We start from the raw sequence: 60,948 nt of genomic DNA on the forward strand, positions 1-60,948 counted from the left end.
AGTTTATATATTCATACATATGCATTCATATACATAGGTACATAACCACATATACACACCTCTTCTCACCTCTTTTTTTAAAAAAGAAAATATTTTCATTGATTTCAGAGAGGAAGAGAGAGGGAGAGAAATATAGAAACGTTAATGATGAGAGAACATTATTGATTGGTTGCCTCCTGCATGCCCCCTACTGGGGATTGAGCCTGCAACCCCAGCATGTCCCCTGACCATGAATTGAACCGTGACCTCCTGATTCACAGATTGATGCTCAACCATTGATCCATGCTGCCTGGGCCTCCCTGCTTCTTGTTTTCCCAGGTGGTTGTGGCTCTCTGAAAGGTCATCTTCCTTTTAGCCACACCTGTCACACTTCTCCACTCTGCCTTTCTACTCAAGAGCATGGTTTTCAGACAAGCAGCATCTGCATTATAAAAGCAGAACCTTGGGCTCCATCTCAACCCACTGAATCAGAATCTGCATTTTAACAAGATGCCCATGTGAACAGCTTGTGCATTACAGTTTGAGAAGTGCTGCCCTTCACAAGGCATCTGATTAGGAAGATAATCACATGACTACGAAATTAGGCATTACGAGTGACTATGGTGGCAAAACCTAAAGAAGCTGGTGACACAGAGTATCAATTTAGCAATCTAAAAGGGGGCATTCATGAAATGTTGTGACACTAGAAGGAACCACACTTCTGCATGGTGAGTAGGTAGTGAAGGCGGGGCCATTGTTTTTTGGTGTTGGGGGCAAAGTAAATCTCCTGTCCCAATGCAAAGGAAACCATAACACTAATATCAGGAAACAAGAGGTAGTTCTTCAAATAGTGATGTTAGAGACAACATATTACACATCAGTCATGTACCTCTTTTCAAAGATGCCTATTCAAAGTGATTCAATTACCTCGCCTTCTTAAGATTAACTCAGAACTAAATGAGACAGAAACTATGTGTCATGAATGGCATTTGTTTCTGTGAACATCCCCAGGGCTTTAATTTGAAAATATGGAAGGTGAGGGTAGGAATTGCAGTTACGTGAGCATTTGAGCTCTGGCTCATCAGCAACCTCAGCAAAATTCTTTGATATTTGAGATAGTTCATTAATACTAAAATGCATTCTTTAGATGCCAAAAAGCAATGAGTATTTTCCATCGCTGTGGAAGTATGTGTCTGTGAAATTAAGACTTGGAGAAGGGGGTGATGTGCAAGAGGTTGCAGCTGCTGCCGCCCTCTCTCCAGAGTGGCTGCTAAATTGGGGCTGATGGGTCTGAACTGGAGGAGATGGAAGGGAGTTCACTGGTCATGAGGGAGGGAGAGAGGAGTAAGAAAAGGGATGGTGCAGCTATTTCCAGCCCCTCTTCTACATTATGGATGGCAACCTGAGGGACTCCAATACCTCATTTGAGATAATATTTTTCTGGAATCCCTGTGTGATAATTCTGTCTGAAATTATTAAAACATATATAAGGAAGTTAATTATAGAAATTAGAGTCAATATGTTTCCTAATGTTCTCAAATCTTGTTAAGGGAAGGAGAAAATTTAGGATGAGGGACATCTACACTAATAAAAGAGAAAGATGCAAATTTGCCATACCTCCATGATGCCCACCAGCCAACCAGGAGTGAGTATGCAAATTAACCCAACAAAAGGTCAGTTTAATTTGCATATACAGGTACAGAGCAAAGACTGAAGGCTGAAGGCTTGGCTCTGCTGTGGCCCGGGTCCCCAGGTACTGGAGGAAAACCAGTACCAGCAGCCAGGGGAAGGAAGGCCTATTATAAGAATCTTCATGCAACAGGCCTCTAGTCTTCAATAAATGCCTTGCTGCCTTCTTGACTCTGCATATGAGCAGAGAAGGGATGAGGTGGATTTTAAACAATAGGCTTGTGTAGTAATTATAATTTTTTAAAAGAATATTTTTAGCCCTAACCAGTTTGGCTCAGTGGATAGAGAGTTGACTTACGGACTGAGAGGTCCCAGGTTAGATTCTGGTCAGGGGCATGTACCTTAGTTTCAGGCAAATCCTAGGTAGAGGGTGTGCAGGAGGCAGCTGATGGATGTTTCTCTCATCGATGTTTCTAACTCTCTATCCTTCACTCTTCCTCTCTGGAAAAAAAAAAATCAATAAAACATATATTTTTTTTTAAAGAATATTTTTAAACTCAAGTACACAAGATCTCTGTCAAAGACTTTTAAGGTTTTGTGTGTTAATATATTTTTATTGATTTCAGAGAGGAAGGGAGAGGAAGAGAGATACATAAACATCAATGATGAGAGAGAATCACTGATAGGCTGCCTCCTGCATGCCCCACACTGGGATCAAGTCCACAACCCAGGCATGTGCCTGGACCAGGAATGGAACCATGACCTCCCGGTTCATAGGTCAATGCTCAACCACTGAGCCATCCTAGCCAGGCCAAAGGCTATTAAGTTTTAAAAGGAGCAAAATACCTTCCAAATATGACCTTTTGTCTATTACTCTTGGCCAGGCTGATTCACAGATCCATCAGCCTCAAAGTTCCCCAGAAATGGGAGGTGTCTACACATTATGGGGAGGTGCCATCTCCTTTTCACCTTTTTACCACCAAAACTACTGAGCACTGAGTAGGACCAGATTCTTAACAGATACCGTACTGCCTCCTAGAGGGCATTTTAGAAACTGGCAAGGTATTTTGGTGGTTTTAGTTCCTAGGTAGTACTCAGTAGTTCCCTTAAAAAAGATAGTATAATTCCATTCTTTTTAAATAATTTTTTAATTTATTGATTTTAGAGAGGGGTAGAGGAAGGAAGACAGACAGACAGACATCTGTTAGTTGTTCCACTTATTTATGCTTTCATGGGTTGCTCTTTGTATGTGCTCCAACCAGAGATAGAACCCATAACCTTGGTGTATCAGGCTGACACTCTAACCAACAGAGTTACTGGCCCAGGCCAGCACTCAGTCATTCTGATGTTATATTCTGAAATAAACTGAACAGTCTTACATAATAAATTGGCCAGCATTCCATGAAACTTCTGTGTGGACCAGAGAAATTGTCTATACCAGTGGTCTCAGCATTATTAGACTCCATGGTGAAAATTTCCATTTGTAATTTTCCAGCCTAGAATCTAGATCTATTTTACATGTAGGCATCAGGCATTTTTTGAATAGTAATTCAGTAGAATACTGAATTTTCCAGGAATACAACTACTATGTAAATAAAGAGAAGCTTGTCCTTTTTTCACTCTAATTTTGCCAAAAGTTGCTTACTACTGTGAAAATACACATCACCAATGGCAAGTCCACCCCAGACATTTGAGTCACTGGTTCAACACAGCTTTATCAGCCTGCATTTGTAGCTGTCACAGGCACAATGATTCCTTGTGGGTACAGTATCTGACTACTTCATGGTCTCTTTTGATATAGTTGTGCCCAAATATTTGCATATTAATGAATATATGTGTAATTATAAATTATTTGCCTTGTATTTCTCTTACATCAAGGCATCATGTTGATTTTTAATGAAGTGAATAGGGAGGCCATATTATTTATAAACTGCAAAGGTAACATTAAAATATACAATAAAAATATAGTGTGGAGTCTAATAATGTTGAGACCATTGGTATAGGCAATTTCGCTGGAACCTAATATCCAAAAGAAGAGCAAAAGACCAAGCAAAAGTCCAGCAGAAATATTAAAGTTAGAACATGCTTCTGGTTCTGAAAAGATCTCTCTTGATTTCTCAGGATCTCCTGCAGGAGTCCTCTTCCTTTGCTTGCCCCTTGATTGTGGGTGTCCCAGCCTCTCACTCTAATCATCACCTTTGGAAAAATATATACATTCATAAAGCTTCATTCGCCATCTCTGTGTAGCAGATTCCAAATATGCACACTATCTATCACAGTGGTTGGCAAACTGCGGCTCTCAAGCAGCGGTTTGCTGCTCTATTGACTAATAAGTTTGCCGACCACTGGGCTATCAGATCTGAGCACTGAATACTGGTTTCAATTTCTTTTTTGGATGAGCCACATCCATGTTGTTTGTACTACAAATTCACATAGCAAATCACATTAATCAGCTTTTCCTCAAAATGTAGTCTCCTACTGGTGTTCCCACTATTAGCTAACATCATCCTCATCCTCCAAGTTACCCAGAGTTACTTCTTTAGATAAAAACTTCAGGATCATCTTTAACAACATCGCAACCCCACACCCACTCCAAACAATCACCAAGGCCTATCAGTTCTACCCAAATGTCTCTCTGAAATCTTTTTCAGTGGTATGCTAGTAAAATGGCTCACCACCACCCACCCCCAAAAATGAGATTTTTTTTAAGCCCTAATTTATAGTATTTGCCGATTTATGCGATGTAAATATCCCCACTATGGCCAGTTTAAAGCTACCAAAGGTTTAACATCTGGCTCATAAAGTCCCTTAAAAGTGTAACAATATGCTCTTGAGAGCTGGCACTCCTTTCTATTTCTACTACCGCCCTGATTCAGCCATTTGTTATTTATTTTCTGAACCATTTAGAAGCTTATAAATTAGTTGACTTACCCCTTGCTCCCATTACATCTGTGCATAAAATACTTTTATATTTCTTTGTTGCATATAAAATAAATATCAAGAACCCTCACCTTGTGTGCAAAGCCTTCCACAGTATGGCTCTAGTTTATCTTTTTCATCTTCTCTGCACTATATCCCCATCCACAACCACCTCCTACACACTCACGTGTATACACTCACAGCTCCAAAGCTCTGGCCTCCTAGCAATACTCAGCATTCTCTGAAAAACAATGCAGGTCAGCTCATCAAACTTTTTACTGAAGTGTTACTATATGCCAAGTACTGTGCTAGGCCAAGGAGTTCCATGTACTTCAATTCTCTTGTGGTTATTTACACTGTCACTTTAGTCAGAAACTCCCATCTCTGTCTACATTCCTTCAAAAAGCATTTACTGAGTACCTACTATGTGCCATGCTGTGCTATATTCTGGAAATGCAAACAGTGAAAGAGACCCAGTGTCTATCCTCTACGTCAGAGAATAGTGGGTGATGTGCAGGTGTTTTTGGAGGAACATCAACTGTCTTTCTCTGTTGAGTTCAAAAAAGCCTTTGCTGAGAAGATAATGTTAGAACTGTGGATGAATACAGAAAGCGGGGTTCAAGAAAGAGCAAAGGCACATTACTGAGGTCACAGTATGCCACGTTTTCTAGTTCTATAAGACTCTACCTTGTTCAAGTAAGGAAGAATTGAACATGAGGATACAGATGTCTTTCATGGAACCCAATGGGAAATTGAACAACCAGGCCTCCAGAGGACTGGATCTTAGCTCCCTGAGCTCAGCCACAGAAGTCCACAAACCTTTTCTTCACAGCTCTGGAATTATGGGACTTGGCTCTCAAGAGCCTGTTCTTATGACTCTCCATTTAAATGCAAAAAAGAATCTAATTGGTCAGTTCCTTGTGGTTGTAAGATTGACATCCTCACTTCCTTGTTGACTGTCAGTGGGGGCCACTCTCAGCGCCAGAGGCAGCCTGTATTCATAGCCACAAGACCCCTCAATCCTGAAGCCAGCAACGGAACATTGAATCCTTCTCATACCTCTAACCTCTAATTTCCTCCATCCCTGACCTCCAGACCTGGGTTAAAGGGCTTTTGTGATTCTGTCAGGCCTACCCAATCTTCCTAACTTAAAGTCAATTGATTTGGGACACAGCATAATCACAGGAGTGTTATCTCATCCTACTTCCAAGTTTCACCCAACACAAGGGGAAGAGATGACATGGGGATATCTTAGCGCTTTGTCTACCATTGACCTCTACCTTTTTAACTTAACAGATGGGTCCCCAAATGAAGACCACATCGCTCAGCTCCCCTGTAGCTAGGTACAGCCATGTATCTAAGAAGTGGCCAAATACCACCATTTGCCACCATCCAGAACTGAAATATCATTGCTGACATGTACACATAAGAAACTGTTTGACATTAAAATTGGGTTTCAAAAGAACTGGTGGCCCAGAAACTCACTACAGACTGATTCATATGCCTTTCAGCATAACGATTATTGCTTGTCTCATTTTTGATTCTTATAAGTATATTTCCAGTAGGCCATGATCTCACTCATCTAGGGGAAATGGTGAACAACATAGACTGATGAACAAGAACAGACCCAGAGATAAGGAGCCATGGATCAGACGGCTGGACCTCAAAGGGAGGGTGAGGATAAAAGGGAGAGATCAACCAAAGGACTTAGGTGCACATATATGAGCCTAACCAGTGGTCAAGGACAATATGGGGGTGGGGGCATAAGTGGGGGAGATAGGAATGGGGGGTTGAGGACAAATATGTGATACCTTAATTAATAAAGAAATTAATTTTAAAAAAAAGAAGTGGCCAAAGAAATGCTGTATGGCAGCTTCAAGGAAACTTCTTTAAAATATTGCCGGTGCCCAATGTATGTCCCCTTATTTTGTTACTCATTCTTGCCACCTGGGGTGTACAATCTAATGGCTGGAACATCTGCAGCAATTTGGAACAGGAATGACCACAAGAATAGGAGCCATTTACAAGGAGGAGCAGTAAAATAGAAGGAACCTGGGCCCTCATGTTGTAGAGAACTATCCCCAGTGGTGTGCTGTGAAAGGCTAAACTAAGGTTTTCTGGGGGCAAAACCCTGATTTGTAGCACTTGCCCATTTCTCTGATATAATTCTCCACCATGGTCAATTTTGAGTTAGCAATGTGACATCACTGGGAAGGATGCTAACAATCAGTGCTCACAAGCCCAGACAAGGCCGGCCCAGCACCCACTCTGTACCAACCCTGGGCTGCCTGCCCCAGACTTCTGTTTCATCAGGGAAACATTCACCTGTATCTGATTTTAGGCACTGTTATTTTACGGTTTCTGTTGCATGCCGACAAACCTAATCCTATGGTAATATTTTCCAGATTTTTCTCTCGACATTCAATTTTCCTTACTTGGACTTTTCTAGGATGTGTCCAGATTTAACAGGATGGTGGGCATATGGTACCAGGTTTTGCTTTCTGTAGGGGTCACAGCAGCTGCCGTTTCATTCCAGCCTCCTCTCAGTAAGGTAACCCCACTCCCTGGCCAGCAGTGCTTGACTGACTCTGCAAAGCTCAGAGGAAATAGAAGGGTTACTATGCCAAAAAAAACAACAATCACCACCTTTATTGAGACCCCTGGGCTGCCACCATCATGGGAAATATTTGGAAGCAATGCAACATTAAAACCCCACTTTATGCCTGGGTTGGAGTGGGTCAGTGTTTAGAATGTCATGGGTTCGATTCCCGGTCAAGGGCATGTACCTGGGTTTCAGGTTTGCTCCACACCCCTGGTTGGGGCGCATGCAGGAGACAACCAGTCTATGTGTTTCTCTCACATCAAAGTTTCTCTCTCTTTCTCTTTCTTTCTCGCTCTCCCTCCTCCCTCCCTCCCACTCCCACTGAAAAAGCAATGGAAAAAATATCCTCACATGAGAATTAACAACATCAAAAACCCACTTTATAAAGCTGCCTCTGAAGGTTGGTGACACTCAAGACCCACTACAGACCATGAGACTTCAGAGCAAATGCACATCCCCACAGCAGGAACACACCCCGCCCCTCTCTGAAAACGCAGCGAGGAACACACGCAGCCCACGCCCTTTTCTGTAAGTTTCAGTGGCACAGAATCACTGCCTGAGTCTGCACAGGGCCTCGCCACCTTCCCCCTGCTGAGCCCAGAGGCCGTTGCCAGCCAGGAAATGGCACCCCCTCTCCATACCAGGAATCTGCACCAGGAACTCTGACTCCTCTGTCACAAAACAGCTTGATGTGCCTACCTGAGTCTGGAACCCACCGGTGGCACCCACGATCCCAGGAAACACTGCTTCTGCTTTTTCATTCCAGCCTCTCTTCCAACTGAATGCTGATGGGACGTCCTCTGCGTCTCTCCATATGAGCTGGTTTTGAGTAACAGGCTAGACTACATGGGTTCCACCTGGACTCCTCATCTGATCCCCCCCTACAGGTGTGTCAGGTGCTGGACCGGGTCAAGTCATTAAATAATCAACTGGATTCCCCCAGGGGCACCTTCTGCAAGTACATTACAGTCATCACCTAGGGACTGTGGTCACAGGAATAAGCAGAGCCATCCAGTATGGAGTACCTACCACATGTAGATCCTGTGGGAAGTGTTTGCATTTCCTGGGTAACCTTCCTAAGAAACCGATCAGGTGGCCATTATTATTGCCAGCACTTCACAACTGAGGAATCTGATCCCAATGGGTCACCAGCTGGCGAGAGTGAAATTGGTATTTTGCATCCAGGCTGACGCCACACTTCTGGGAAAGGGGCCCCTGGGTGCACCCTGCTCCCTCGTGGAGCCAGGCAGAGTGGCAGGTGGGCATGCCCTGGACCGGGCAAGCACGGCAGGCGCAGTGCCATGGTGCTTTTAGAGGCCCAGAGAAATGGTTTTAATCTCTGAGAATCAGAAGAAAAACATGAATACATAATAATGAATCCATCCTGAGTTACATTTGTCTTTTTACCAACATAACCATAAAATGTAATCTTTAATTTTTTATTATTTTTTATTTATTTTGTTTTTTATTATTATTATTATTAAAAAGGGGGCTCATGGCCCTAGCCAGTTTGGCTCAGTGCATAGAAGTTCAGCCTGTGGATTGAAGGGCCCTGGGTTTGATTCTGGTCAAGGGCACAAGCCCAGGTTTCAGGCTTGATCCCCAGCAGAGGGCGTGCAGGAGGCAGCCAATCAATGATTCTCTTTCATCATTGATGCTTCTATTTCTCCCTCTCCTTTCCTCTCTGAAATTAATAAAAATATATTTTAAAAAAAAGAAAAAGAAAAGAAAGGGGGCCTCATGAAGGCAAGTATACAAAGGATCCATGAAATTTATCATGTGGCCCAGATTAAAGTGATAGACATACATGTCATAGCTGTGGGCAACAACCAGAAGGGGGAAGGTCAGAATGTTCTCTCACAACTAGGCACCTTGGGTAGAGAAAGTATATTCCAAATTCATGCTTCTGAAAGACTATGGGTTGCCAGGAGTGTGGGCGATGGAATATTCAGTGATATTCGGTGATGATAGTGATAAACAGTGTTAATGGATAATCCCCCATCTGTTCTGTCTCCCCTTAAAGGCCATTCAGACAAGAGAAATGAAAAAATCAGCCGCCTTTGCATGATATCTAACACGGTAAAGCCCTGACATTGGATCTGTTTTTGTCTTTTTCCTAAAATACAAGTGGGATAGGCATCTGGAGACGTCCCTTTTCTCAGGGGTGCCTCCACAGGACGGGGTTTGCAGTCATTCTGGACACAGACGTGTCAGATGGTTCTGAGAATGGGAGCAGCATGGCCTTGACTCCACTGCTTACCTCCTGGCTTTGCTCCGGAGAATCAACTTCCCACGTGGGTGGGCCTTCCATCAGGGTGCCCTGCTCTGTCCAATGGGCAGGCACAGGACGCCAGCTGGACAATTGGGATGCTCACTCCTTAATTTTTCATTTTTTAAAATATATATTTGTATTGATTTCAGAAAGGAAGGGAGAGGGACAGAGACATCAATGATGAAAGAGAATCATTGACCAGCTACCTCCTGCACACACCCCTTTGGGGATGAAGCTCAACCACTGAGCAACCCCAGCTGGGCTGAATTTTCATTTTGAGCCAATGTCACGAGGCCTAAAGTCCATTGGAGTTCATATATCTCATCGGTGGAGCCCTGAAGAGACTGTCCTTGAATCCCACTCACCAGAGCTGCCACTGATACTGTTTTTTATTTCCTTTGAAATATTGAGCTAAACCATATCTTTTAACTAGTTTTTCCTTCTTTTTTTTTTTTTTTTTTCTTCTTCTAGTTAGTTAGAGTCAGTACCTTGTGTTTATACAGAATTCTGGCTGGTGGGTACCTTCCAAGTGTCCAAGGGTGGCAGAGATCACGGAGTAATGACAGCAGTAAATTCATAAGCATCGATTATTGGCATGTGAGCCTACTAACTCATGTACTCCACTAAGAGAAATTACTTGCTGTTGTTTAAAAAATAGAAATCAAAGCATAATTAACAGAGTAGGACTAATCTGATTAACAGAATAGGACTTATTAAAAGACTAGAGGCCCAATGCACGAAATTTGTACACAGGTAAGGTCCCTAGCTGCTGCCGGCTGCCAGCTGCTTCCCTTCCCCCAGCCACCTGCCGCCACTGGTGGCCAGGGCCTTCCTTCCCCTGGTGGCTGGCTGTCACCAGCTGGGGCCTCCCTTTCCACAGTGGGCCAGCCAGCCCCGCCCCCTAAACAAACTTCCGGTTGAACTCCCAGTCAAGGAGACAATTTGCATATTAGGTTTTTATTATATAGGATACTTCATCACCCAGCCAACATGACTCAGTTGAGCACTGACCTATGAACTAGGAGGTCACAGTTCAATTCCCAGTCAGGGCACATGCCCTGATTTCAGGCTCCATCTCCAGTGTGGGGATCACAGGAGGCAGCCAATCAATGATTCTTTCATCATTGATGTTTTTTATCTCTTTCTCCCTCTCCCTTCCTCTCTTAAATCAATCAAAATATATTTTTAAAAATACTTGAAAGATATCTGTAAAAAAAAAAGATACTGTATCCTGCTGAGGTGGGGAGCTGGGAGAAGCGAGCAGCTCAGCAGTGCCCGTGGCACACAGTGTGCCCCTTCGCCATGAATGGCCTTGTGTGAAGGGAAATAGCTCACTTCAAAAGGTTTTAAATTACTAGTTAATACTTGTTACAGGTTGAATTGTGTTCCCCCCCCTCCCCGAAAATAAAAAAAGAAAAGTAGTATGTTTAAGTCCTAATCTCTGCTATCAAGGCATGTGACCTTATCTGAAGGAAGGGTTTTTGCAGCTGTAACTAGTTAACATAGCATCATACTTCAGTGGGCTCCTACTTGAATCAGACTGGTGTCCTTCTGAGAAGACGGCCCTGTGAAAACAGGTGCACACACCAGGAGAGCACCACATGATGACCAGGGCAGAGATTGGGTGATGCAGTTGCAAGAAGCGCCAGATTGCCAGCGAACCAACAGAAGGAGCTTGGAAGAAGCAAGGAAGGACCCACTGCAGGTTCAGAGGGAGCATGGCCCTGAAACCTTGATTTTGAACTTGTAACCTCCAGAACTGTGTGTTTCTGTGGCGCTAAGTCGCCCACTTTGTGACACTTCATTATGCAGCCCTAGGAAACTAATACAGTGCCCCCTGGCTTTCAAAGGAACATTATTTCCATTGCATTAACTTTGGTAAAAAAAAAAAAAAAAAAAAAAAAAAAAAGTCCAGCAGGCAAACATGTACATCTACCCCGTGTTTTATGAGAAAAATCATACCTTCAGCCTCAAACCACATGCACTGCAGTGTCTCTTTCTACATCTCTTGCCTCTGATATCTTGACTTCCACCAGGACCATCCCAAATCCACCAGGGCCAGAGGTGACGTGAGGGGTGCTATCTCTGCTCTGTGGACTTCCCTTCCCTTCGGGGAGTCCTTCCCAGGTCCACAGATGATCAGACCACAGACCAGACCAGGAGTCCTCAAACTTTTTAAAATGGGGGCCAGATCACAGTCCCTCAGAGAGCTGGAGGGCCGGACTATATGAACTACTAATTCCTACTGTAACACCTCGGCTGCGCTCACTGCCCAGAAAACCTGGCGGGCCGGATCAGACTCCTCTGCGGGCCGCATGTGGCCCGCGGGCTGTAGTTTGAAGACCCCTGGACCAGACACTGGCCCTCTGTCACTTTCTAGGAACAATATCCTCATTTTTCTACTTCTCTTTCTACCCAGCTCTCAAATTGTGGTTACTGCATGTTTGTGGCATTCAACCCAGATTTCACAAAGAGAACTGTGGGGAGCTAGCACGGCCATGGCACACTCAGCCCCAGGGCGCCCTATGTGCCACGCCAGCTCAGCCAGGTTCAGTGACACTGAGCCGGGGGCGGTGAAGGATTGGAAAAGACAGACGAGAAGGAAAGCTGGGACTTGGTGGGATGCTGCTTCCCTGATGGGGACCCAGCGGCACCAAGCACCCACAAGCCGTGCCTTTATTTTATAGCAGATGCCACACGGCAAAGTAAGGGCGTGGTCAAGATGTTGACAACATTCTGCTGGATTTCAATCTTACTCAGTTACATGCACCTGGTCAAGCTCTGTTTACTTGCAGCCTATAACACTCGGGCACGTGGGGCCACGTGTTCGGACCATAGGTTCAAGCTTACACTACAGCTGTTGGCTATAATTGTGCTGGGAAGGCCCTGCCCTCCAGGCTGGGACTTGCACATGGCCACGAAAGGACTGTGCCCTCTCATCAGTCCAGGGCTTGAACCTGTCCAAACACTATAGCCGCGCCGGTTCTGTCAATGACAGTAACATCTCTCAGGCCCTAACGTGCAGTGAGGGAGCTCAGTTTCCACTCACCTGAATGCTCCTGGGCTCCAAGGCGTCACCATCGCTCCTCTGAGTGGGCAGTTTCTTTTCTGCCCCAGCCTGAAGCTGGAGCCTCTCCCACTCCTGGTCAGGTCTGTGCATTGGTAGAAAAGTACACTGCAAGGTCTTCCTTCTAAAAGTCATTCATCAGGGAAAGACTATAGTATTTCCTATCAGGAAGTTGTATGGCTGGGTAAACCAAAAATACATTTCTTTTTAGAAAACACGAGGCTTCAAAACCTTCTCTAAATTCAAAAAATGTGTTAAGGCTCTGCCGTGTACAAGGCTTTGCTGTGTACCCTGACTTGGGGTGATAAAAAGGTTGAGTGATTTACCATCAAGGAAACGTCAAAACCGAACTAAGAAATGCACATAAAAATGATGACTAAGATGGATGGATGTGTCTAAGAGAGACACAGCTGAAGCCGAATCCAGGAACAAGTATCCTCCTAAGACTCATCTTCCAGTTCACTGTAGACCTACTCATTAGCCTACTTACCAAGACTCCCGCTCACTCATCAAGACTGGCTTTAAGCTGGTGCCTACCACACTGTGCCCGCCAAGCGCTGTGCCACAGCTCTTGCGTCATAGACTCTGCCCAGTCTCCAGACCTGCTTTAAACTCACCCAGTCCAGGCCTCAAAACCTGACTTCCCGCTGAAACCAGTTTGGCTCAGTGGATAGAGCGGACTGAAAGGTCTCAGGTTCGATTCCGGTCAAAGGCATGTACCTTGGTTGCGGGCATGTTCCCAGTGGGGGGTGTTCAGGAGGCGGCTGATTGATGTTTCTCTCTCATCGATGTTTCTAACTCTCTATCACTCTCTCTTGTTCTTTGTAAAAAAAGAAAAATCAATAAATATACTTAAAAAAAAAAAAAAAAAAAAAAAAAAACCTGACTTCCCCTTCCTGGACATGACTAAGACTCTTTCAAAGGCGTGTCTTCCCTCACTGCCAGAAACATCAGCTTTGCTCTGCCTACTCAACAAGTAGTGTAGGTAGTCTTCAGAGGAGTCTACAGCTGACACCCCTTTCTTCTGATAAGGGCCCTATTATCTGAGGTCAATTTGTTCTGTGTGATTGAGCTGGCCATGGTGATCACCCCATTGTTAGGCAAAATGACCCCCAGTACTCGGCATGACCAATGACATCTTACAAAGCAAGATGGCTGGCAATTCACCCTAGCAGGGCGGCCCTGGATCACCTGGACAGAGGTAAGTTAAGTTGTTTATTGCTTTGGATTATACAGCTCTTAACAAGCACGTGCCACAAAGCTACAAGCCGATTGAGTTCGCCCGTGCCGCTTGGCTGAATGTAACAAGCCCCATCCCCTGTGGGGTGCGGAGATCTACCTACCATCTTGCTGCCGCCCCAACATGCTGCTTCGGTCCCTACGTTCCCTTCATCAACTAGATGTCATTCTGGAGTTGCCAACCTCTTTCTTTGGCCTCTCAACTCCAGGCAATGTTCCCAGCACTCCTGGACACATGACATGACCTGGTCCAATCAGAGTCTTACTAAAGAGTTTGGTACCTGGGACAGGATGTTGCCAATCACCTAAACCCAACATAGGGAACCCGCTAAATCAAGGTGAGGGATGAGATAGGCCGGATTCTCCAGCCTCTTGTGGGAATCAAGGCAATTGATTATATTGCTGCATGTTGGGACTCAGACCCTTTGAGCCGGTTCGTTGGGAGAAGTGATAGAAACATATCAGGGTCTTGGAATTTGTAAACTACCTCTTCATGGCTGCAGTAAGGTACCTTAAGAAAGGCATAAGCTGCTGGGCCAGTTGAGCATCGACCTATGAAGCAGGTGGTTACAGTTCAATTCCCGGTAAGGGCACATGCCTGGGTTGTTGGCTCGATTCCCAGTAGGGGGCGTGCAGGAGGCAGCCGATCAATGATTCTCTCTCATCATTGATGTTTCTATCTCTCTGTCCCTCTCCCTTCCCCTCTGAAATCAATTATATATATATTTAAACAACAAAAAAGAAAGGCATAAGCTGCCAGGCAAACTAGGCGTCTGAAGGGACAAAAGAAACAGCCATCCACTTCGGTAATGGCAGCTCCGTTCACAGCATGCCACGTGCCAGATGCTTTACGTGGATTTTCTCATTCCACGTCTACAATAACCCCGTAGAGCGGATCCTGTTGTTATCCCCGCTTCACCAGTAAAGAAATGGAGACCCAGGAAGAGGCAGTCACCTGACCAAGGCTAGAAACTGGCTGGACTGGAAAGCAAACTCCTCACTGTAGAGGCCAAGCTTTTAACCAGCCCTGCGCTGGCAGCCGGGCAACAGCGAAGGGGCAGAGAACACGTGCCTGGCAGAACCACAAACAAGAACCAGATTCTCTGCTTCAGTCAAGCTGCGTGGATGGAGACTCAGGAGAGGACAGTAGGACTGGGCCCTGGGCGCAGGCAAAGAAGTGGGGCAGGATGCCCTCTCCTGCCAGAGAGAGGCAGTCATTGCTGCTCGTGTGATATTCCCTGGGGCATGCTCTGGAGCAAGGGCACACACCCCTATTGTTTCAGGGTTTTCTTTCCTTTTTTTTTTTTTTTTTTTTTTAATATATTTTTATTGATTTTGTACAGAGAGGAAGGGAGAGAGATAGAGAGCTAGAAACATCGATGAGAGAGAGTCATCGATCAGCTGCCTCTTGCACACCTCCCACCGGGGACATGCCCGCAACCAAGGTACATGGCCTTGACCGGAATCGAACCCGGGTCCCTTCAGTCCCCAAGCCGACGCTCTATCCATTGAGCCAAACCGGTTTCGGCAAGGGTTTTCTTTTTAAATTTTATTTTTCAATTATATCTGATATCCGATATTATTTTATACTAGGAGCCCAGCAAGCGAGTCGCTGGTCCGGCCCTGCCTCCCTCTCCCGTCCTTGAAACAGCCCCAGCTGCTGCTGATCAGGCCCTCCCCCAGCGCAGGCGTGTGGGGGCTCCTGCCACCCCGCCCCCGACGCTGGGCACGCAACCTCCTCCTGTCTGGTTGACCCGTTATGGGCACATGTGTCAAACACAAGGCCCGCGGGCCAAATCCAGCCCGCCAGGCCTTGCAATGTGGCCCGCACCGCGCTGTCATCACTGCACTCCGCTGTCAGTTTATGACATTGTCAGTTTATGACTGTTCAGTAAACCATTCGGCCCGCAATTTAGGCTGGATTTTAGATTTTGGCCCCTTCTCTGATTGAGTTCGACACCCCTACGTTACGGTGTCTGGGTTAATTAGCATATTTCTCTATTATATATTTAGATTCGTTTCAGGTGTATAGGTTTTTCCAAAGCTGGGGAAGAGATTGGAGCCACTGAACTGAAGGTGGAGGTGAGGGGGGTGAGTGGGGGAGGGGGATACAGACAGGAAGGCTTTGGCCAAGAGACAGAAGTCACAAAGATGGGCTCCAAGTTCAAGGGCCTGGCCTCCACCACACCTGGGCCTGTGGAGACAGAATTGCCAGATAGCAGGTCTACCAGCAACTCACTGGGATTTCTTAAAGGGTTTTATTGCCAAGGAAATGTTTATAGCCCGCAAAAGGGGCCTAGACTCCCCCAGCCTTCACAGAAATCCTCAGGCTTCTTCCACAAATGTCCCCAAACCGTATCAACAGGAGGAGGCTGCCATATGGGCACTCCCACTCAGGCACGACCACGGGACATCCTACTGCAGAGCAGGACCACGGGCTCCCAGACTGGTTGGCCAGAAACCCACTCCACCCCCAGGGCAGGGAGCCCTTGCCCGCCCCTATCTGCAGGGAAAAGTATACAACTTGCATCCGTGACTGCTGTGTGCAATGTTCCCTTCACTCTTTCCCCAAATGGCAGTGACCGGCTGTACCTGCTTCTTCAACTGTGAAATGGGATAATATTCCTACTTACCACATGGTGTTGTTGTGAAGATTACGTTACATAAACAATGCTTAGATCTCATGGCACAGAGTAAATGCTCAATTAGTGTTGGATGTGAGCTGTGTTGTGGTGGCCTGGGTGTGTAGGAAATATTAAATTGTTCATTAATTTTTAGATTGTCAGAAGGGAGCAATCACCCATGGACTTAAGAGGGCTGGAGGGGCCCTGACCATCCTGGACTGGGGGGACTCAGTGAGCTGTGGGGTACCCTTTGGATGCAGTAGCTGGATCTGATTTTTGCCTGTTTCCCTTGGGGAAAAGGTGGGTAAGTCTCTGTGTTTATTTTGTGTGTGTGTGTGTGTGTGTGTGTGTGTGTGGTTTTTTTTCTGTTTTTTTTTTTGTTTGTGTGTGTGTGTGTGTGTGGTTTTTTCCTGTTTTTTTGTTTGTGTATGTGTGTTTATGGGAAATATAATTAAATTCGGATCATTCTTTAAAATGTATAATAAGAAGGGCTATGTTTACAGGGGAAGCCACACTTGAAATTGAAGACTCAGTACAACCTTTATAATAAAGTATTAGTCATAACAAAACATAACTATTCATTCTACAGATTATCATTTTCCCCATGCCCTTCTTATACATTTGGGGGGCAAAGGATGAAGGGAAATGAACATCCATGGGATGGTCTCTAGTATCTGAACCCCATTTTGTGACACTGCCCCCAAACCTCCCTCCCTGGCCAGTCATTCCTAACAATAGAAATGCAAGGACTTGTGTGTTTCCATTTTCCTGGAATGAAGGTGCTGAAAAGGAAACAGTGGGGGAAGTCAGAAAACAGAGGGAGGGACGGGTTGTGGTGGGCCATTACTGCCAAGCTGTGGGGTGTAGACTTCATTCTTTTATTCAAAATGGTAAGGAAGTGGAGGTCCCCCGCCACACCCCTCTTTGGTGACGTCCAACAGCTCTCCCAGCCTGTGCTCCGCACCGGGCCCCTCCTGCCCCACGGTTACCACCGCTGCCCATTCACGAGTCTCGGCCGGGCCTTCCCTGGGCGGCAGGCGGCTACCCTCGCATGGCCGGTCTCGTGCTTCACCGGTTTCCTCCCGGCTCCGGCACAGCCCAGGGGACACAGCTGGTGTAAGTACCTAACAGACAACAAACGCTGATGTAGACTCACTTTATTGAAGAGATTTTCTCCTAGAGTTCTAAACACAAAATGAATGCTGTTGGGGCAAGTGCTTCCTAAGCAGCATTGCATTTAAATGAACCATAGGGTAATGTTTACAGGGGAAGCCACACTTGAAATTGAAGACTCAGTACAACCTTTATAACAAAGTATCAGTCATAACAAAACATAACTATTCATTCTACAGATTATCATCTTCCCCAGCATGACCACTGGATATGAAAACATTGTATAGACATCTAAGGAGCCCCCTAATTTTTTTTAGAAAAATGACACAGTAATACAAATTACATTTTCCAAATCTTTACTAGAAACAAACTATGACATCCATTTTGAAAAAGCACCAGTAGACCCTACCAAAGTAATGACTGCACACTTTTGCTCCTCGGAATTGACAATCTTATACATTTCATCTGTCTCCTGTAGGAATGAGTGAAAATGGTTTTATCAAGTGCCTGTGTCAATGGGTGCGTATTTTATATCGTGCTCCAAAGTAAACACAAGAAAATGAAAAACACACACTCTTATGTGAATGAAACATACGGATGGAAAATACCCTTAGATAGTTAGCACAAAGGCAAAATTAACTGACTTTTAGTCAGCACTAGTGTCTTAAGGATAGTTTCTTTGTTAATACTTGTTACGGAAGTGTTTTAAAGGCATAGGTATAAATGCACATGCAAGCAGCTTGCCTCTCTCTGCATACCCACTTCCCTAGCTTTGCTTCTCCATTTCAAGGGCTCAAGCTGCTGAGCCCTTAGCTACATGGGCTATAGTGCCTAGTAAGCATCCTATATAATAAAGGGGTAATATGCAAATCGACCGAACAGCGGAATGACAGGTCGCTATGATGCACACTGACCACCAGGAGGTAGACACTCAATGCAAGAGGTGCCTCCTGGTGGTCAGTGTGCTCCCACAGAGGGAGCACTGCTCAGCCACAAGCCAGGCTGACGGCTGGTGAGTGCAGTGGCAGTTAAGGGAGCCTCTTCTGCCTCTGCAGCAGTGCTAAGGATGTCTGACTGACGGCTTATGTCAGCTCCCCACAGGAGCAGGCCTAAGCCATCAGTCAGCCATCCCCTGAAGGCTCCCAGACTGCTAAAGGGTGCAGGCTTAGCTGAGGGACTCACCCCACCCTGCAAGTGCATGAATGTCATGCATCAGCCCTCTAGTTTTTAAATAAAGATCACATAATTTTTTCCCCCAAAATTAAAGAGGTACAGAAAAGACTATGGAACATAGTGAGGAAAAAAAGCATACCATCAAAAACAAAAGTATGATGTTCAAATTTATAGAAAAGCTATTTCACATCTGTTAGTAACTCACTAATGGGCAGATTGGACCAGGACTGAAGAGGCAGCCAAGCCAGGGGCCCTGTGTGCCTGACACAAGTGGACATCTTTGAGGGGTGCTCTATCGTTATGATTACGGTGACCATTTTCACAAGGTGGTAGGCTCTTCAAGGTCAGAGATGTGGCATATTGATATCTGTATCCCCGGTTCTTAGCATTGTCTTTCACGTGATAAGACACACAGTAAACATTTCTGGGGACTGGGCTCATTGCCTCCTTGCTTTCAAAACCGTTTTTTGAGAACTACCTATTCACCTAATTCATTCAGTCCGCTAAGGCGGGATGACAAATAGGCTCCATCTCCCTGACGGACGGCAATGAATGCCTAGACGTGGTGATGACGTGGATTCTACAACCGAGTCCTGGCACAGAGGAAAGGAGTGCCGCTCGCTCGGAATGTCGCCTTGAGAGAAGGATGGCACAGATGCTCCAGAGGCCCCGCCCCTGGCTGGAAGGCATACAACACTCACCCATGTTACCTTTCTGTGGCTATGCTGCTTCTCAGATGCTCTGCTCTAAGCCACTGCTCACGGCATGCTGGCTGACCAGGAAGGCCAAGGCCTTGCCCCTCCAACTACCTGTGCCGCAGCAGGCAGAGTCACGCCTTTACCTGGAAACTTGAAAACACAGCATCCACAGTGCTCAGTGAGTGAGCGTTTACTGAAAGAGAACAAGCATTTTCTTGATCGTTTGCTTGAGATTTGTCTATCTCAGTATGACTTTTAATTGATATCTAAGGCATTTGGAATTACTTGAGATTTGGGTTCCAAAATAAATGGCAGAGTTACAACTCTCTTTGGTATTCAGGCGCAATCTTCATCTGCTTGTTTCCTTCTAGTATCCATAACCTTCTCAGTACTTCATGGTTATGACTGAACCAACATTGTTGAAATAACCAACTCTCACCCATTCACCCCAAAAACTTTCAAAGAACACGAAAGAGAGAAGCCTCTGAAACTAAAGGTGTTGAAAAGAGAACTAGAAAGAATGACAGAAAGAACCAGTAACGCCCTCTACCAGTCCACGCTCAGGACTCACGCTGCCATGCAGACCCTTCTCAGTGAACAAGGGGGCTTCTCGCAGGGTGGCCACCATGGGGAGCCTCCCAGGAACCCCCTCTCCATAATGGGAGGTTAGCACTCCACAAAAAGGATCTCAGAGCTGAAACCGGCTTGGCTCAGTGGATAGAGAGTCGGCCTGCGGACTGAAAGGTACCAGGTTCAATTCCGGTCAAGGGCATGTACCTTGGTTGCGGGCACATCCCCAGTAGGGGGGGTGTGCAAGAGGCAGCTGGTCAATGTTTCTCTGTCATCTATGTTTCTGACTCTCTATCCTTCTCTCTTCCTCTCTGTAAAAAAATCAATAAAATATATATTTTTTTAAAAGTATCTCAGAAAAGAAAATGCCTTTAGAGAAAGGAAGAAAACCAAGGGATAATATCAAAGAGCAAAATCCTGGGGGTGAGGGGAGATTTTCAAAGCAACATCAGTTTTCACATTGGTAGTCTTCACTGGAACACTGGCCCCAACACGGAAACAGAGCTAAATTAAAATGACCCTCAAAATGTCAACACAGCTCATGTGCACTGCAGGAAGGAGGGTATCCCAATCCACTGGTCCATTCCTATTGGACATTCCACCTTGCACACACTGCTGGCAGTCCAGAGCAACAAAACCTTATGAAAAGTCAGCATATCTTAGAATTATAATATCCCAGCCTACACACACACACACACACACAGACACACACAGTGAGAGAGAGAGAGAGAGAGAGAGAGAGGGAGGAAGGGAGGGATGGGGGGCACATGTACATACAAAGCAAACCTGATTTATAAAAAGAGCTTTGTGGATCAGAGTATGCCTTCCCTTGGGCCAAGAATCTAGTTGTTGGAATTAGGAAAACGGACCCAAAGAATGTAATCAGGAAGAGAATTAGTTGGCAGGACTAACATTGTATTTCATATAATAGTTACAAGCTAATATCCAATTGCTTGTCTAGAACTAATTCAACTGGCCAGAATCTTCTTAATGCAAAATGTCAAGCCTTAACAAGTTAAGCTCTGTAGCAACAGACGTTAACACTATCTAAAATAAATTATATTTTTTAAAATACATGAAATGAAATTATAGGTCACTAGAAATTCAATTCTATAATGAATATAAAGGGATATAAACCTAGTGTTAATATACCATTCCCAGGAAGATTTCAGCGCAAAAAAAAATAAAGGGCTACATATTTGAGAATAAACGGATATGGCTTAGAAATCCTTAAACAGATTTCTGAGTACTGAGGGGTGTTCTATCGTAGGACTAGTTGGTGACAAGATACAAAGATCTGTCTCCACAATAAAGGCTTACCTCACTTTACCTAGCAGTGTTCCTGAAAAGTTGTGCAAATAGTTTTTACAGCCAGATAGATCCTCGTTTTAAATATGCCAGGAGGCCACGACTGTAGACACCCTGGAGTGAGCCCTGGAAGACAGGCACTGTTGAAGCAGCAGCTCCCCTGGACCCTGTCTGCACGTGGGAAGCATCTGCGGTGATGAGCTTGCGTGACCCTGTCCGCTTTCCTGCCGGCTCTCCTGGAGGGAGGCGCGCTAACTGGAATGTTAGGGTGGAATCCAGTGCACCGCTGACCTGGTTCCGTTACAAAAGATCAGAGAAGTTCAGAAAGTGTTTTCCAACCAAAACAAATTTCCTGTAAGTATGTGTGTGTGTTTTTTAAGAAATGCTGATCTATGATGGGCAGAAGCTTTTATCCACTGTTAACTGACTTATTAAAAACACGCAACTGCTTGAACTGGGCTCCCTGGGATTTAACAATCAAGTGGAGCTCCTTACCCAACTTCAGAAATAGCCCCGGATGCCACACCGCCTCTGTCAGAGCCTCGTCCCCGCTCTCCAGCGCAAGCAGTTCACAGCTTCCCTCACCCTGCCCCACCAAAGCAAAGCGTGAATTCAAAGGCTAAAAGTAAATTAGAAAGATGCTTGGTCTAAATAGGATAAGGTTATTTTTTTTTTTTTTTTTTTTTTTTTTAGTCTTAGAACTAAGTCGAATACATTCAATCAAAGTAAGTCTTAAAAGGTGGTTATTTTTCTTATTGGGTGCTTTCTTCCCCTCTGAATTTACGACTCCACTTTAAAATATATATGGATGCGTCCTTCTAAATAATATATCCTCTATTCAATAAGCAATGCAACTTCTCTGGCCATATATCTGCTACCTGCCACATAAATGAAATAAGGGCTTATATCTGCCTATTTACTCAGCATTTTATAATTGCAAAATAAGACTGGAAAAAGCACTGAGGAAGTTTTTATGCAAGTTTTGGAGGCTTGCAAGGCTTCACTGTAGGGCTCCATCACTGTATGTTTCCTGGAAGGTAGTGTGCCAATAAGGTATCTGAACATTGTATGCATGGTTATAATTGGGGGAAAGGTGGAGACAATAGTGTTAATACAACTGTTTGTCAAGTAAATTAATAAACAACAACAACAACAAAAAAACACTCTCACTTATGGTATTAGGATATTTCAAGTGACTGAAATGAAACAGATTTTAAAATCATCTTTACCATTCTCGCCAATTACTGACTTTGGCCCTTTACGAAGCAGACACAATGCCATCTTCTTTTCAATGATCAGTTTTAGTCACTGTCTCACGGTTATCCTAGCTGGATGAAAACGTGATCATGGATTTGCTCCCATAATTTAAAAACCAAATAATTAAAAAAATAATAGTGTTGGTGTCTCTTTCTCCACAAGTTTTCAAGTAATTAGTTCAAGTAAGCTTATTTACAGCTGTTGTCTATATGACCTATGAAGTCAGCCTCCCTGGAAATGGGGCCCTACGTCTCATTTTTTGTCTTGAACCAGGCTTCTTGTAACTGCTAAGCCGCTTCAGTCATGTTTCCGTTTTATTGGGCAGATAGAGAGAGGACACCAGCAGGTTGTGTCCAAAGGCCGGAAAACGCCTGAATGCTTCCCAGCTGTCGGCGAAGATGTTGTACTTGAGGAACACGCGATGCTCCAGGCTGGTGGACAGGGTCACGTCTCTGCTCATGATGTAGATGCCGTCGTTGTGCAGCGCGCAAGTCAAGTTGAGGCCCGACTTGGACGTGTTCTCCTTGAGGTAGAGCCACTGCCGGGTGGCAGTGTTGTAGGACTGCACGGTGAGCATGTCCTCGCTCTGGCTGCTCCTCCGGTTGGGCCCCAGTTCGTGGAGACAGCCCCCCACGATGTAGATGGTCTCCTCCACCGACACCATCTGCTGCTTGCGGATGTGGACGTCGCACGTTTCAAAGAGGGTCCAGATGTCGGCGGAGGGGCAGTACTGCAGAATGTTCATGTTCCGGTCTGAAACGAGAAGAGAAAGGCCAAATCTGACACGGCCGCGAGTTAACACCACCAGCTGCCCAGGCTGTGTATCACCGCCGACCTCCCCCCAATAACCTGGTGCACAGAGGCACCGCTGTTTCAGACAAGCAGAGGCTGGGAACACAGTTTTGTCAATGGCTAGGAGGAGATCCGTTTAGAATCGTCCCCACTCACTTCACATGCACACACGTCCCCGCCCTGGGATGCTCTCAGAATCAGTGAGACCAGCGAGGTGAGAAGTTGTGATCTGGGCACGTCCCCTGCTCCCTGACACCCTTACACCTTTTATTTATTTGTTTGTTTGTTTATTTATTTATTACTTTTAAAGACACTTCTTTTTTTATGTCTATCTTCTGATTCTTTGACAGAAGCTTGTTGGATTTTTTAATACATATATTTTTATTGACTTCAAAGAGGAAGGAAGAGGGAGAGATAGAAACATCAATGATGAAAGAGAATCATGGATCGACTGCCTCCTATACACCCCATACTGGGGATTGATCCTGTAACCCAGGCATGTGCCGTGACCTCCTGGTTCAATGGTAGATCCGCGGAACCACGGCAGCCGGGCCCTTACACCTTTTAGAACCACCAAGCCAACCAATGTAAGGAGAATCGGAGCCTCAGAAACTTCATCAATACCTGCAGACCGCTGACTATGTAATACAGACAGGCTGAGCCCCCAGCGATCTATTCTTGACCATGGATTCCACAAAACCAGACAAGTGAGGTTTCCTATGGGCTGTCAAAAGGACAGAAACGTCAGGAGAAATGCAAGTCTCACCTCTGGCTGTCAAGCCTTAGAATCTCTGGCCATTCCGCTTCCCAACTGTTAACACAGAGACACACTGACAAAGGCCCTTCCCTTCCCTGGCCCACTTCCCAGGAGACAGCCATGGTGTGGATAACATCAGGCAGTAGAAGAGACTGCTGGCTCTGACATTACTCTGAATGAAGGGGAAGCACTGCCTGCTCTCTTTTTAAAAATGCGTGTGAAAGGTAAAATATTTAGTTTTGCCCTACCAGAGTGGCTAGGTGGTTGAGCATCCTTCCGTGCATTGAAAAGTTGCTGGCTGGATTCCCAGTCAGGACACGAACCTGGGCTGTGGGTTTGATCCCCAGTTGGGGAGCCTACAGAAGGCATCCGATCAATGTTTCTCACACTGATCTCGCTCTCTTCCTTCCCCTCTCTAAACGTGTCCTCAACTGAGGATTAAAATAATAATAATAATTAATATATATATAGTTTCATTTTTCTTTTTTTTCCTTTTCTCCTCTAGGAAAGAATAAATAGACTATTTTAGCCTCACCGGGGGAGAGAGGGAAGTGCTGAGTTATCAGAAAGAATGAACTTCCCGTGTGTTGTGTTTTACTTTATTATTTTTAATATATTTTTACTAATTTCAGAGAGTAAGGGAGAGGTAGAGAGAGCTAGAAACATCAATGATGAGAGAGAATCATTGATTGGCTGCCTCTTGCACGCCCCCTACTGGGGATCAAGCGCACAACCTGGGCATGTGCCCTTGTCTAGAATTGAAACTGAGACCCTTCAGTCCGCAGGCTACCGCTCCATCCACTGAGCCAAGCCAGCCAGGGCTGTGTGTCGTGCTTTAAAAAAACAATACAATCTACCAGTGTAAGACAGCTCAGCAGGGGAACTGACAGTACGCACAAGTGGACAGCATTCCCACGGCCGCGAAAGTGGGAGCAGGGGGAGCTGCACTTCTACCCGAGCCAGAAGGACCCGCCACCGAGGGCCACGGTTAAAGAGCTCCACCACGATGTCCGGTGCCAAGACAAGTGCCTGCACAGGGGGCCCAGAGGGGGTGGAGAGGAGACCAGCCCAGACCTGCAGGGATTTCAGAACTGCTATAGCTTAAGGGAACTGTCCTCCTGTTTCCCACCCACACTAACCCCCCCTACCCCCCAATATTTTTTTTTATTGCAGCTTTTGTGACAAAGCTCAGTCTAGGAGACAGCCCCGGGAAGTTTGGTTGCTGATCTATCAGAAAGTGCTCCTTAGTAACTTGGCTTCCCATGGCATGAATGAAGGACTTATTCTGGTGAAGCGTCAGTCTTTCTCAGTTCCAGGTCGGAAGGTCCTTCCAGGTCTCCTGTAAACGTTTTCTCTCCTCACCCAACAAGGCTCAGACCATGAGGAGGTGGTTTGAGTCGGAGGAATGACCTTTTCTCTTTTACATGCAGAGTTGATTCTGACGTTTAACTAATTACCCTTCTTCCCTTTAGTGGTTACTACTACTTTCGAATGAATTTTTTTAAGTCTTTAGTGCCTGCCCAAGAATTATAATAGTCAAATAACTATCATAAAAATCATGAACTATAACTTTTCTGAATTTTGAAAGTCTCACCTAATGAAGTCAGCAGGCTGAGAACCCAATTTGAAGTCCAGAGGGTTTGTGTGTGTATTTTGTGTGTTTTTTTCATAACAATTATGGTTTGTTTTATGTACAAAGAACTGTTAGGAAATGCTGGGAAGAGGCTAACCAGTGGAGAGGGCAGCTTCAGCGTACAAGGAACGGCCCTGCCCTCTCATCTTAGAAAACTCGTTTTCAGCGCTTACACAAACATCCCTCCGTCCACCTCGCCTCACCATCCCATCGTGGGCCTTTGGCTTGGGGAACCTGGGACAGGAATCACAGTGGGTGGCCCGAGGGAAAAGGGTGCATTCGCCGTGGCTTTTGAAACTAGAAAACACACAAGCCGGGGTTTTCCAGGTCAGATCTAAGGAACACTGGCTCAGCCAGGGTCATGGAAAAACCGGGCCATCTCCCAGCAGGGCACTCTGGGTCACGGTGCGGCCTGCCAGGCTTCACAGCTCCCGCTCGGGAGGGAGGCCCGGAGGTCTGTGTGCGTAGGACAGCCCGCCGGGCGCATGCTGTGTTACAACAGCCGGAAGGGAGTCGGAATTCTTGGAAATGTTCACAAGTGACTAGCTGTACTTACTGTCTTCGGAGAAAAGACACAGACACGGGGGTACGTATGTGCACACAGGAATTCTCAAGAGGCTACAGTTTACTTAAGCACATAAAGTTGGCCACTGCAACCTGAACGCCAATGTGGAAGATGCAAGAATTGAGCCCTAGCCAGTTTGGCTCAGTGGATACAGCACTGGCCCGTGGACTGAAGGGTCTCTGGTTCAATTCCGGTCAAGGGCATGTACCTCAGTGGTAGGCTCGATCCTTGGCCACGGTCAGGGAACACATGCAGAGGCAGCCAATGGATAGGTCTCTCTCACATCGATGCTTCTCTCTCTCTCTGTCTCTCCCTCTCCCTCCCACTCTCTTAAAAAATTAAAAGGAAAATATCCTTGGGTGAGGATTAACAAAAGACAAAAAGAGAAAAGGATTGAGTGCTAGGATTCACCCTCCCCGCCCCCCCAAAATGCCCCCCCCCCCCCCCGTCCCATTATTTGTAAAGGGAAGTTGGTAATTATCTTCAGTGGAGAGTCACTAGGGAGGGACACTGGGAATAGCTCCTGGGTGGAACAGGATAAAAACCTGGGTGGAACGGGAAGCTCACTGTTTCCCCTGCACTGCTCCCTGTCACTGCCTCTTAAATGTGCAGGCAAACACACCACTGGTAGTGAATGAGCTGAATGGTGGCCCTCAAAAAGATACGTCCACCTCCCAACCCCCAGAACCTTGGAATGGGACATTGTTTGGAGAAAGGGTCCTTGCAGGTCATCCTGGATGACTCAGGTGGGCTCTGAATTCAAGGAGAAGCGTGTTCTTGAAAGAGACAGAAGAAGAAAAGACACGAGCACAGAGGAGAAGATGCGTGAAGACAAAGGCAGAGATGAGCATGAGGCTGCCGCTCGCCAGGGATGGAAGCAGCAAGAAAGGATTTTCGCCCTGGCCGGTGGCTCAGTTGGTTGGAGCACCATCCCATGTTCCACCAAAAATTCACCAGCTGGAGTCCTGATCAGAGCATAGACCCAGGTTGTGGGTTTGACCCCTGATTGGGGTGCATCTGGGAGGCAACCAGTCCATGTTTCTCTCTCACATCCTCTCACATGTTTCACTCCCTCTTTCTCTCTCTCTTTTTAATATCAATCAAAACATATTAAAAAGAAAGAAAGAATTCTCCTCTAGAGCCTTCTGAAGGAGCGAGACCCTACCGATACCCTGATTTAAGACTTCTGGTCTCCAGAACTATGAGAGAAAACACTTTCTGCTGTTTCAGGATACACGTTTATGGTCACTGGTTAAATCAGCCACAGGAAACTAAAAGAGCACCCACCAGCCTCCCCACCAAAGCATCTGTTTAGAGTTCGCTCTAAGAAGAATTAATAATAATTTTTTAAAAAGTGAATCAGATGCTCATAAAACACCTTTCATTCAACTTCTTCCTCTAACATAAATCCCCAAAACAAGACGCAGTTGGTTATGGTGAAAAGAATGTTTGTCCCCTGTGCCTGTATCAGCACGGGGACTTCTATCCTGTACTAAGTAACATGTGGTCGCCTACAGCTTCATGGGCCACCAGCATCACTCCCCCAGGCCTGTCCTGCCCATGTCACACCACAGAGAAGTGACAGGTAATCTCATTCTGTCAAACAGAGTGGTCCCTGCGACTCCAATTTGGCCCAACGTCCTAGTAGTCCAGTTACTCCTTTTCTGAAAATTCTGGACATTCTACAGTCAGACAGAGCAAATGAAGAAATAAATCTCCTTGGAAACAACAGCTTTATGGAGGAGGTGAGAGATCAAAGGAAGGGCATCTCCTCCTGGTGGCCCGCCATTGCCTTTCTCCCCACAGCCAGGCCGTGTCCTGCCAATAAAGCCTGTGAGAGGCCTCCTGCTACGCAGAGCCGTATAAAACCTGCTGGAGGAACGTTTATCTCCAAATTGATGAACCATCAAATGCCCACCAAAAACGTGGAAAACACATATGCACAGTTTAATAAATAGCAGAACCACCTCCCACCCTCCAGTCAGAAAAAAAACTGTCATGTTCTCTTGCTCCTCCTATATGTGTAAGCAACAGCGGAGAGCTGCGTTTCAGAATCTGCAGCTCATATGCTTGTGCTCAGGAAGGGAGCAAATGAAAACAAATCTCTGCAAAGCTGCCTGGCACTGATTCCATAGTGTTGCATAGGGCGGGGAGGGGGAGATTCATGTGTGTTGGAGGAAAGGATGGGAATGTCCCAGCCAAGTCATAAGATGACAAACTATATGGCCAGCTTTCCAGAGCAGAAATACACATTTTCTTCACAGTTCTCTCTACCCCGTTCAGAGGCATCAAAGGCCCCTCCTGTCCAAACCATCCTGTCTCACAGGACCCGCTTCCTCCCGGAGGTGTGAGTACACAGGACGTCATGCACAAGATCGCACTTGTGTACACCGGAGTGTTTCCTCTGGCAGCCTCTGCCCTTCCCCGGCTGGCAGCCTCTGCCCTTCCCCACCAGGAGGAGATGCCCTTCCTTTGATCTTTCACCTGCCTGCAAAGCTGACATAGGAGAGGACCACTTACGTGGCCCCTTCACTCACCTTTGGTCGTATATCCTCCAATGACATAGATTTTCCCCTTGCACTCGCACGCAGAGAACTCAGCCAGAGGATTGGGTAAGGGTGCGACAAAATTCCACGCATCCTGCTCGGGATTGTAACACTCAACGTTGGACACGACCTGCCCACCGATGGCGTAGAGTTTATAATTAACGGCCACAAGTTTGAAGTTAGACCTGAAAGACAGAACACAAGGGTTCACAAAGTCAGTTGTCCTGGCATGAACTTGTTTTAAAGAAATAAGACGACGGCAGGAACTGCCGAAGCAGAGCGGGGAAGTGTCGGACGGCAGGAGGTGAAACCTGCTGTCCATGTTGGGTGACATCCTGCCTGGGACAGAGGGATGGCCAAAGGGCATCTCACATCTCACTCTGGTCCCCAGAAGGCCACAAGAATGGTGCATTCTCCAAACTTCAGCAACTGAGGGTAAGCATTCAGTATAACAAGAACTGATCTTGCTTAGCCTTACACCAGAACCAAAGTTACCCTGTTTACTAAACTCTGTTTACTAAACCTTCTTCTCAGGAGCAAGACCAAGTGTTAAGGGAGAAAAGCACCCCCTCCACTCCCTTGTCTCTCGACTCAGAATGTTTACCTCATTTTTCCTACTACGTGGGTAGGCTCCATCTGGGGTAGTCACCAGCACTGCTTACACAGACAGGGGTATGCAAAGTGTGTTTGCTGAAGGGCGATTCAGAGACCCCCTTGCCAAGAGCACACCAAAGAGATTGCTGTTCCTTCCTCCTCCACAGGAGGGTATCTTATATGGTGCTTCAAAACAGGTGAGGTGGGCAGGTAAGCACTGAACTGATTAAAACTATTTTGATCCAGCATTCTTAGGGTACTTACACATGTTAACAAATACTTCTATCAACAAGTGCTCACCTATCATAGCGTGAAATTATTTTTAAAAAGAGAAATACACTGATTTCAAGCCCCCTATTCAGTAAGAGAATTAAACGCTGCTCATAGGCTTCAGTACGGGGAAGAAGAAACATTTGGAAACGCTGGGCCAGTCTACTGTCTCGAGTTCACAATAGTATGAGCAGCAGCATGATGCAACAGAAAGACCTGGGGCGGAAATCGGAACACCGGGTTTGAATCCCAGCTCTGCTGATAACCAGCTACCTGACTGGGGCCCAACCCTTCACTTCCTTCTCTCTAGCTTAGGGGTAATATCCAGCACAGAGTGGTCAAAATAATTAGAGCAAACAACTGATCAGAAAATACTACACCGAGATAAGATACTAGCATTATAGTTTCTCCATGTTCTAGTATCTATATATATAAAAGCCTAATATGCAAAGTGTCCCCTCGGGAGTTCAACAGACTGGGAATTGGATCACTTGCTGTGACATGCGCTGACCACCAGGGGGTGGTGCAGAATGAACGAAGGCCTCGGCTGGCAGCTGGCAGCCAGGGAAGGGAGGCCCCAGCCGGCAACCGCTAGGGACCCTACCCATGCACTAATTTCGTGCACTGGGTCTCTAGTATGAAATATAGAGACTAGACCAGGTGAATTTAGAGGCCACGTCTAACAACAAAACAATAATTTCTTCAAAAGTAACAATATCCAAAGAAAGAAGGGGACAGAGGCTTCACAGGAGCGAAGAATATAAGAGGGTAAACAAAGAAGCACAGTGCACCAGTGGAGCATGCCTGACCTAAAGGTGTTTGATAAACACTGATGCGTTAGGATTCGGGACATCTGTGAGTGATAGCCACCTACTAAAAAACTGAGATTTCTTAAAGCGCTTGTAATGTTTATACCTAAGTAAGATTTAGTTTTGCTTTTCAAATCAGAGAGTGAATAGAGTCCTCTTCATCAAGAAGCCCATACTGTCTATTAAACTCAGCCAGCCATTCCATGTTTCATGCCAACAGACCTCACAGAGGCGGCAACTACTGGGGGGTCCCTGATTCATGTTGCTTACTTTTCCTGCTGCCAATGGTCCTTAAAATCTGACCATGATGCCCTCTCTCTGCGTGCAAATTTGGGGAACCAAGGGAAATAAAGCTTGTAAATAAGCACTAAATTTTAACCAGCCCACAATTTGTTTTTGCTCCGCGTTAGGTACACAGATAGTAAATTTTGTCAGATCAAAACAGTTCTGAGTCTTCACCCAAGCAGCATCATTTGTCCTGAGCAAACATGCAAAGGGCTTCTTTTTGAGGCTGAATGAATAGGCAGTTAAAAGTAAATGCTATCTCTCCAGACCCCAACATGCTCGAATTCACTTGAAGGGGAACATTTTTCTACAATGAATTTGTGTCCAGATGAAACTGCCACCCCAAAACAGACCTCCTAATGAAGAGGCCTACTGCTAAGGGGTCTGAGCCCAGGCTTGTACAGGTAAATCTCGGCTCCACTGCTCAACAGCTATGTGACCATGGACATGTCATTGGGCCTCAGTTTCTCCACCTGTGAAGTGGGGATAAGAAGAGCACAATATTGCACGTGGTTAGGGTTGAAAAGCGTCGTCACACCTGCAGAAACAGGTCACTTAGAGGAAATGCTTTTCTGCATGTCCTACGCCTGAGTTTGTCCACTTCAGGAGGGTTGGTTTCTCATTGGTCAGCTACAACTGTTATTGGCTGTGATGCACTCTGGGATTCTGCACAAGGTGCTCTCTTATTCATAAATTCTTGTCATTTACCGATTTTCTGAAAATAGTTCCAATTTAAAAAAAAAAAAATAGTTCTTCTATTCTTCATTTCCTGAATGGTAAAGGTACAAATTCAAGCTATCAATTATTTTAAAATTATGGCCTCTGTAGTATTTTTCTTAATATTGATCCCTGATAGTACATTCAGGAGGCAAAAAGAAGAATTTTTAAAACCAGATAATTTGTTGGAGCTACATACTTGACTTACTTATAGTAAACAGGGGGAAAAAAGTAAGAAAAATTCAATGATTTAATTTCTACGTCACTTAGAAGAAATACAAAGCTATTTAAATCCTTAAAAGCTAGCCCTGGCTAGTGTGGCTCAGTGAATTGAGCACTGTCCCATGCACTGAGAGGTAGCTAGGTCAATTCCAGTAAGGACATATGCCTGGGTTGTGGGCTCGATTCCCACGAGGTAGCCGATCAATGTTCTCTCTCACCAATGTTTCTATCTCCCTCTTCTTTCCTCTCTCTCTAAAATCAATAAAAAACATATTCTTTTTCAAAAGAATATCCTTAAAAGCTAAGTTAGATAAATCATGATAAACACCAGCGCACAGATATCAATGATTGATAGCTGTATACAACTATAGGGAGGCAGAGTGGCATAGAGTACTAGCCCTGTGACTACATGCAAGTTAGCTGAACTCAGTTGGCCTCAGTTTCCCCTTTGGGGAAATGGGACCAATAACAATACCTAACTCACAGAGATGCTGTGGGCATGAAATAGGAATTGACATCTAAAAGTGGTGACCACAATAAGCAGTGACCACAATATGCTGCCCAGAGTACCAGCTCAATTCACTGCTATGAATTGCATCTGTTACTGTTATAGTGAAAATCAGAGTGAAATGCCAAGGTCCTTTCTGAGCCTTTCAGAAGAGGACTGTATAGTCTCTGGACCCTCCAGATCCTTCTGCCTTGTCTCTCCCCTTCTGCTGCCGACTTTATGCCACTTCTTTATGTATTAACCTCCCCCGGGGACCAGGAAGAAGAGAGGGGAGAGGTTAGGAAACAGAATCAGGCATGGTTCCTATCTACTACCATCTGAGAAACGTCAGTGCACAAAGCGATTTAAACTATTGGCCAAAATTATATTGGGGGAGTGGGGGGTGAATAGCTTGCTTGCTTTCCCACTACACTCAGGCTCCACTGAACATTAACCACAGCACAAAATCTCCTGATGGCTCCAGGACTCTAGAAATGCTCTAAAATACTAAACTTTAGCTCAGAGGGCAGGGGACAGCTAAGGCTGACAACGCTGACGCCACCTCTGCCAGAGAGACTGTTCAGTCTCTCTCCCAGCCTTGCTGTGGTCACACGCCGATCAGGAGGACACACCCAACTCCAATTTCACGGCAAAAGTGCAGGGCAACGGAAGGGACTAGAGTAAGGTGACCAGACGTCCCGCTTTTGGAGGGACAGTCCCGATTTTTAACAATTTTTAACAAAAAAATCGGGATGTCCCGCCAAAAGCGGGACATCTGGTCACCTTAGGCAACTTTGAAAATAGAGCAATTAATGAACTGACCCTGGCCACAATGGCCAGCTTCAGCAAGTTATCGCTAATTAACGTGGGGAGGGGAAGCAAGCAATTTTGTGAGCGCACAAGCTTTCACATGTGAAGAGCTATGTCCCAACAATGCCCAAGATCAAATCCACATTCAGACCATGGGGCAGTACTGCTCACCTGGGCTTCAGAGCATCCTCTCAAAGAGTCATGGGGACTCACTGCCATTTTCAAGCGTGTGGGCACAGCCCTAACCATTTATTGTTGTATCTGCTGCTGGTCATACAGCACGATGCTCTCCAGGGTGAGAAGGGCTTTATAAAATCTCCTAAGCCTAGGGTTCTTGGCTGTCCTTCATTAAGAATCTGGGATGGCCGAAACCGGTTTGGCTCAATGGATAGAGCGTCGGCTTGGGGACTGAAGGGTCCCAGGTTCGATTCCGGTCAAAGGCAAATACCTTGGTTGTGGGCACATCCCCAGTAGGGGGTGTGCAAGAGGCAGCTGATCGATGACTCTCTCTCATCGATGTTTCTAACTATCTCTCTCCCTTCCTCTCTGTACAAAATCAATAAAATATATTTTTTTAAAAAAAATATGGGATGGTGGCCCTGTTCAGGGCCTGGGGAAAGCAGGCTGCTCTGCATTTGACCTCTGGTTAAAGTAAAAACGGTAGAGATCCGTCCCACAAGCCGTGAGTCAAAAAGCGAATAGAAATGCTGTGTAAAACCTGCCATTTTTACTCAAGGTTCTATAAGCTCCCTGCAGTGTTTCTGAAAACTTGTGTTGGATGCATTAGCCAGAAACAAGTGGGCTTCATTTATACTTGTCTCATCAATTATAAATTCCTGCAGCCAGGAACTGTGTCCTCCTTGTTGTTTATGGTGACAAGAAAAATACTGGATATAAAGGCTGTGGTGAATCTGAAGCACACAGGATAAAATTCTGAGAAGCAGCACAGCACCATAAAATACCTATGCTTCATTTCTTGGAAGAAAATACTTTTTAAAAGGAATGAAGATGATCACTGCCGTAACTTGTAAGCTACCTAAATAGTTATTTAAATAGTACTAAATAACTAAAAAGCTATCTAAATAGTACGTATTCAATAGGTACTTCCGTTTTTGTTACTATTCCTAGTAGATACTTTGAGCAATCTACTTAACTTCCGGTGCCTTAGTTTCTGCTTCTATGAAATGGGAACCTGCCTAATATAGCCCTTGTGAAGAATAAGTGAGATAATACATGTAAAGTAGGAGGAACAGTAACTACCCTGTTTCCCCGAAAATAAGACAGTGTCTTATATTAATTTTTTCTCCCCAAGTTGCGCTAGGTCTTATTTTCAGGGGATGTCTTATCTTTCCATGCGCTAGGTCTAATTTTCTTAGGATGTCTTATTTTCGGGGAAACATGGTAGCACAGACTAAATACTCAATTAAGTGTTACATATTTGTTCAGCTATTCTAAATAACTATAGTGACTGTTATAAGATTAAACTGTTCACTAAAATGTTACATTTTAAATGACTATCAAATTATACATTGGGTTTTATTACAGTAACATAAAAATCTATGCCACAATTCAACAAACCATGAGTTGCACACATCTATTTTTTTTTTTTGGACACCATCTTAACAGTAGGAATACATAAGCGTTGAATAAGTAATTAGACTCCTTTGGAAGAGAGAGAGACGAACATAAACAAAAAAAATTTCAATGCAAAGTGGGATTGTGCTGGAAGAACACAGAGTTTGAACCCAATTGAGAATTCAGGAAGGGACTCTTGGTTGACAGTATGTCAGATCTGAGTCAAAGCTGAGGGAGAGAAAGAAGGGTACACATTCCAATAAGGCATCCATAACCAACTAGAAAATATCACTTTAAAAAGTATCTCTGTAGGAAAAATACAGATGCTACAAATATAGTAAAAGAAACTTTTCATGAAGGACCAAAAGACCTAAATAATTCCTGGACAAAGAAACCATTTTTCAAACTGGAAAAATATTATAAAGCTGTGAATCCTCCTCCAAATTAATCTAATGCTACATAATCCTAATCAAAATCCCAAAAGGACTTGACAAGCAGACTCCAAAGCTTATCTGAAGAAGATATGCAAGAAGCAGCCAATAGAATTAAAATAAAACAAAACAGAACAAAGGAGGCTTTGTCATACTAGACAAAAAAATAAGATAAGGAGAGGGTGGACAAAAGTAGGTTTACAGTTATTTGGAAAAAGATATGCTGGTTATGATTATCATAATAGCTTTCTTAATGCAAAAGAATGTCACTCACAACTATAAACCTATTTTTTGCCCACACCATAGATTACCAAACTACCATAATTTTAAAAATGTGTTATTGATGCAGGAATAGCAAATCTGCCAATTTAAAAACAAGCACAATAGCATATGACAACTGATTTTGCAAATCATAGTGTGAAGGATTAAGGCCTCTGGGATATTTAGAAAACTTGTTAAAACCTCACACTATACCTTAAATAAAAATAAATCCCAAACAGATTCAGATCTAAGTGTAAAAAGGCAAAATAAAAAAATAGATCATGAGATAGATGAATATTTATATATTTTTAGTTTGTAGAATCCTTTCCTACATAAGATAGAAAGCTCAAAGAACACATAACAAATTTTACTGCAAAACATTTTAAATATCTTTATATAAGAATGTACTATAGCCCTGGCTGGTTTGGCTGAGTGGATACAGTGTCAGCCTGTGGACTGAAGGGTCCCAGGTTCAATTCCAGTCAAGGCCACATGTTTTGGGCTTGATCCCCAGGAGGGGATGTGCAGGAGGCAGCCAATCAATGATTTTCTCTCATCACTGATGTTTCTATCTCTCTCTCCTCCTTTCCTCTCTGAAATTAATAAAAATGTATTTTTTTAAAAGAAAAGAATACACTAAAAACTTTAAGCCCAAAACTAGAGCCTGCACTTGGTTGGGTCTGCAAAGTTTTTCTTGTTATTGTTGACTTATTTGTTTTTTAAATGGAGTAAGCTGCCAACATTTTAAAAAGTCAGGATTTACACATCTGGCAACACCATTGCTCACTTCCATTTGGCAATACTGTAGCCAACTGTGGTTGAGAGGTGGAGCCCTCTTATGGTGGGGCAGCAGCTCTCTAGTTTATCATAACTCCCACCTCTACTCATTGACTTTACATCCATGGTCACTTCAGGCATTTGTGAACCTTATGATAAAAGACAAGAGACTAATATCTACATATATAAATATAACAAAATAAATATGAAAAAGATAAACAAGCCAATTTAAAAAAAAATTAGCAAAGGCCACTTACAAAAGAATACAAACGGCTGATAATTGTATGAAAAGAATAATCTCTCAATCAGAGACATTCACACAAGGTTTCCAGGAATTTGCCATATAGAAACTCACATATGCCTAGAATTCACATGTGTCAAACACAAGGCCCGCGGGCCAAATCCAGCCCGCCAGGCCTTGCAATGTGGCCCGCACCGCGCTGTCATCACTGCACTCCGCTGTCAGTTTATGACATTGTCAGTTTATGACTGTTCAGTAAACCATTAGGCCCGCGATTTAGGCTGGATTTTAGATTTTGGCCCCTTCTCTGATTGAGTTCGACACCCCTAGCCTAGATGATCAATATAGCATGGTTTATAATGGCAAATGGAAGTGATCTAAATGCTCATGAATAAGGGAGAGATTAATTACATTATGGTACATCCACGGGCTGAAATACTACATAGCCATTAACATGGCTGGGGGGAGGGGGAGGTCTGTTTGTTGATGTAGAAAAACTGTCAGCCACAGTAATGTTAAGTGGAAACATCAAGACATCAAGTGCTATAATAATCAGCATAACTTAATCAATTTGAGTAAAAATATACATGTATGTTATATGTACACCCCCCATGTATATCATTTTCCCCTATTAACCACTATCAACATATTTATATGAAAAACTACACTAATAAAAGAGAAAGATGCAAATTGACCATACCTTCGCGATGCTCACCCACGAATCAGGAATATACAAATTAACCCAACAAAGAAGGCAGATTAACTTGCATACACAGACGCTGAGTGGCTGGGGGTGGGACGCTTGTGTCGTCAACATGGCAACGACGCAGGCGTTCTGCACCGCCCCAGCCGCTCGGGCCTCTGGGCAGCGTGGGAAGGCGGGAAGGCGGCTCCCGCCTGAGCGAAGGCAGTGCCGGCAGCTGCACTGAGCCACTAGTACATTTATAATTTGTAAGTATTAATGTGTATTAAAATATATAAATATGTCTATAGATAGACATACTCTATAATTTTTCATATCATTTGCAATTTTTCTAAGCATGAATTCAGGCATTACTCAAATACTTTTTTTTTTCCCCCCAAAGAGGACAGAAAGAATATTCCTTGGTGACTACCAAAGATTTGTCAAGAAAGAAAAGAATTTCATTGCCGGGACCGGTTTGGCTCAGTGGATAGAGCGTCGGCCTGCGGACTGAAGGGTCCCGGGTTCGATTCCAGTCAAGGGCATGTACCTTGGTTGCGGGCACATCCCCTGTGGGGGGTGTGCAAGAGGCGGCTGGTCGATGTTTCTCTCTCATCGAAGTTTCTAACTCTCTGTCCCTCTCAATTCCTCTCTGTGTAAAATCAATAAAATATATATATATTTTTAAATTTTTTAAAAGAAAAGAATTTCATGAGGTTTAGTGAGAGAGTTGTGGAGCAATGGAGGCGTGCTGAGCACCAGTTGACACAGCAGAAGACACGTGTGTCGAGATGACAGACAACCTGCTGGGCCTTACACCCCTAATCTGAGCATCACTCATAACCACTGAACGTTTCTTTGTTGCTTTAGGTAAAGCTACTAGAATTTGTTTAAAAATAACATTCTTGTCCAACTGGAGTGGCTCAGTGGTTGAGCACTGACCTATGAACCAGGAGGTCACGGTTCAATTCCTGGTCAGAGCACATGCCCAGGTTCCTGACTCTATACCCAATGGGGGGCGTGTAGGAGATAGCCAATCAATGATCCTCCCTCATCGTTGATGTTTCTCTCTCTCTCTTCCTCTCCCTTCCTCTCTGAAACCAATAAAAATATCTTTTAAAGAAATAATAGTAATAATATTCCTGACATCAAATTTTAAAGATGAAGTCATCTTAGCGGTATAAATAACGCACTAAAAAGGGGCTGGAAGAAAATATGTTAACCTGTATGTAGATGGCGGTTGCCTCTAGGAAGGAGGGAGCAGCAGTGATAGCCTTTCTGCATCTTTACTATTTTCCTTTCTTCAGCTTTCTAGAATAACTACATAGTTATCTTTAATCATTAGAAAAAGGAACACTGCCAAAACCGGTTTGGCTCAGTGGATAGAGCGTCAGCCTGAGGACTGAAGGGTCCCAGGTTCGATTCCGGACAAGGGCATGTACCTTGGTTGCAGGTGCATCCCCAGTAGGCAGCTGATTGATGATTCTCTCTCATCGATGTTTCTAACTCTCTATCCCTCTATCTCTTCCTCTCTGTAAAAAACAAAAACAAAAAAAAAAAACAATAAAATATATTGAAAAAGAAAAAGGAACATTTACCAAAACAAACTTTACACTAGAGTAGAAATAAAGCTAGTGTTCCCCATGGCCTGGCCCAGCCCTCAAGTGAAGTAAACAGGTATAATGGCTTCCCCATCCCTGTTCAGACTTCCTTTGACAAGTGGGGAGTCCCCTGACTCCTTGCTCCACACATCAGGGCAGGAAACATGGGGGCACCGGAGATGGATACAGGTGGACCAGAAGAAAGGGTATTCTTGTGTTCTTGTCCTTTCTTGGGTTCCATTGATTCTTCTCCCACTTCTGAATGGCTCTGGGTCATCTTGGGCCCTACCATCTTTATTTCCTACCACCTCTTTCTGTATCTGCTTTGCTCCTGTTTTCCTATTCCTTTCCTGACTCCTTTCTCTACCCTCGCACCTTTTCTCTTCCTTTGTCCAAGTCACCCAAGTTCATATTGGGAGGGTTTTGCAGGATGGTAAGGGAGAAGGTTGGGGTGGATGGGAATATTCTAATAGGGTAGGCGACCACTTCCAGACTCAAGCTTTGGGCCCATAACGATGGCAATCTGGGGAGGAGGTGAGATGCCAAAGAGAGGATACAAAATAAGAAAGACAGTCCTATACAGGTAATAGTATTGGGTCGGCAACTAAGTAATTGCGGGTTTCACACATATATGGCTTCAGTTGAATTTTTAGGTTTGCAGACGTAGTACAAATGTAAAACACATTTTGTATTTGATAGTTGGCTATTCAGCTGTTAATCAGTAAAAAAAGTTTTTTGATCTGTTTTGTAGTTTTTGTTTGGCGTTCGTTGAAAAATGGAAAATCAAAAGAAACATTTTCGTCATATTTTGCTTTTTTATTTCCGCAAGGGAAAAACGCATCACAAGCTCATAAAAAGTTATGTGCTGTTTATGGTGACGAAGCCTTAAAAGAACGGCAGTGTCAAAATTGGTTTGCCAAATTTCGTTCTGGTGATTTTTCACTCAAAGATGAAAGACGCTCTGGTCGTCCAGTTGAAGTTGATGACGCCCTAATCAAAGCAATAATCAATTCGGACTGTCACAGTACAACACGTGAGATTGCAGAGAAGCTTCATGTATCACATACATGCATTGAAAATCACTTAAAACAACTTGGCTATGTTCAAAAACTCGATACATGGGTTCCTCACGAACTGAAAGAATCACAGTTAACGCAACGCATTAGCAGCTGCGATTTGCTAAAGAAACGTAATGAAAATGATCCATTTTTAAAACGACTGATAACTGGCGATGAAAAATGGGTTGTTTACAACAATATCAAGCGGAAAAGATCATGGAGCAGGCCAGGTGAACCAACTCAAACAACATCAAAAGCTGATATTCATCAAAAGAAGGTTTTGTTGTCAGTTTGGTGGGATTACAAAGGAATTGTCTACTTTGAACTCTTACCACCCAACCGAACGATCAATTCTGATGTCTACATTGAACAACTAACGAAATTAAACAATGCAGTTGAAGAAAAGTGGCCCGAATTGACAAATCGAAAAGGTGTTGTATTCCATCATGACAATGCAAGGCCACACACATCTTTGGTCACTCGGCAAAAATTAATGGAGCTTGGTTGGGATGTTTTGCCACATCCACCATATAGTCCTGACCTTGCACCATCTGATTACTTTTTGTTTCGATCTTTACAAAACTCCTTGAATGGTAAAAATTTCAATAATGATGATGATGTCAAATCGTACCTGATTCAGTTTTTTGCTAATAAAAAACAGAAGTTTTTTGAACGTGGGATTATGATGCTGCCTGAAAGATGGCAAAAGGTCATTGATCAAAATGGGCAATACATTACAGAATAAAGTTATTTAGTTCCATGAAAAAATTGTCTTTGATTTTCTTTAAAAAATCCGCAATTACTTAGCTGCCGACCCAATAATACAATCCCAAATATCATCTCCTGATCATAGATTGGTGCTCCAGTGTGGGAGGCTCAAAAGTCACTGACAACATCAACAGGCAATCCCGCAAAGTCAGCGTTATGGGTTACTGCCCAATGTGTCACCATGATCAGAGCCTAAAAAATAAAATAAAAGGTAAAAAATAAAAGCAAAATTAAAGGACCGTTGTAAGCATCTTAGGAAGCTACAGCATGTTTTTCCCCACTGGGATCGAGTCCAAGAAAGCAGCTGGCCTACAGACACAATACCTGCAAGGAAACCACTCAGCCTGTAGACTTCCTTGGGGCCTTTTCTTCCTTTAAAGGTCTCAGTTCCTTGGGAGCTTTGCCAGAATCCACCTCCCACCTCAGCACAGCCTCCTGTGACCGCCCAGCAAATATTCAGGGAATGGAGGGGGAGGCAGCAGCGCCCTGCTGGGTGGGAGCTTACCTCTTCTGGTTCATGGAGGCCACCTGGAGCCACTCGTTGGTGCTGGGGTTGTAGGAGTGCGCGGCGGAGATCTCCTGGCTGGTGATCCTGTAGCCGCCCACGATGAAGAGGTAGTTGTCCAGGATGGCAGACCCGTAGCCCCGGACGTTCACCAGGTCAGGAGGAAGGTTGTTGGCCAGCGGGAACCAACGCTCCGTCATCTCCTCATACCTGAGCATGGACGGGGGCTCCCCCTGGTAGGGGTGCGGGGCCAAGGGCCCCCCCAGGAAATCCCCCAGGGCCACTAGGACGGGCGTCCCCGTCATCCGGGCCTCCCTCAGCCTCTGCTTCAGGCTGACGTCCCCGGGGGCCTGCGCGGGGGAGCCCAGGAGGTGGAACTGGGGCTTGCACAGCACCTCGTGGAAGTGGACCACCATGAAGCGCAGGCAGGCCTCCTGCAGGTCGGGCAGCCCGTACACCTGCGCCAGGCGGTACAGCTCCAGGCAGTTGGTGAGCCGCACCTGGGACAGCAGCAGCTGCAGCAGCGACGTGACCTGCAGGAAGGAGGCCGCCTCCACCAGCTCGGACAGCAGGCCCGCCTCGTCCAGGTCCTCCTCGTCGGCCGCGCCGCTGCCGCCCTGGTCCCCCCGCGGGCCCAGCAGCCAGCAGCCCTCGCGGGCGCCGCCGGCGTTGATGAAGTCCAGCACCAGGCGCAGGCCCGGCGCGCTCAGGCCGCGCAGCTGCTGCACCTCGGGGCCGCCCGCCTCGGCGCGCAGGGCCTCGCGCATGCCGGAGCGGTAGAGCGCGCGGAAGTAGTCGCTCTGCTCGATGAGCTTCCTCTTGCTCACCGGGTAGCAGCGGTCCTCCAGGCGGATCTGCACCATCTCCTCGGCCGACATGGCCGCGGGGGCCGCGGCGGGGCCCGCCAGCTCTGCGCGCTCGCCTCTCCTCCGCCCCGCGCTCGCTGGGTTCCGGCTGGGCGCGCCGGGGGCTGGCGCCAGCGGAGGAACGGGGGGAGGAGGAGGAGGAGGAGGCGGAGGCCTGCCCAGGGCCGCTGCTCCCGCCTGCGCTCGCCCGGCCGATCTGGGTGGCGAGGCAGCCCCTCCTCCTGGGCCCGGACGCCGGGCTCAGTCGCGCTGCCCCCGAGCGGCGACCCCGTCCTCCGGGGCGCGCTCAGCGCCAGAGAAGGGCCGGCGGGCGCGCGCCGGGCGCGGGGAGGCGGCCGTCCCCGCGGGGGCCGTCCCGGGCCGCGTCAGCCGGGAGGGGACCCGGGCCCGGCCCGCGCCTCCGCCCACGCCGCCGCCGCACTTCCGCCCGCAGGACCCCTGCGGCCCGCACACCCGCTGGCCGGCTCCGGCGCCGGCTCCCCGGGAGCGCCGGCTCCTCGGACCCAGACTCGGCGGCGGCGCGGGAGGCGGGAGGCGCGGCCCCGCGGCCTCCCCTGCTTGCCGGGCGCGGCGGCTCTGCAGCTGCGGGGCCTGCGGCGATGCTCGCCCGGGGACGGGAGAGGAGATGCGGCCAGGCTGCTTTCTCTTCCAGGGCAAGACGAAAAGCCGAAGGGACTGAAGGAAGTCCGGGGTCCAGGGAGTCAGCAAAGCATCACCTCTGGGTTCGCCCCTCGGGCCCAGCCCCGCTTCGTGTCCGTGTCCTGGGGGCTGAGGCGCACTGGCCGCCTCCGGTCGGGTCGCGTAGGTGGCACCCACAGCGGAGCCTTGAACAGCGGAGCCTTGGGCTTGTCATTGTGGAGGAGCCATCTTGCAGAAAGTCCGGCCAGCTGGCAGCAGGTTCTGCGGGGCTCGGAGCATGGGGTGCACCCGATATAAAGGCCTGGGAAGCAGGAGAGCTTGTATTTGCTGCTGCTGCGGCTGCGGCTGCGGCCCGTTATCCGATGTGTGTGTGTGTGTGTGTGTGTGTTTTAATATATTTTATTGATTTTCTTACAGAGAGGAAGGGAGAGATATAGAGGCTAGAAACATCGATGACAGAGAAACCGACCAGCTGCCTCTTGCACACCCCCCACCGGCGATGTGCCCGCAACCAATGTAATAATACATGCCCTTGGCCGGAATCGAACCTGGGACCTTTCAGTCCGCAGACCAACGCTCTACCGCTGAGCCAAACCGGTTTCGGCCCGTTATCCGATTTGTGCTATTAAAAGAAAGAAGTACAGCTCAACTACAGTTAGACCTCGTGCCTTCTTTTAAAAATACTTTCTAACATATAGGAAAGCCATTGCTTTCCCTATTTCGGCTTGTTGGACTAGCCATCAGGAAATGTTCTCTTTGGGCAGAAAGCCCGGCCACTTTTGCTCCTGTTGGCCTAAAGAGGCGTCTTTTCTTGCCACCTGGTTATCCTTTCGTCCCCTCCCCCACACCGCTCCCCTCACACAGGACTAACTACTTAAGGTAGGACCACTTGTTCCTCGTCTTCCCTCACATTGCGAATAGAAAGCTCACCCCCGAATAATACAAAGGACCTCGCGTTGCCATGAGATATGAATTAATCCTGGGGAGGGGCAGGATTGGGAGGGAGGAGGGGTGGTTCACTCTTATAAAACTCCCCTGAAAACTTCCCCACACCAAGATTTGAGAAACAACCATAATAGTCCGTAATTTGGGGAGAATATGTGTTTTTCTTTTCTTTTTTTTTTCTTTTTTATGTGTTTGGACATCTTTTTTATTATTACAAGCTTCAGCATTCTTCCTGAATGACAAGTTGTTAAATAACGCCTTCTTAATAAGTACAGTTCCCCTGTTTCGATCAGAGGATACCTCCAATGCTGATTAACACTTTAACTTAGGATGGGGGAAGTTAAAAACCAGAGAAGAAAAGTCCTATCTGTAAAATAAGAAATTCTCTCCACACATTGTTTGGTTCCATCTGTGTTTCTCTCTCTTTGTAACTTAGCTGCTTCACAGTAAGGTGATGTCACCCATTATTTTCTTTAAAATCCACCATGAATAAGCAACTAAAATTTTAAAGGCATAGAAAAAAAATCAAGTAGATTCTGGCCTCCCTGGAAAAGGCAAAGGAAATAAAGATGGATTTATGACTTGCCTCTGAGATTCCGTGAAAAAAACGTCTAGCTTTTCACCTTGTTTCCCCTCGCCTTTGTCATCCCTAATAAAACGTCATTCTCACATGGACCTTTCCTGCTTGTCCTCAATGAGGGTGCAGGGGAGACATTCTAAGGTTCTTGGGGGGGTGAGTGACCATGAATTTAGCAACCGCGTTGGGAAGATACAGTGTCATGCTCAGAACCAGGCCTGTAGCTGCGGACCTTGTGCCGGGAGGTGCCCCCTGCATCAAAGAGACTTGGACCTGGGATGTGTTTGTGCCTCCATCAGCGACAATGCCAGGTTCAGTAACCAGCCCAGAACAGGCTCTTAGTCTCTCTTCAGCCCCTTTAGAATCTTTCACCAATGGCACCTTTGTTTCCCAGCCGTCATAGATATGCCTCTGACTGATATTTTCTTGCCTTTGAAAAACAGACCAAAAAAAAAAAAGTCACAGTCAAAGAATGATGTGCTTTAGAAAGGCAAATCGTGCGCTGGTAATATTATCAGAGCAAGATCAACTCTGACAGGGAATCTGGGGTGTTAGTTTGACAACACTGGGCACTGATCCTGTAAGCTTCTTGGCCCCGGCAGGATAACATCATTTAGGACTGGAAGCATCTTAAAAGATTTGAGTCTTTTTAAAAGCACACAGTACGCTTTCTGTTAAACTAGAAGACCAATATAAACTCTCTTATTTACAAAGGTTGTAAAATATTATTTCTAAGCTTCATAAAAGTATTGCTTATATATACCTGAAGGCATAATTTTATAGATCTGTTATTGACCGATCGTTGAATAACAAAGACGGGCCTTTGTGGTAGCTATGATTCACTTCGAGCCCTTTATATCACCATCTTTTGTACAGGAGACTAAAATAATGGTCAAACAGTTAGGCTAGTTCTTTAAGAATTTATGGAAAATATGCCTTTTAACCTAGAAGTGGGGGAAATGTAAGTACAAGATGTTTATCTTTTTTTAATATATTTTATTGATTTTTTACAGAGAGGAACAGAGAGGGATAGAGAGTTAGAAACATTCATGAGAGAGTCATCGATCAGCTGCCTCTTGCACACCCCCTACTTGGGGATGTGCCCACAACCAAGGAACATGCCCTTGACCGGAATCAAACCTGGGACCTTTCAGTACACAGGCTGATGCTCTATCCACTGAGCCAAACCGGTTTCGGCAAGATGTTTGTCTTAATTTTGCTTTAGCAATAAAAAAATTGAAAAACAACTCCCATTTGACCCAGTAATCCCACTCCTAGGAATATATCCCAAGAAACTGGAAACACCAATCAGAAAGGATATATGCACCCCTATGTTCATAGCAGCACAATCTACAATAGCTAGAATCTGGAAACAGCCTAGGTGCCCGTCAGCAGATGATTGGATCCAAAAACTATGGTACATCTACACAATGGAATACTATGCTGCCATAAAAAAGAAGGAATTCTCCTCATTTGCAGCAACCTGGATAGAACTAGAGAACATCATGCTGAGTGAAATAAGCCAGTCAATGAAAGAGAAATACCACATGGCCTCACTCATTTATGGATATTAAAGAACATTATAAACTGACAAACCAAAAGTCAGATATAAAGACAGTAAAGCAATAAGCAGACTGTAAAATTACAGCGGGGAGAGTAGGGAGATCTGGGGGAGATAAGAGATCAACCGAAGGACTTGTATACATGCATATAAGTACAACCAATGGACACAAAACTCTGGGGAGGGGAGGTATGTATGGGGGGGGGCAATGTTAAAATATGTACACAGATAATAATTTAATAAAAAAAAAAGAAAAAGAAAAAGAAATTGAAAAACAATGTATAATAATTAATTGCTGCTAACATTTACTGAATGTTATCCTGTATAATAAAAGCCCAGGACCATAAGAGTAATGACCGGAATGACCACTCGACCAGACGCCATGAGGTGCATTGACCACCTCCTGGTACCTCCCCAATCACAGCATGGCAAATGGGGAACCACGGCGAATTGGGGAGGGTGGCAGCAGGGTGGGACTGGGGACTGCTGAGCACTGGCGGGCACTGAGTGGCAATGAATATCCAGCAGTGAGTGGTAGCAAGCATCATGGGGGGGAGGGGTGCGATTTCGTGTGCTGGTTCTCTAGTTACATATAATAGTGCCAGGCACTGTTGGGCTTTACATAGAGTACAATACTATTTTTATACTCTTTCAGAGCTGAGGAAGCTGAGGTGCAGAGCTAATTTTCACACATACAGAGAATGAAATATCATAGAGCTATTACAACTTTTGATGTAGACATCTTCCTTTAGAGACACTGAAAAATATAAATTGATACTGTATTTAAAAAGCAAATAAACAGGTTCTAGCACTGGCCGGGTGGCTCAGTTGGCCATATACCAAAAGGTTGTGGGTTCGAATCCCAGTCAGAGAAGATATCTAGGTTGTGGGTTCAATACTGAGTTGGGCGCATACAGGAGGCAACCAATGAATGCTTCTTTCTCACATTAATGTTTTTCTCTCTCTCCCTCTTTAAAAATCAGTAAAAACATATCCCATGTGGGGATTAAAAAACACATACACAAAATTCAGGTTCTAAACCAGTATGAATCCATTCATGCAAAATGGTGTAAATGCATCTGTATTTTTAGAGATGTCTAGAAGGATTTTTCAAAATGTTAAGATTATAAGATCTTGAGTAGTTTTTATTTCTTTTTATATTTTTCTATATGGTTTGGTTATTTTAAATGATTATGTAGCAATTTAATAAAAGCAAAACACTTTAAGAAAATTAATGATATTTATATTTCTCAGACCCTATTTCTTTAAAATAATTTGCATCAGCAGCAGCCAGGCCCGGAGCAGCATCCAAACCCGGAGCAGCCAGGCCCGGAATGTTGTGGGGTCAAACCCTGGGTTCAAAGGAAAGAAGGAGCAATGCAGCCAATTCGGGTACCAGAGTGTTATGTCCGTCATCACAATGGACTCAGAGAAGCTCCTGTGTCCCTTCACCCAAAAGGACTGAGAGTTGCCCAGACGACAGCAAAGTAGGAGAAGAAAACTGAAGGCTACGCAAGGAATTGACATGGAGTCATTTGAAGAAATTAAAGACTGAAGTGGAAGCTACTTATTTAATCATGTTCCTGCTCATGCTAGCATCTGTTAGCTTTCAGTCTTCTGCAAAGTCTTGTACAACAAGTCCAAGGACTCTGAGTAAATCTACACCAGCAATAAAAGAGACTCATTTAGTAGCTAAAAATATTAATATGTCCATAATTCTGATTTCTCATTTTGTTGTTTTGCATTGGTATTGTTGTTATTATTTAATAGCCAGAGTTTTGCTCTTGACATTCAAGTTTTGAAAATAACATGTATGTGGTTTAGTTTTTGCATTGGCAAAAAAATAAAAATCTGAAGACCAGAATAAACTGGTGAATATAATAGAATCAGGGGCAAAGAACGGGAGTGGATTGATAATTATCAGGGGGAAAGGGGTGTGGGGGTGCAGAAAGAGACTGGATTAAAATCCTATAACCTATGGATAAGAACATTGGCGGGGGGGAGGGGGGGAAGGGGGGGGAGGTAAGGGCAGAAGGTGTGGCAGGAACCTGGTGGAAGGGAGTTATGGGGGCGGGGGGGAGGAGAAACAAGTGTAATAATCTGAACAATAAAGATTTACTTAAAAAAATAAATAAATAAAAGTAAAAAAAATAATTTGCATCAATTTTATCAAGTGATGAAATGAAAAGGGTTAGTAAATATACAATTAGCATCTTTTTAAATAAGGATGAGATATTGACTGTTTTTTAAACGTCTTTTGAATTTAGTAAACCTGTGCTATTACTTCACTACCACTTAAAAATTAACTTTATATTTCAGTCCCTCCAATATTCCTAGAAAACTTTTTTTTATCCTCACTTGAGAATATTTTTCCATTGTATTTTAGAGAGAGTGGAAGAGAGAGGGAACGACAGAGAGAAATATCGATGTGACAGAAACACATCTATTGGTTGCCTCCTGCACTTGCTCCAACCAGGGCCCTGGGCAGAGAGGAGACTGCAACTGAAGTATATGCCCTTTACAGGAATCGAACCCAGGACCCTTGGGTCCACAGGCCGATGATCTATCCACTAAGCCAAACCAGCTAGGGCTAGGACAACTTTTTAATTTGTTTTAACAAGCAAAGTCAACTTTTCCTTTCTTAAAGCATATGGAGCAATTTAAAGTATACCACAGTTCTTACTAGTAAAATGGCTCTATAGAAACTAGGTTGAACATCTACACAAAGACAAAACTTCCTTTTATTTCAATCGCCTATATCAGTGTGCTTTTCAAACATCTTAGGAAATCACCTGGGGCACATACTTATAAAAATAAGAATTCTGCTTCCCACACCAGAGCTATTGAACCAGGCGCTTGGAAAAGATGAGTGGCTTTTAGGGCAGAAGTCTAATTTTTGAATCTCTCTCAAGAGTACCCACTTGGAAATAAGTACAATATATCACGCATGGCAATAGTGCAAAGACCCTGGGTATTTCAAAGCTCTTTTTCAATGTTTTATTCAGAGTTGTAGCTGCTTTCTGGTTTCTGTAATCTCATCTCACACGGGCACGTTTCAGATTAGACGTGGCTGGGCCCCATCTCTGTGCCCTTGTGTAACCCCTCCTGTGCCCTGCAGACCATGCGCCAGCTCCCCTTTTCAAAATGCTTGGCTTTAAGAAGTTACTCATTCCAAAACTCAATATTTATTCAATCACCAAAAGAATGTTTACAAAATTATGAAGCATGCTTTTACATTGGAATTTGTAGATTAAAAAAAAAAATTAGTTATTGCTGAAGGTATTACGTATGTCCTCTTCCCACCCCACCCTCACTGTCCCCTTCCAAAATGCAACTTTGACCTTCACTTGAACATCATTCGATAGCAAAAGGATTGAACAATTGTGGATTGTTCCATTATCCCTGCAGGAAACATGAGAACGTTAAGGAATTATATCACACAAAAGGAACCACATTTGATGTGATGAAAGATGTGGAGGTTACGAGGTTAGAAAGTAGTCTTTCTGGTTTATGTTCCCAGGGCATGAACTAATTAGAATAGCATGAACTAAACAGAATTATGCACGCTCATAAAAAAACAGGGGTACTTTTTTTGTTCATCTGCTCCTTGCTTTGCCATTAGGGAGCTTGTCTTCTCTCTCCTTGTGGAACAGATGGATCAGTTAGATTGTTTACACTGCAGGAAAGCTACTGAAACTTGCTTTCTATGAATTCATTAGAATAAAGTATATGTCACTTTTAGTCTATTTTATGTGGCTTATGCAAGGTTAGGAGTTAATACATAATGTAATTATTGCTTGGAAGAAAGCAAATGTTTTTTTTTGTTGTTGTTGTTGTTCATCCTCACCCTAGGATATTTTTCTATTGTTTTTTTAGAAAGAGTGAAAGGGAGGAGGAGAGACAGAAAGAAACATCGATGTGAAAAAGACACATCAATTGGTTACCTCCCACATGAGCCCCAGCCAGGGCTGGGGATCAAGCATGCAACTGAGGAATGTGCCCTTGACCAGAATCGAACCTGAGACCCTTCTGTCTGCAGGCTGATGCTCTAGCCACTAAACCAAACCAGCTAGGGCAAATGTTTTGTTTTTAAAGTTATTCAGTCTTTTGAATAATTATTAATATTTACGTTTCTAAAACTCTAAAGATGTGATAGGCTATTATTAGGAAACAGGTGGTGAGATGAAAGTTCAAAGAATGTTGACATTTTTGTGTCAAGTCAGTGAATTGAGTCATTGTACAAAAAAAGTAGGGAAGAAATATAGATCCCAGGATAGGAAAAGTTTACTTGAATAAAAAAGGAGTAGTTCTTTATGCTCGAAGCAGATTAGCACTGATGCTCTGTGTAAAATAGATACAAAAAAAACAACAGTTTTATGCTTTGAACTAATGTCATCTTGAATATCATGGGACATAAAACATACAGTCTTTATGAAAGTAAGAGGCTATTTTCACTACCTTTAATATATTTTCAATGTTTAGCATTGCCATGGAAGTAATTTTACTAATATTTATACATTTAAAAACACTTTACCATTTTCCTAATGCACATTCTTTGCAACCTCTCTGCTTCAATCGGAGACACTGTGTCTTTATGAATCAGCTTCACCAAGAAGGCTACTTTATAACTTCCAAACGTGAATATCAGAAAGCAGATCGGACAACCCCCAACATGAAAGTCTTCACAATCTTCATTGTGAATTACAACTTTTATTTTTGATTGGACAATATACACCTTAATGGGTGTTGTCTCCTATCTAAATTATGAGGACGTTCATTTTGCAGAATCTTTGTAGTGTTCCTTTAAGAAAGCTTTTGTCTGGCCTTGGCAAAAAAAAAAAAAAAAAAAAAAAAAAAAGCCCTAGTTTCAAAATCACAGCAAAATTAAAAACTTTAATTTTATTTTCAGCTTTCATGTACTTTCAAGGTTTCTTTCTTCCTTTTTTTTTTTTTTTTTTTTTTTTAATGAAAACAAAAATTTTATACCAGGGAAATAAGAGATAATTGGGGAGGGGGGAAGTCTGTAGTCACACAAGTTCCTTACAAAATGATGTCTTGTTTCTGGTGAAATGGATCCCTCCTTTATCTGACGTCAAATGACTAAACTATTGTTGTCCTCAGAAAGACAGTTGGCTAGGCTTTCCACTTGCCTTTATATTTACTTAGTAAAAGGTGTTTGTGGTGATTCACTTTCAGAGAAAGGAGAAAAAGAGAGGAGAGAACTCACGTCTTTAAGGGGCTAAAGGACAAAGTATTGAAATGGCCTGAAAAGTGTTCAGAATTTAACACCAGCACATCAACTGTTCACCTGGGATTCAACTGGGAAGAAACGAAAGAAAAATCAATATGCAGTCAAAGAACAGCCTCGTTTTTCTCGAACGTGACCCTCCAGAAGAGTTCCAAGGAAGCTGTTCCTTAGCAACAGCCCCGAAGTCCAGAACCTGCCCTAAACCCTGATGGTCAGCTCCAGCTTCTGCCTGGACGTCAGACTTCCTGCCGAACCTCCTTACCAGGGAAATGCATGTGGCGGTGGTGGCAGCAGACCTGATCTTGCTCCTAAGCATGGGGTGGACTTCAGACGCCCTCTGCTCACCCACTATTTTTTACAGGGACTGCTGGATCCGTCGCTACCCGGGCCTCCTAGTTGACCTGGAAGAGTCTCAGAAGATGGGCGCTCAGTTCTTGAGGTATTATTCTGAAAGCACTGGCCAGAAATGCAGCAGGAGCTGCTGTCTGAGGAAGGATGGTAAGTGTCAATGAGATACCTGAACAAAATTAAGAGGAAACTTCCAAAATGAAGACCTAAGTAAGGAGTCCTGGGCAGAGGGTCCAGTGAGCAGTTGAAAACAGCTAGGTAAGATGCCCGGAGATGAGGGAGAGGAGGGGGGACGGAGATACATGGAGACTGTCATTTGGGACAGTGTAGGCTTGCTTTACAAATCTAGCCATGACCCCAAATGCTATGGCATCTACAAGTGACAGAGAATCCTCTTCCTTCACTAAAGTGCTAAATGAAAATATTTCTCCAAGTGTCTACTAACAATATTCCTATATTTAATGTCACAAATATTTATAATAATTTCCTTTTCAAAATTCTTTTGGTGATATTGGTATCAGTTCAAAAATTTTAAATGTGTTTGCTTGTGTTGACCAAATGTGGGCTGTATTAAGCAGGAATTTAGATTGGATTCATATTTTGAAACAAATAGGGAGATATATGTCAAATAGAAAAACAAAAAGAAAAGGAAGAAAGAAGAGAGAGATTAATTTTCAAAATATCCTAACAGATATGTTTTGTCTGCAATCCAGCATTAGGGTTTAACATCATCCACAGAACATGCCCAAGACTGTACTTAGGAAAATATTTCATTGTTACAGAATTTTAAGTTACAATTTTCTAAAGACTTCTTTCATTTATTTTTCATTCTTCCAAGATGTTAAAGCTACTTAGAAAGAAGCAACAAAGCAACACACCATTTTAAATTATTTCTCTTGGCTGCTTCACACTTTCTTTCCGTGATTTGATTCTGACTTATTAATTGCCAATGCCTCCTATTCAATTATGCATGTAAGATTTTGGGGATGCAAATTAGAGTTACTTGGAGAATCTAAACTAACTGTCAAAAAATAAAAAAATAATAAAATCTGTCAAAAGACTGCAGTATGTGATGCTGTCACAGGCTAAGTCCTCAGAAGTTAATCAGGCACAGAGGAGAGAAATTAATTTATTAAAGGGAAATATTTTGAAAAGATAGCCAACCCAGTTTTTTCTTTTTAAATATAGGTATCCCCTCCTATGCCACTTTGATATATATGTATGTATATATTTACTTATTTCAGAGATGAAAGAAGAGGGAGAGGTAGAAACATCAATGATGGAAGAGAATAACTGATTGGCTGCCTCCTGCCTCCTGCCTCCTGCGCACCCCCTACTGGGGATCAAGCCCACAATCCAGGCTTGTGCCCTTGACCGGAATCAAACCCAGGACCTTTATGTCCACAGGCCAATGCTCTATCCACTGAGCCAAACTGGCTAGCACCCAGATTTTCACCTTAGAGATTCTTCTAACTCCCGACACTGTCACTGACAGGCTGTGGGAGAGGGCGTGCCTTCTCTGCATTTTCTCCTGGCATCAATTTACCTCTGAACACGAGGGCAGCCGTGGCCTCTGGACCTTCAGGACACTACAGGCATCCAGTCGAGTTCCAGGAAGCATCCTGTGGCTCCCAAGTTGTGACTGCCTTTCTCCAGAAGAAAGGGCACACACACATCTCCCAGTTTCCAGCTGGAAACCAGAACTTAAAAACACCACAATCCTGCAATAGCGAACCTGCCAGAGGGGACTCCCAAATGTACATGAAGATGTACAAACTGTTCCCTACAGCATCCATTTTCCTATCAGAAATTTAACGTCTAAAGTTGGATATTTTTTATTCCTTTCCTTTAGACTTTACAGCACAGCCTTAGGGAATGTGTTTGTAATCTATAATGCATTAGCAATGTATTAATGACTTATTTTAAAATATATTTTTATTGACTTCAGAAAGGAAGGGAGGACAGAGAGATAGAAACATCGATGCTGAGAGAGAATCACTGATTGGCTACCTCTTGCATGTTCCCTACTGGTGATAGTCCACAGCCCCGGGCATGTGCCATTAACTGGAATCGAACCCTGGATCCTTCACTCCACAGGTTGACGCTCTAGTCATAGAGCCAAACCAGCTAGAGCTGTATTACTGACTTTCGTCCCATTCTTCCTCCTAATGGAAAGGTACAGAGTGCAGAAACATGGGTGTCCCAGAAGTAACGGGGGCAGGCACCTCCCACAGATAACCTTACGCAGGAGTACAGGTTCAGCAACAGCAATTCCACAGCAGCTCTGGGCATCATTGAGGTTTGGTCATAGTACACTGTGGCTCTGTAATCTTATTTTATTATAGAATATGATACCTTTTGGCCAGTGGATATTTCCCATCAAATGTTTCCAATCCACAGCAGCAGGGAAAATACAATACGTGTTGCACGTTAGGGAGGACAGACTGAAGATCTGCATTCAACAAATACGACTTTAGGTTTTCCAGCAAAAACATCATATGCCATCATATTTTAAGGAGTAATCTTACTTAGAAAAGGGGAGACAATATGAGCAAGTAATGCACTCCTAAGAGATGCTTCTAATTCCAGCACCTTCATGGGGGGGGGGGGGGGGGGGAGCAGTACCTTCTCAGCATTTTCTCATGGCATCCATTTACCTCTGAACATAAGGGAACTTGCTAAAATCCAAATGCTGACATCCTTCTCTCTCTGCTCCCAAAGGACACAGATTGTGCTGTTCATTGGATGTGCTTTTGCACCATAGGGCCAGAGCACATCTTCAGTCAGGGTCAAGGTCAGCTGCCTTCCAGCCACTGGCCCCTCCCAGTAATGTAGTCATTACTATCTTTGCCCTTTCTGTTATTCCTCTTCTGATGCAGTAGTTGTCACTTCATTTTCCTATTTCTTTCTCTGGTGAACTCCAGTACTTTAGCATTCTGAGAGGGCTATTGCGCCTAGAAATCTGAATATATATATATATATATATATATATATATATATATACACATACATATATATTGAATTTTTCATGGGATTGGGAAAGGGTTCTAGGTGATCCCGTGTGTGAGGGAATATATGAAAGATGACTTAGAAGAAATCAGTAGGTGTTTTCTTTTAAAAGGACGATTATTATAGTTCACATGTGAATCCGATGTTCTTGAGAGAAATATGTTCTCAGAGCTCATCAAAGGGGCAGAAGCCAGGACCATTGCAGAGGTCCTTTGCCTGTTCCCTTCCAGTTGCCTGTAACTTGGCTGTCTTCTACCACGATCCTATGCACGACAATGTCAACTGCCTCCATATCCACTGCCCGACGCTGGAAAGCTGCATACTGGAGCCTGGAACCAGTGCCATTTTATATAACGTGACGGAAGGTAATGATCTATATTCTGTTTGTATTTTGAAGAATATTGGTAATATCCTACTAGAGGCACGCAACATAGAAACTGGCTGGCAACAGCCACAAAGAAATCCCTAAATCATTATTATTTTTTAAAAATATATATTTTATTGATTTTTTTACAGAGAGGAAGAGAGAGGGATAGAGTTAGAAACATCGATGAGAGAGAAACATCGACCAGCTGCCTCATGCACACCCCCCACTGGGGATGAGACTGCAACCAAGATACATGCCCTTGACCGGAATCGAACCTGGGTCCTCTCAGTCCGTAGGCCGACGCTCTATCCACTGAGCCAAACCGGCTTCGGCCCTAAATCATTATTTTTTCAGTGAACTCTGGACACTCAAGACAGGTTTTTAGCGTCCCAGATTGAAAACTAAAAAGAAAATTCCCTTTAGTTTGACAAGTTCAGCAATGACAAGTTCAGCAATGAAGAGTTTATCCCAGGTGATAACAAATCAAGTGATTGAACAAGAGGTTAACATCGTATTTCACTGATCACACGAGCCCTCACCAGGAGCCAACATAGGCAGGCATTTCTACCGCCGTGGCTGAGGGAACCACTAGAAATGAAAGAAGCTAAATGGCAGTTCTGGGGTCCGCTGACACTGCATTCACGGGCTCTACCAAGGCGGATGTCAGGGGCAATGAGTGCACCAAGGCTTACATATATTAACATATCATTGGTCACAATGTATATTTTATTTTAGGGAAAAAAATGTTAAGGGTCCTTTGTCCATGTATATAACCATCTCAGGTGCAAATTAATGAACATAAAAAAGAAAAGGTTTTTATCATCAAAATACAAAGGAGGTAATTTATTGATGTGCAGGCTGTGCTCGACATTGCAGAAGACTGCAGCATGTATCTGCCTTCAAGCTCCTTTAAAATCTAGTTGTATATGATCAGGCTGACGAATGTCACACCATTAAATTAAATTTTTAAAAATCTAGTTGGTGCAACAAGTCTTATAAGTACAAAGGCTCAAAAGAAGGGGAGACTAAAGCAAGCTAGGTAATTGAGAAGCTTCAAGGAAGAGCCAGGACAAGGAGTTCTGCATCACACCATGGGGAGTAAGAACCCTGGTGGGCTATCACAGGGCACATTTGGGGCTGGACGGACAATAAGGGGGAGGTAGGGTAGGCCAGGTAACGGAAGGGAGGTGGGCAGAGTAGGATTAGAAAAGGTACTTAGTGATAAAATGCCATCATTAAAGAGGTGTCTGGTGCTCTGAGCCTAGGAAAACTATGCAGGATGCAGGTTAGACAATGCAGTCAGGGAAGCTGTGGATCCAGACAAGGTCATGGGAGGTGCAATGACGAGGAGGGATGGCGACAAGCATGTTGAGAAGGAGGAATTGGAGAGCATTAGTTACTTTTTCGATATAGGAAGAGAGGAATCACTTGGCTGGCAGATTCCACCAGGAGTGATGCTAGTATGGAGATGCTACCGTGTCAGACAGAGGCAGACAAAATGACGCTGGCTTTGGGAACGTGCAGAGATGCAGTAGACACAGGAGAAATGAGGTGAGAACTCAGGAGAGAGAGGAAACTGGCATGTGGGAAACTGCAACTATCATTGCAGTGGTGACAGTTGATGAGAATAGTCTCGCTGGAATGGGTATGAGATGAAGAGAAAATACAGCACAAGACCAAGAACTAAAGGTTATGAAAATTGTACCACCAGTTGGGAAAAAGAAAAGAATCAGCAAAAGAATTGGGGGGAGGGGGGGGGGGAGGGGATGAGAGGCAGGCACTCTCCTGAAAGTCATGGAAGGATTTTTTAAAAAGAGTGGCCAGCAATATCAAGGACAGGAGGGAAGCCAAAGCAATGAGACACAGGTGATGAGGACACGAGAAACTACTGATAACCTCAGAAGCATAATTTTGCCAGAATAATTAGGATAGAAGCAAGGTGGCAAAAACTAAAGTCAGAAATGAAGGAAATGGATATAGGAATATTTGGGGAAGGGGAGGGAGAGGGGGAAAAGAGACAAGAGGGGTACAGAGAGGGCGATTGCTATCAGGGACTATTGGAAAGTTGCTCAGAGTTTTTTCTTCCCTTTTAAAGTAAAAGCAATATTTACACTGGTCTGAAGTCAGAAGAAAAGGAGTTAGTTTACAAAATAAGAGAAAATACTGAAGACAAAAATCAGGACCCTCAGGCACTGGAAAGGGATGAAATGTAGGGTTTTGCTCATGATTTGAATATAGTTACACTGCTTAGGGCCTATTTAAAAAAAAAAATGTTTTTATTGATTTCAGAGAGAGAGTTAGAAACATCAATGATAAGAGAGAATCATTGATGGGCTGCCTCCTGCACGCCCCCTATTAGGGATGGAGCTCCCAAATAGGCATGTGACCTGCCTGGGAATTGAACTGTGACCTCCTGGCTCATGGATCAATACTCAACCACTGAGCTATGTCGTTGTCAGGACCTACTTTGTTTCTTAAAAGTGCTCTATTTCTCAAATGGTTACTGTTTTTGTAGCTCTTGCACTAACACTCAGCATTGTTGCCCCAAAGCACTGGCAGACAGGAAGTACTCTCCATGATATAGCCATATCTGTTTATAACAGGAAACGCTCTGGAAAGTAAAGATAAATTCAAATATGGCCAGTATGTTTCTAAGCCTTTCAGAAGTAAGCAATTATCTTAGTTCAATAACTCATACCAGCAAAACCTGAGACTTCTCCAAACTGTATTTTATGGTCCTTTCTTTAAAAAAAAAAGTTTTTATTGATTTTTACAGAAAGAGGAGGGAGAGGGAGAGAGATAGAAACATCAATGCGAGAGGAATATCATCCATCAGCTGCCTCCTGCACACACCCCTGCTATGATCGAGCCAGCAACCGGGCATGTGCCCTCATAGGGAATCAAACTGGTCACCTCTTGCTTCCTGGGTTGAAGCTCAACCACTAAGCCATACCAGCCAGGAATATGGTCCTTTCTTTTAAAATAAAAATAAAATGAATAATGCCTTATTTATCTTTCAGGTATAGATCCAGATTTGCTGGTTTTTGGACAACCACCTCCCACATATCTAAATACCCGTTCTTCATCTGATAGATGGGACAAACTAAGAAATCTAAAAGCTACGAATTTAGATAAACAACAAACCACCATGATAAATCAAATGCTACCATCAATAGAAGCTCCATCATTAACCACACATCAAGAGTTGGTTAACGCAACCAGTACCAGGTATTCCGAGGAATTAACCACAGATTCTTGGGCAAGATTCATGTCCCTGAATGGTTCCATTGCCACAAAAATAAATAAGGTGTCACGCAGTGCTGATTTCATCAGCAATCCAGATAACAAGACTATCTCTCCTTTCTTTGTGCCCATAGACACAAAACTTTCTCATATGCCCATTCCATCCCGACTCAACAGCAGCAAGCAGTTCCTGAACAAAACCAAAGGGTACAACAGCAGGAACCACACATCTGAGAACGAAGACAAGACACCGGATGGGACATCTGTGATTTCAAAGACGTGGCTGGTTCCTGTGACCCTTTGTATCTCTGTCCTCTTTCTTTGCTGCTGTATAGTCATCCTGATATCAGGATGCTGTCGAAAGAAGCAGAGCCAGTATAAACCAGGACAGAGAAAGTCAGGATCCAGGCAAAGGGAAAAAATGTAACATTCTGAGGGAGAACTCCTAATAGTAAAAGTTGTAAGAGATTATAAGATTTCAAGAGTATCATTTTTAGTTTTCTGTAAGTCAAGGGCAGTTTGTTTCAAAAGTAATTGCATAGGATGTGCCCTCCACTACCAATGTCTAAAAAACAACCAAAAACCACGCTAATGCTTGATTAACAGAACTGCTTTTTTATGATTTACTTTTTTTTGAATAGTGTATTCTTTGTAAGTTTTCTAAAATTCTGACGTCTGCAGTTATTTAGCATTGTGTGAGAGATCTGGCTCTAAAAGCTATACATGTATTAACTCCCTGAATCCTCATAATTCTAAGTTGGGTATACTATTATTAACCATTATACTAATGTTATCCCAGTACACAGATGAGGAAACTGAGGAGAAAAGGGACTAAGTATTTTGCCTAAAGTCACACAGCTGGTAAATAGTGTAGCCAGGACTTAACAGAAAATCTGTTCCCAAAAAGTTCATGCTTGAAATCACTGTTAGACTAAAAGCCTCCATTTTCCTAACAAACATGGGATAGAGGGAGAAAAAATACTGTTATATCTTATTTGTCTACCATCAAGGTCAAATTATTGTTACACATTAAAATCTTAAATTGGTTTGAGTAAACACTTCCTGATTTTTACAGTTTTCTATGCTCCATTCTTCTCAATCCTAATCCATCTTCATTTTCTAAAGATAACATGCCTTTCAATAATTATGGCATGGAGATCTTTTGAGTTTTACATTAACTTCTGTTGAATAAAGCTTGGGAATTCTAGTTTACATCCCTTATTGTATAGTTTACTCAGATACAAAGCATAACACTAGGTATTTCAGCTGTTACCTTTGGAGGCAGCTTTGTATTAATTTTACAGCTCTAAGAGTTTGCCATCTTAGGGTCAAGCCTCAGTCCAAGAGCCTTCAGGTCAGTTAGCCAAACTGCAAAGGTTAAAGGTCACAGTCCTGTACAAGACCACCCTCACTTCTGACACCAACTCTAAATTCCGGTTAGGGAAGGGGTTCCCAAACCACCCTCAGGTTCAATAACTTAGTAGAATTCACAGAACTCAATGAGAGCTGTCATACTCACAGTTGTGGTTTATTACAGGGCAAATATACAGATTAAAATCAGCCAAGGGAGAAGCTCATAGGATGAAGTCCAGAAAGGATCAAAATTCACAGCTTCCCCAGAGATCAACCAAAGTCATTATGCTCAATTAATATTTAGTAAAAGAGGCAAGAACATACAATGGAGTCAAGACAGACTCTTCAATAAATAGTGTTGGGAAAATTGGACAGATACTTACAAAAAAAAAAAATGAAACTACACCATACACAAAAATAAATTCAAAACAAATAAAGGACTTAAAGTAAGATGGGAAATCATAAAAATATTAGAAGACTCCATAGGCAGCAAAATAGCAGACACATGTCATAGCAATATCTTTACTGATACTGCTCGTAGGGCAATGGAAACTAAGGAAAAAGTAAACAAATGGGACTACATCAAAATAAAAAGCTAAAGAAGCCATCAACAAAACAACATAGTTGCCAAGGTTATCTCTGATAAGGGTTTAATCTCCAAAATCTACAGGGAACTCATACAACAAAAGGAAGATAAATAATCCAATCAAAAAATAGACAGAGGACCTAAATAGACAATTTTCAAAAAGGACATACAGAAGGCCGAGAGACATATGAAAACATGCTCAATCACTAATCATCCAAGAGATGCAAATCAAAACAATAATGAGGTATCATCTCAAACCTGTCAGAATGACTATCATCAACAAATCAATAAGTGCTGGAGAGGATGCGGAGAAAAAGGAACCTTCTTGCACTGCTGGTGGGAATGCAGACTGGTGCAGGCACTGTGGAGAATGGTATGGCATTTCCTCAAAAAATTAAAAATGGAACTGCCATTTGACCTAGTAATCCCACTCCTAGGAATGTATCCCAAGAAAACAGAAACACCAATCAGAAAGGATATATGCACCCTTATGTTCATAGCAGCACAATTTACAATAGCTAAGATTTAGAAATATCCTAAGTGCCCATCAGCAGACGAGTGGATTAGAAAACTGTGGTACACGTACACAATGGAAAACTACGCTTCGATAAAAAAGGAGTTCTTACCATTTGCAACAACATGGATGGAGATGGAGAGCATCATGCTAAGCGAAATAAGCCAGAGAAAGATAAATATCACATGACCTCACTCATTTGTGGAATATAATAAGCAACATAGGAACAAAAATAAAACCAGATACACAGGAGCATTGAACAGACTGTACAATCTATGAGGGAAGGCAGGGGGTGAGGGGATGAGAGATCAACCAAAGGACTTGTATGCATGCACATGAGCAAAACCAATGGACACAGACAGTAGGGGGGGAGGGCTTGTGCTTGGGGGAGGAGGTGGCAGGGGAGAGGTAGTGAGGGAAGGAGACTCATGTAATCCCTTAAACAATAAAGAATTTAAAAACAAGTCCTCTACCCCTGGAGGCAGAATGGACCCCTCTCCCCATTCCAGTATCTGACATGTCCGGAGTATTGCCAACCAGGAAAGCTTGCCCAAGTCTTGTTTTAGTTTTTATTGAGGCTCCATTGCATAGGTATGATTGACTGATTACCTGTGGTTGATCTCAGTTGCCAGGTGCACTGATTTACCAGATGACTCAAAGCCCCCACCCAAAATAACATGGTAGGTTTTTCTGACGTGCCAAAGCTATCAGGTGTGGCCAGCCCCACCCTAAAATTCATTGTGAGCAGCTCAGCGTTAAACAAAGACACTTCTATGAGGTAAGGCATAGATTACCTCCCAGAAGCTACAGGGAGAGGCCAGACCTTCGGGAAAGGTCAAACTCTTTATTACACACT

At 44.2% G+C, this 60,948-nt stretch overlaps 2 protein-coding genes across 2 annotated transcripts; one reads left to right on the forward strand and one right to left on the reverse strand.

The window, feature by feature from the left end:
* Nucleotides 1-17,470: 17,470 nt before the first annotated feature.
* Nucleotides 17,471-42,031, reverse strand: KLHL42 (kelch like family member 42). The gene is made up of 3 exons (XM_084876692.1): nucleotides 40,837-42,031; nucleotides 28,735-28,928; nucleotides 17,471-23,203 (listed from the first exon to the last, which is right to left on the reverse strand). Exons 1-3 carry the CDS (start codon nucleotides 41,712-41,714, stop codon nucleotides 22,752-22,754), a joined length of 1,524 nt encoding a protein of 507 aa, XP_084732818.1. The 5' UTR covers nucleotides 41,715-42,031; the 3' UTR covers nucleotides 17,471-22,751.
* An 8,171-nt stretch (nucleotides 42,032-50,202) lies between these two features.
* On the forward strand, nucleotides 50,203-58,066 carry MANSC4 (MANSC domain containing 4; the record flags this gene model as incomplete). Its single annotated transcript, XM_084876435.1, has 3 exons — nucleotides 50,203-51,170; nucleotides 54,260-54,394; nucleotides 57,417-58,066. The coding sequence occupies exons 1-3, from the start codon at nucleotides 50,942-50,944 to the stop codon at nucleotides 58,064-58,066; spliced, it is 1,014 nt and encodes a 337-aa protein (XP_084732561.1). The 5' UTR covers nucleotides 50,203-50,941.
* Nucleotides 58,067-60,948: the final 2,882 nt, after the last annotated feature.

This window comes from Pipistrellus hanaki (assembly GCF_964339955.1).
Source record: "Pipistrellus hanaki genome assembly, chromosome: 3".
In the NCBI taxonomy this organism is placed as follows: Eukaryota; Metazoa; Chordata; class Mammalia; order Chiroptera; family Vespertilionidae; genus Pipistrellus; species Pipistrellus hanaki.

Excerpts from the sequence above, each read along its gene's own strand:
- KLHL42 (XM_084876692.1), bottom strand. The coding sequence starts at position 41,714 with ATGTCGGCCGAGGAGATGGTGCAGATCCGCCTGGAGGACCGCTGCTAC. Across the intron at positions 28,929-40,836 it reads GCCTCCATGAACCAGAAGAG|GTCTAACTTCAAACTTGTGG; the intron begins GTAAGCTCCCAC and ends TCTGTCTTTCAG. Across the intron at positions 23,204-28,734 it reads TGGAGGATATACGACCAAAG|ACCGGAACATGAACATTCTG; the intron begins GTGAGTGAAGGG and ends TTCTCGTTTCAG.